Source organism: Myotis myotis, unplaced genomic scaffold (genome assembly GCF_014108235.1).
Source record: "Myotis myotis isolate mMyoMyo1 unplaced genomic scaffold, mMyoMyo1.p scaffold_m19_p_19, whole genome shotgun sequence".
In the NCBI taxonomy this organism is placed as follows: domain Eukaryota; kingdom Metazoa; phylum Chordata; class Mammalia; order Chiroptera; family Vespertilionidae; genus Myotis; species Myotis myotis.
The window spans coordinates 620894-682500 of NW_023416323.1; the positions used below are offsets into that span (position 1 = coordinate 620894).

General features: G+C 56.0%; 2 protein-coding genes, 1 long non-coding RNA gene and 1 other non-coding gene across 8 annotated transcripts; 1 reads left to right on the top strand and 3 right to left on the bottom strand.

Annotated features, from left to right (window-relative positions):
- Window positions 1-5461: 5461 nt before the first annotated feature.
- On the bottom strand, window positions 5462-22149 carry CBLC (Cbl proto-oncogene C). 5 transcript variants are annotated; one of them, XM_036346577.1, is made up of 13 exons: window positions 21755-22149; window positions 18406-18552; window positions 17847-18003; window positions 17492-17613; window positions 15793-15930; window positions 12739-12826; window positions 11722-11853; window positions 9191-9352; window positions 8841-8921; window positions 7009-7046; window positions 5850-5971; window positions 5656-5730; window positions 5462-5552 (listed from the first exon to the last, which is right to left on the bottom strand). In XM_036346577.1, exons 1-13 carry the CDS (start codon window positions 22114-22116, stop codon window positions 5533-5535), a joined length of 1644 nt encoding a protein of 547 aa, XP_036202470.1. In that variant the 5' UTR covers window positions 22117-22149; the 3' UTR covers window positions 5462-5532. The 5 variants fall into 5 exon arrangements, 3 of the variants coding, with proteins under 3 accessions (XP_036202470.1, XP_036202471.1, XP_036202472.1); XM_036346578.1 differs by lacking the exon at window positions 7009-7046 and having other exon boundaries at window positions 5850-5918; window positions 21755-22148; XR_004973671.1 differs by lacking the exon at window positions 7009-7046 and having other exon boundaries at window positions 5467-5552; window positions 21755-22148.
- Window positions 22150-27817: 5668 nt separating this feature from the next.
- LOC118674903 lies at window positions 27818-27927 on the bottom strand. The gene has a single exon (XR_004973749.1). It is a non-coding gene; the product is annotated as a U6 spliceosomal RNA (small nuclear RNA).
- Window positions 27928-35370: 7443 nt separating this feature from the next.
- BCL3 (BCL3 transcription coactivator) lies at window positions 35371-44827 on the bottom strand. The gene is made up of 9 exons (XM_036346386.1): window positions 44422-44827; window positions 42306-42459; window positions 38139-38247; window positions 37705-37909; window positions 37509-37597; window positions 37238-37315; window positions 36499-36666; window positions 36124-36241; window positions 35371-35975 (listed from the first exon to the last, which is right to left on the bottom strand). The coding sequence occupies exons 1-9, from the start codon at window positions 44675-44677 to the stop codon at window positions 35788-35790; spliced, it is 1365 nt and encodes a 454-aa protein (XP_036202279.1). The 5' UTR covers window positions 44678-44827; the 3' UTR covers window positions 35371-35787.
- Window positions 44828-45047: 220 nt separating this feature from the next.
- Window positions 45048-47974, top strand: LOC118674680. Its single transcript, XR_004973694.1, has 3 exons — window positions 45048-45705; window positions 46206-46676; window positions 47210-47974. It is a non-coding gene; the product is annotated as an uncharacterized LOC118674680 (long non-coding RNA).
- Window positions 47975-61607: the final 13633 nt, after the last annotated feature.

The window sequence follows — 61607 nt, forward strand, 5'->3', positions numbered from 1 at the left end:
GAAACATCAATGATGAGAAACAATGATCGGCTGCCTGCACACCCTGCAACCCAGGCACGTGCCCTTGACCAGAATTGAACCTGGGACCCTTTAGTCCTTAGGCCAACACTCTATCCACTCAGCCAAAGCAGCCAGGACTTACCTTTCTTCTTAAAAAAATATTTTTAAATTGATTTTAGAGAGAAAGGGAGAGGGAGAGATAGAAACATCAATGATGAGAGAGTCTCATTGATCCGCTGCCTCCTGCACGCCCCCTACTGGGGATTGAGCCTGCAACACAGGCATATGCCCTTGACAGGAATCAAACCTGGGACCCTTCAGTCCGCAGGCGGACACTCTATCCACTGAGTCAAACCAGCTAGGGCAATGGTTAACTTTTTAAAAAATAAATATTTTCATTGATTTCCGAGAGGAAGGGAGAGGCAGAGATAGAAACACCAATGATGAGAATCATTGATCGGCTTCTCCTGCATGCCCCCCGCTGGGGATCATGTAACCCTGACTGAGGATATTCAACCGTGACTTCCTGGTTCATAGGTTGACACTCAGCCACTGAGCCACGTCAGCCGGACATGACAGTGAACTTTAAAATGAGCTCACAGCTCGTGGAATACGGGGTGAAGACACATTTCAAGGACAAGCACTGTTCCCCAATGATTCCAGACTGGCACCCGGAAAAGGTAACTACTGAGAATGTGCGTTGTCTGCGGGGAGGCAGCGTGAATGCATTTTTGGTTGGACAAGAGTTAGCTGTGTGGGGAGTTTAGATAATAGAACGGAAGCACAGAGCAAAGGGTACATGTCGAGAGTGAGTGTTCCAAGGGGCGGACTGTGGAGGGCTTGGGGGTTACCTAGCTAGCCTCTGCACCCTCTTTCCACAGTTACAAAAATTGTCTGCTGCCGGAGAGCCAGCTGCCCTCTGTTGAAGCTGACAAGGACACGTTTGCCTTTCTGTGTCTGTTGGTGTGCAGGTGACCTTGACAAACCCGACTCTGCTTGGGAATCGGGAGCTAATCACATCAAAGAAGTGGGGCCTGGGGAACTCTACTCTCACCAGGGCAGCTGGGACACATTCCATTTTCCAAAGATGGCTGGGACAACATCGCTCATCCTACCTGCTCTTCCAACATCTGACCTTGATGCTCTTCCCACCAAGAAGTGGGGTCTATGTCCCCTCCTCTTACATTTGTGCAGTTGTGTGACGCACATGTAATCAATAGAATATGGCAGAAACCACACTACAGGACTCCCAAGATTAGGTAGAAAAGCCGTGTAGTCAACATCACTGAAATACTGTCCAAGACGCCTTCAGCCACCGTATAAGCAGTCTGACTACCTGGAGGCAGCCATGTTGTGGGGAAGCCCAAGCTAGCAAGTGTGAGAGCACATGGAAAGGTCTGAGACCGCAGAGGGATGCCTGTGCAGCCCCCCACTGCCCTGCCCCAGGCACCACTTGATTGCATCCTGAGCCAGAACCACTCAAACCCTGGCCCACAGCACCCATCCTATCTAATAAAAGAGAAACATGGTAATTAGCGTATGACCGCTACCCTTCCCGTTGGCTAATCAGGGCGATATGCAAATTAACTGCCAGCCAAGATGGCGGCCGGCAGCCAGGCAGCTTGAAACTAACATGAGGCTTGCTTGCTTCAGTGATGGAGGAAACCAACGTTCCCCGCCTGCCTTGCCGGCCTCTGAGCCTGCAGTTTGAAACATTGTAACAAATATAGAAGCTAAACAAAACCCCAGAAACCTGCTTTCAGCGAGCCTGGATCTCAGAGCTGGAGTTATACATTGTTTCGATTATAGAACCCAAACAAACCAGATACCTGCTTTCAGCAGCAGAGGCCTCAGAGCTGGAGCCAGAGCTAAAGCTGGCCCAGAATAAAAAGAAAAAGAAAAAAAGGAGCAGTTGGGAGCTTCAGCCCTCAGCCCCTCACCCAGACTGGCCAGGCACCCCAGTGGGGACCCCCATCCTGAAGGGTGTGTGACCAGCTGCAAACAGCCATCATCCCCTCACCCAGGCTGGCCAGGCACCCCAGTGGGGACCCCCATCCTGAAGGGTGTGTGACCAGCTGCAAACAGCCATCATCCCCTCACCCAGGCTGGCCAGGCACCCCAGTGGGGACCCCCACCCTGATCCAGGACACCCTTCAGGGCAAACCAGCCAGCCCCACCCATGAACCAGGCCTCTATCCTATATAGTAAAAGGGTAATATGCCTCCCAGCACCGGCATCAGCGGAGCTGCGAGGCCTCCCGGCACCAGGATCAGCATGACAGGGGGCAGCGCCCAAACCCCCTGATCACCCTGCGGCTCTGTGTGTGACAGGGGGCGGGGCCACAACCTCCCTATCTGCCCTGCTCTGTTTGTGACAGGGGAAGGCGCCCCAACCTCCTGATCAACCCTGCTCTGTGCTTGATATGGGGGAGCTCCCCAACCCCCTGATCGGCCCTGCTCTGTGTGTGACAGGGTAGAGTCATAACCTCCTCATCGGCCCTGCCCTGAGTGTGAGAGTGGCGGTTCCCCAACCCCCTGATCGGCCCTGCTCTGTGGGTGATAGAGGGGGGTGCCCCAACCTCTGCCCCCACAGGCCCTGCTCTGTGTGTGACGGGGTAGAGCCATAACCTCCCCATCGGCCCTGCCCTGAGTGTGACAGTGGCGGTGCCCCAACCCCCTGATTGGCCCTGCTCTGTGGGTCATAGAGGGTGGCGCCCCAGCCCCCTGATCCTCCCTGCTCTGTGTGACAGGGGGCGGTGCCCCAACTCTCCTATTGGCCCTACTCTGTGAGTGACAGGGGGGAGCTCCCCAACCCCTTGATGGGCCCTGCTCTGTGCGTGACAGGGGGTGGCGCCGCAACCTCCCCATCGACCCTGCCTTGAGCGTGACAGCGGGCAGTGCCCCAACCCCCCAATCGGCCCTACCCTGAGCGTGACTGAGGGTGCCATCGCAACCTCCCAATCCGCCCTGCTCTGTGCATGACAGGGGGTGGTGCCCCAACTCCCCAATCGGCCCTGCTCTGAGCCCAACCAGGGGCTGCACCTAGGGATTGGGCCTGCCCTCTGCCACCCGGGAGCAGGCCTAAGCCAGCAGGGCGTTATCTCTCGAGGGGTCCCAGACTGCGAGAGGGCACAGGCCAGACTGAGGGACCCCCCCTTCCCCCCGAGTGCACAAATTTTTGTGCACCGGGCCTTTAGTCCTATATAATAAAAGAGAAACATGCAAATTAACCATCCCTCTGCTATGCTCAAGCCATGCCCACAAGCCAATTAGGAGCAAGTATGCAAATTAACCCAACTAAGATGGCCTTGGCCACGGAGCTGGAGCGGAAGGAGGCTTGGGTTGCCCCGGTGATGGAGGAAGCCAAGCTTCCCGCCTGCCCTGGCCGGACCTGGGCTCCGCTCAAGGCTACAAAGCTTCAATTATAGAAGACAAATAAATCCCAGAAAAAAGAAAAAAAGGGTTGCCGGGGGCGGGAGGGAGAGAGGGGGAGCGTGGACAGCCTGAAAACAGCCCTCAGCCCCTCACCCAGGCTCGCCAGGCACCCCAGCGGGACCCCCACCCTAATCCAGGACACCCTTCAGGGCAAACCAGCTGGCCCCCACCCATGCACCAGGCCTTTATCCTATACAATAAAAGGGTAATATGCAAATTGACCCTAAAAGCAGAATGACTGGGAATGACTGGTCACTATGACACACACTGACCACCAGGGGGCAGATGCTCAATGCAGGAGCTGCCCCCTGATGGTCAGTGCGCTCCCACAGGGGGAGCTCTGCTCAGCCACAAGCCAGGCTGATGGCTGCCAGCACAGCAGTGGTGGTGGGAGCCTCTCCCGCCTCCTCAGCAGTGCTAAGGATGTCCAACTGCAGCTTAGGCCTGCTCCCCACTGGCAAGTGGACATCCCCCAAGGGCTCCTGGACTGCCAGAGGGATGTCTGACTGCCAGCTTAGGCCCGATCCCCAGGGAGCGGGCCTAAGCCAGCAGGTGGATACCCCCCAAGAGTTCCCAGACTGCGAGAGGGCACAGGCCGGGCTGAGGGACCCCCCCCAAGTGCACAGATTTTTGTGCACCTGGCCTCTAGTGAGAGGTAATAATGGTTATTGTTTGCCAATAAATTTCAGTGTCATTTGTTCTGAGCAACAGCTAGCAGACACAGCCTGCTTCTGGGGCAGCAGAGGTGAGGTGACAAGTGTCCAGTGGTCACCAGTATATCCTCGTCAGACCGGTTCTGTGGCGTGACTGTGGCAATGGTTTGAGGCCAGCGGCCGGTGTTGCTGCTCACTTTCCAATTCGGGTTCTCTAATCACTTCCAGGATTCTGTGAGCGATCGATCTCAACTCCTCTCAATCAATTTCCTTTCTGCCCCAGAGGCGGCTTCTGTTGCTTTGAAACGAAATCTGTGGTGCACAGTTCCAGCTCCATTTACGCTGGAATACCTTCTGCTCATCCCTTCAGTTTCAGCTTGGACATCCCTTCCTCCTGGAAGCCCTCCTTGACCTCCAAGGCTGGGTCAGCTGCCCACTCTGGGCTCCCCCATCCTAGCCCTGCCCACTCTGGATCACCACTGTCGGGGATGGGTCTGTCTCTCCCATTGGATTGTAAGCCCAGGGGGCAGTGATTACTGCTTCATGCTCAGCGTTGTCCAGCCAGGGCTGGGCACAGGGTAGGGGCTCAGGGTAGGGGCCTGCCTTAAACTTGCCCAGCTTGATTTAGACCAGAAGTCACTGTTACTCTGGGAGAAGGCTCCCAGAGAGGAATAAAGAGAGAGGGATGAGCCCTAGCCTGTTTGGTTCATTGGACAGACCGTCGGCCCTCGGACTGAAGGGTCCCGGGTTCGATCCCAGTCAAGGGCACATGCCTTGGTTGCAGGCTTGATCTTGGGGGACATGTGGGAGGCAATTATTCGATGACACATGGACGTTTCTCTCTCTGTCTCCCTCCCTCCCTTCCACTCTATCTAAAAAGCAACGGGAAAAACATCCTCAGGTGAGGATTAACAAAACAAAACAGAGAGAGAGAGATGAGAACAGATGTGGCAAGACTGGGGACATAGCTCTAAGGGGAATGTGTGCTCTTTTTGACGAAGGGACTTAGAACTTGGGTGCCTGGGTCTGACTTCGGGGATTTTTTGCCATGATGGGGAAAGGGGGTAAGCTTTCTCTCTCTGAGAACTTGGGAGTTTGAATTCCTGGGTCTGAGGGAGGAGGGCTGGGAGCCTGGACTCCTGGATCTGAGGGAGGAGGCTAGGGAGGTGCAGATTCCTGGGTCTGAGGGAGGAGGGGCTGGGGGCCTGGACTCCTGGCCAGCGTGGAGGAGGAGCTGGGTCCCCCATTTGGGGCTTTCTGATCTCAGAGCTCTGGGGTAACCAGGTGGGGCTCAGGGCTCAGGGCCCATGCGTTCCCGATGCCAAGCTGCCCCCTAGTGGCCGCTGCACGCTCTCCACACACCGGAGGACAGACCAGGCTGGGCAGTGGCAGTTTATTTCTGCTTCATAAACCCCCCTTCCAGCCGGGAAGCCACCGGGGCCCCTTTAGCAGCAGATCTTGTGCCCTGTGAGGCGGAGAAAGAGGTGACTTAGATAAATAATATCATATCGCGGTGGGGTGGGGTGGGAGGGCCATGGGAGGGCACCGGGGCAGGGTGGGGGGCTCACCTGGCCTCCAGGTCTGGGCAGCGATCATGGGCCCCACAGGAGCAGCTAGAGGGGTGACCTTCCCTTTAAGAGTTTCTGTAATGGGGAGTTTGAGGGGGGCTGTTGATTTTTTAGAACCAATGTTTCCCTTCCGCTCCCACACCCTCTTCCCTCAGACCCAGGAGTTGGGGGCCCCGGCTACCCTCTTCACTTACTTTGCGGCTCCCTCCCTGGCCCGGGGCCTGGAGGTGATGTCCCGTGGGGCTGAGGCTGAGGCCGAGGTCCTAATTTTTGGCAAAATAAGAGGGGCCCGAAGTTTGGGGAAGGCCGGAGGCCCCTGGAGGGAAGGAGATGAAGAAATTTTATAGCTGAGCTGCCGCTGTACTTCATGTCACAGGCCCGGACAGGGTAACAGTGGTGGAGGGGAGCTGGGGGTGGGGATAGGGTCTTGTTCCAAGAACATGCTGTTTTTCCCCTAAGACCTCTGGCTTGAGTAGGAAGAAGTTTTAATTTGTTTGTCCATCCATCTACTCCCCCGCCCCAAACACACACACCCACCTACCCATCCATCCATCCACCCACCCACACACCCATTCATTCAAACTGTGGCTGGGGATTGAGCCTGCAACCCAGGTAACTGCCCTTGACTGGAATCGAACCTGGGACCCTTGAGTCCGCAAGTTGATGCTCTATCCACTGAGCCAAACCGGCTAGGGCTGCAATGAATATTATAAAAATAAATATATTATGCCCTAGCCGGTTTGGGTCAGTGGATAGAGCATCAGCCTGTGGACTGAAGTGTCCCGGGATTGATTTCGGTCAAGGGCACATGCCCGGGTTACGGGCTCAATCCCCAGTGGGGGGCGTGCAGGAGGCAGCGGATCAATGAGACTCTCTCATCATTGATGTTTCTGTCTCTCTCTCCCTGTCCCTTCCTCTCTGAAATCAATAAAAATAAATAAATATTACTCACAATTTGGGTGCTCTTGAATATTTTCAGTTGAAAATTCTCACACACACAAAAAGATTTTAAAGCATCTATAGACGCTTATGGCGTACAAAGGGTTAACACAGCTCCACACACCCAGGGCCCGCAGCAGCCCCACAGGCGGGAACTGGCATCACACCCATTTTACAGACAAGGGAACTGAGGCTCACAGAAGAGGATGGGCTCTGGAATCTAGAGTCAGGGGCCTTGGTTTCAGTCCTGACCGTCACCTTCAAGTGGGGTGACCTTGAGCCCTCTGAGCATCAGTGTTCCCCCTGCACAGTAGGGATCATAACAGTACCCATCTCATTGAGTTTCCAGGACAATTAAGTGAAGACATTAAACAGCAGTGCCAGGTGCCCCTCAGAGAATAGAGTCAATAATACCGTGCCTGGCTGGTGTGGCTCAGCGGCTGAGCGTCGACCTGTGAACCAAGAGGTCACGGTTCAATTAACCCGGTCGGGGCACATGCCTGGGTTGCCGGCTCGATCCCCAGAGTGGGGCGTGCAGGAGGCGGCCGATCAATGATTCTCTCTCATCATTGATGTTTCTATCTCTCTCTCCCTATCCCTTCCTCTCTGAAATCAATAAAAATAGATTAAAAAAATAATAGTGTAATAACTTTGCACAGTGACAGATGGTTACTAGACTTGAACCACTATGTTGTAATGCCAACTCTAATTAGAAATATTTTTTCACAAAGCAGTGCCAGTCATTGTTCGGGAAAAGGGAGTCACACATGAGCTGTTCTCACTATGACAGTCACCTTGCTGGGAAACCGGGGCCGCCTGGCCTGCCGTGCTTTGAAGAATGAAGGAGTAGGAGTTGCCTGCCCTCGGAATCAGGCAGGGCTTGGGGAGAAGAGGAAAGGGCATGCCGGGCGGAGGGCACAGCCTAGGCAAAGGGGTGGCCACGTGGCCAGCAGTACCCCTCAGCCTGCCGTTCTGGCTCTGTCCCCCTCATTGTCCTCGGGGAGCCGGCTGAGTGGCTCCTAATGTTTCCATTTGCTTTTGGCTGCAGGTTGGGATCTGTTTTTAGCTTCCCTGGCTGGTCACACTCCCTCGCCCCCCCCCACCCCCCCTTCCTGCTGGCTCTCTTGTTTGCTGTGGTAGAATAATGTTCCCGGACTTCCTGAGTTGTTTGTTTGAAGTCAGCCGGTATCGATTGAATCTGTGTGTACTCAGCCTGAGATGCTCTCAGAGACCTGCCCCTCTCCAGTGGGCCAGGGTCTCGGAAAACCCTGGGGTGGGAGGTACAGGGTCGGGGGAGAAGGAAGCGAGGCTGGGCTCCCTTGGAAGATAAGGGGGTGATTTTAAGGCCCCGACACTGACTTTTCCTCTTCTGGGCCGTGTGGGTTTGGGCAGCCGCAGTCGCCTCTCTGGGCTCTGTTCCCCTGAAGAACGAGGAGAGGAACATTCTCGATGGCATCGGGCTGTTGGGAAGACTCAGTTCCACTTGCTCATTCAACATCTACTGATTTATTTATTAAATATATTTCTATTGATTTCAGAGAGGAAGGGAGAGGGAACGAGAAGGGGGAACATCAATGATAGGGAATCACTGATCGGCTGCCTCCTGCACGCCCCCTACGAGGGATCAAGCCTGCAACCTGGGCTTGTGCTCTGACTGGGGATGCCTGTTTCATAGGTTGACGCTCAACCACTGCGCCACACCGGCCGGGCTCGACATCTATTTACTGAGCACCTACTAGGTGTCAGGCACTGTTCTAGTCTCGGGCAGTGTCAGGAGAATAAGGCAAAGTCCTCATCTTCAGGAGAGTGATAACCCGCTGATGGTTACAGACAACAGGAACTGTCCCCTCTGCCAGGTGATGAGGAGAAGTCTGAGAACGCAGCGGGCAGGGGCTTGGCAGGACTGGGGCTCTGTGGTCAATAGGGTGGGCACAGAAGGAAGGAGAGGATGAGAAAGTGAGCCTGGATAAAGGAGATCCAGGCAGAAGGAACCACTTGTGCAAAGGCCCTGGGGCAGGCAGGACCTGCCCGGGATGCTGGAAGGAGAGCCAGGAAGCCGGTGATGGGGGACGAGGGAGGATGAGCACAAGAGAAGAGGCCTTAGAGGGATGGATGCCAAATTACACAGCACCTTGTCAACGGGGGCCGAGAGTGAGTGCCTGGCACCCCCGAGGGCCTGGCTGGACTAGGGACCCTGTGGTTGAAGGAGACCCCAGCTGCCCACCTCCGACCAGTGCCTCACTCACCACCTTCAGCTGGCCTTTACTTCTGGGATGCTCAGGAGGCAGATCCAGGCGAGGGGGCAGTGGGGGCGCTGAGGGGACCACCTAGGGGAGACAGGGGGTTATGTCTTCCTGCCTGGCGTCCCAGCACCAGGCCTGTTCCAGACATTGCAGAAATAATGGAGAATAAGGCAGAGTCTAACCCACAGGAGGGTTCAGACTGGAGGAGCCATAGTCCCAGGGGAACAGGCCCCTAGGACTCCAGAATCCTGTCACCAGCCCCTCCTCCCTCAGACCCAGGAGTCTGGCCCCCCAGCCCCCTTCTCCCTCGGGCCCCAGAATTTTAGTTCCGGCTCCCGCCTGGCACTGCTTACCTGCCCCAGCTCGTCCTCGCTGTTTTCCTGGACATCGCTGCTCCCTGAGTCCTCAGCGGTGGCCCTGGCTTCCGCTCGCCTCCCTTGGGACCGACGGATACTCACGACCTCTCGGCCCTTGATCTGGCTTCGGCAGAAGGGGCAGGCCTGGCTGTCTGATTGCTGGGGGCGGGGGGTGGGGGGGAGGGAGTCAGCGTCTCCCGGTTCTTCTCCAAGTCCTCTGGGACCACAGGGCCTTCATCTCCAGCAGAGTGAGGTGGGGAGGACAGACAGAGGGAGGCCCACGGAGAGGAGGGAGGGGGGAGCCATGGAGAGAGACGCAGGACAGGAAGGAGGGACTGGACCAGAGCCCGAGGCCAGGGGTGTGCACAAATGGGGAGCCAGAGTGTGGGCCCCAGCTATGGACGGTGATGCTATGGGCGAGGAAGGCCTGAGACACTCGCCCCCAGAGATACCTCCCCCCAACCGGGGCCAGTGTTGTGGCTGGACCAGCCCTGGTGGTTCTTATTATGGCCGCAGGATGCACCTCAGCAAAAGCCATCAGGGAACTTGGGAGGACGAGATTCATTACTCAGATCCTGGAGGGCACGAGGCATACCCAAGGCGACACAAGGAGGTCGCGGGAGGGTGCATGGACATGGGGTCTGCCTTTCTTAGGGGCCAAGTGGGGTGGTTAGGGTTTGGTGGGTTCACTTTTCTTTTGTTGTTGTTAATCCTCACCAGAGGGTATTTTTTTCCATTGGGTTTTAGAGAGAGTGGAAGGGAGAGAGAGAGACAGAGAGAGAAACATTGATGTGAGAGAGACACATCGACTGGTTGCCTCCTGCATGTGCAACCAACGTGTACGTGCCCTTGACCAGAATCAGACCCACAAGCTTTCAGGCTGTGGACCAACACTCTAACCACTGGCCCACACTGGCTAGGGCAAAGGTTCACTTAAAACAATTTTTTAAATTGATTTCAGAGAGGAAGGAAGAGGGAGAAACATCAATGATGAGAGAGAATCATGGATTGGCTGCCTCCTGTGTACCCCCCACTGGGGATCAAGCCCTCTTGGTTCAAAGGTCGACGCTCAGTCACTGAGCCACACCGGTTGGGCAAGGGTTCACTTTTCATTGGTGAACTTCAAGCATAGGAGCGGCCCTGGGCGGGTGGCACAGTTGGCTGGAGCATCGTCCGGTACAACAAAAGGGTTTCAGGTCCCACCCGGTTAGGGTACATGCCTGGGTTGTGGGCTCGATCCCAGCTCCATCCCTCGGGGGCACAGAGTAGGCAACTCATCAATGTTTCTTTCTCAAATCAATTTTTTAAAAACCATATCCTCAAGTGAGGGTTAAAAACAAAAAAATCACAGGAGCAGGAATTAGGGTGTAGAAAGGAAAAAGCCTGGGTCACTTAAGTAGGTTCCCCAGGGCTTTCTACTGGGGAACTTCAGCCCGGCCGGCGTGGGTCAGTGGTTGAGCTTTGATCTATGAACCAGGAGGCCACGGTTCGATTCCTAGTCAGGGCACAAGCCCGGGTTGGGGGCTCGATCCCCAGTGGGGGGCATGCAGGAGGCAGCTGATCCATGATTCTCTCTCATTGATGTTTCTATCTTGCTCTCCCTTTCCCTTCCTCTCTCTCTGAAATCTATAACAAATTCTATATAATAAAAGCCTAATATGCTAAGTGTCCGGTCCTCCATTCAACCAATCAAAGCATAATATGCTAATGATATGCTAAGACTGTTCAACCACTCACTATGACGTGCACTGACCACCAGGGGGCAGACAGTCAAAGGTTGACCAGTCGCTATATGTGCACTGCAGAGGGCAGACGCTCCAACTGGTAGGTTAGCTTGCTGCTGGGGTCCGGCTGATTGGGACTGAGCAAGAGAGGCTGGACATGCCCTGGAGCCCTCCCAGGGCCCCTCAACACCGTTTGATCCCCATGCGGGGCCCGCCCCCACCCGTGCACAAATTCCTGCACCGGGCCTCTAGTATTAAATAAATAAATAAAATAAAGGGGAACTTCATGGGTGGGGGCAGCCTGGTTCCTTATCTCTTAGTTTTGCTGTGTCATACATCTAGCAATTTGTTTACTGGAAATGGGTATCTTTGAAATGGATGACTCAGCTTAATGTCAGGCATTTACATTACAGTAAAAAGTAGGTGATGTCATGCACCGGCCTCAGCTCCACTCCCCAAGGGGCCTTCCCTGAGGGCTTGGACCCTCACTGTGGGTCTGGGAGGTGACCAGGGTCAGCTCCGTTCTCCAGAGACGAGGCGGAGGCTCAGAGAGGTGAAGCCACAGGCCCCAGGTTGCCCAGCGAGGGAAGGGAGGAGCTCTGTCCATGAATAATGTAGCCGGAGAAGGAGAAGCAGAGGTGACAGCGGCAGAGTGAGACAGGGACAGACACACAGACACAGCCAGCCAGGCTCCAGGCCCTCGCTCCTGAGTGACCCTGAGCGAGTCCCTGCTTTCTTGGGCCTCCGTTTTCCCATCTGATCCCTGAGACATAGGGGAGACCCTTCAGGAGAGGGGAGACCCACCTGCCAGGCGGCCAGGCAGCGGCTACACAGCAGGTGCCCACAGGGCTCGATCCTCACGTCCTTGTTGGCCTCAGCACAGATCTTACAGAGCTCGAAGGTGGAGTTCATGGCCCAGTACAGCTGCAGCTGCTCCTGGCAGGTGAGGAGATGGACGGTGGTGACGTCAGCCAGGGGCACAGAGCCGGGCCACAGGAGAAGGGCCCGAGCCTCCGGGCCAGCCCCCGACCCTCTCCCAGGTTCCAGGGCGTGTCTGCTACCTCCTACATGTACCCGGAGCTGTGAGATGTGTTCCCTGGGGTAGCCGGCTCTCAGGGTTGCCAGATTTAGCCACTAAAATTACCGGATGCGCTTGGAGTGCCGTTCCGTGCACCAAAAGGTTGCAGGATCGATGACTGGTCAGCACACATGCCCCGGTTGCGGGTTCGATACCTGGTTGGGGGGGCCTATGGGAGGCAGCCGATGGATGTTTCTCTCTCTCTTCCTTTATCTCTAAAAAACCATCCCTTGGGTGATGTTAAAAAATACAGGATGCCCTGTTACAGTTGATTTTCAGAAGCACAAAGAATAAAGGAAAAAGTCTGGTATTTTAGGTGTAAGTATGTCCCAAACAGTGTGTGGGATATACTTACACTTAAAAAAATGTACTTGTTTCTCTTCCACACACGGGGTGACTGCGCAGACCAAGGGACAGGGGCTGTGAGTGCTCAAGCGCATCAGCTGTGCTGCTGACCTCAGAAGTACCATTTCCTGGTCTAACCCCAGGAAAACCCCTGGGCAGTGGCAGGCGGGGCTGTTTTCCAGAGAATGAACAGAACCTCAGAGAGGCCAAGTGATTTATTTACCTCGGGCCCCATGGCCATCACACCAGCACGAAACCCCAAGGCCTCTGGGATCCCAGGCCTGACTCGGTGAGAGGGAATTCCTGAGCCGTGTGTGTGTTGTGTGTGTGTGTGGGGGGGGGGGGGGGGGGCGGGGGGTGTGGTGGGGCGGGGAGCGGGGCACGGGCCTGAGCTTCACCTCTGACACGTAGATGAGCTGATGGGGTTCCATGTGGCAGAGCTCAGTCAGGTCTGGGTTATGGTTCTTCCCATCTGGGTAGAGGTAGCTGGGGAGGGAACAGAGGGCTACAGAGGGGGCCCAGCCCGCCCCCCGCAGACTAACAAGGACTCCCCCGGCCCCACCCCGGGGCCCAGAGCTCCTGAATGAGCAGTTGCCCCACATCTCTTGCTGGCCTGGGGAAATTTTTCTCCCTCTCTCCTCAAACCGACACTCTCTAGGACCAGCTATGTTCCCGCAGGCTCCTGGGGCAGGGCCACGGGCCCTCAGACCCCCACAGACTGAGCACTCATCACCTAAGTGACTCGAGCCCTGGGAACATGGATCAGATGACCGAGAACCAGGAAACGGATCAAAGTCCAGGCCTCCTTCTCCCAGAACGTCACCGTCCTAGTCTTCAGGCTTGAGCATAACAGCATCTGAGTCACAGATTCCTGGAGGGACCAGATCCTAGAGTCTTGGACCAGCAGGGCTACCAGGACCCTCCTGGACACCCACACTGCTTCCTCTTGCTTCATAGCTGGAGACTGAGGCCCAGTGTGGGAGAGGCGACTACCCAAGGTCACCAGTGAGGCCCGGAGGGACGCAGGCCAGGGCTGTGGGCAGGTCCAAGCTCCAGGACCCAGGGCAGGCGAGAAGGCTCAGCACCTTTGGGTTTCCCATTGAGGTCAGAACCGCACCTTCAGACCAACAGCGGGGTCACACGTCTCCTAAAGCTGATGGCTCTGCCTGACCTGGGCCCACAAACAGGGGCAGCTCTCCCACAAACACACTGTGTGACCTGGGCTGGGCAACTCTCCCTCTCTGGCCTCAGTTTTCCCTTCTGTAAAATGGACATACTCATGCTTAGGGCAAAGATGGGCGGTACGGATGAAATAAGACAGTGCAGCACTCCTTCTCCACACATAAACGACCAATAAGAGGGAACTGCTATGATCCACGTCAGACCCAGAAAGCCGACTGGCCGTGGGGTGGAAAGAGCTGGCGTCCCTTCCCCTCTCTCAGGGCTTCGATTTTCCCATCTGTGAAACGGTGGTGGTGATGGTGGTGATGGTGTGTGTGTGTGTGTGTGTAGCAGGGAGGTTAATGACATCGACAGTGTTCACTCTTATTTTAACTCTGGAACGCCCTTCTCCAGGAGATGCCACCTGGAACTGAGGACATGGGAGTGGGAAAGGGCCAGTACTTTGAGCCTGGCTGTCTGGCTTCAAATCCCAGCCGGTCAGTTCCGTCACTGTGTGTCCTGGGCAAGTGGGCCTGTCTTTCTGCGCCCCGTTTGTCAAATACAATAATATGTGTGTGTCTGTGCATGAATGTATACGGACACACAACCGATGTTTACGACTCATGGGTTCTGTATTTGAAAATTTGCCTATGCACTAAAATTTGTGACCCCCGATCAATACCCGTGGTGCTTGTGTGGCCGTTCGTGGACGCGCGCACAGTGGCAGAAAACTCCAGGCACCCAACAGGCAGGGTCCCAGTGAGGCTGAACGCGGCAACACTTGCCCACCTTGTTCGACTCCCATCCCGTAAACCAGTGTGCTTTTCACCGTCTATTCAGTGTCTCTCGCATTTTTGTGCTTTTTTTGTGTGTGACCTCGAGTTTAAAATGCCCCCAAGGCCTAGTTTCGCTGTGTGTTCACTGTTAATGAATCAGCAATATACAGTATAGTACAGCGTGGCTCAGTGGTTGAGCATCAACCTATGAACCAGGTCACGGTTCGATTCCCAGTCAGGGCACATGCCGGGGTGGTGGGCTCATCCCCAGTGTGGAGCGCGCAGGAGGTAGCTGATCAATGACTCTCTCTCATCATGGATGTTTCTATCTCTCTCTCCTTTCCTCTCTGAAGTAAATAAAAATGTATTTAATAAACAAAACAAACTAAAACCCAATATACTACTACATAGCCGGAGACCGATTCCAGCATGACAGCAGGGCTGAATCTGGGAATGGCTAAAGGCATTTCCCCAAGCCTGAATAGGATCCATTAAATTGATTTCTTGGCTGCCAGACAGTTAAAGGGCATCTTAATCTACATGTTATTGCCTCCTACTGGCCAAACACCTGAACAGCCGTAGCCTAATTCCCCCATTCTGACAAGGCTTGTGTATACCCTTTGAAGTGTGTATCTCTGCCTCGCCTCAGGACAAATTGTGTTAATAAAAAGCATGGGGTCCTGGGACGAGGAGACCTGAGAACTTAGAACTTAGATCTTAGTTCCCTTTAAACTAGGCTCCTCTGGCCCCCAAATGCCTTTCAAAATTATGCTTCGTCTCTGGACTCCTATTTAATCTACGCACAACCTCCTCCAGATTGCTGAACCCTTCTTAATGCTGGAACAAGAACCCCGGAACTATATTACATAAGGTGTGTTTCTTTAAACAGAAACACACATAAAGGTTTTTATGTAGTGACTGGTCGACAGAAATGTGAGCAGTCTGGCAGGACTCTAACTAACCCTGTATTCCCCTAGGAGCGCGGGCTCAGTACTGGATAACTCAGTGTCCGCTGAAACTTTGCAGAACGGGAGCACCTGAATTAGGAGAACCGGCTGCATCTCTCTCTATGCATCTCAGGTTGTATTGCATTGATATGACTGCTAAGAAGGCTCAGGGGAAAGGTCCAGGGCGGACCTCACCTGCCTTCCCCCTCGCCCCCAAGGCAGCTCCTGAGAGAGGCCCTGGGTCAGCCAAGGTTACGGGAGGAAAACCACCAGCTCAGCTATTCGCCCGGTTCTCTTTCTGCTCTAACAGTCTGGCTTCTGTAACACGATCTGGAGCTCTAGCAGCAAAAGCTCCGAGTGAGATAAGGAATGGCTGTGCTCAACCTCCCCACGCCGCTCCCCGAACTGCTGTTGGCCCATATGGCAACGTTGTGGGAACTAGAAAAGGCACCCCTTCCTCAAGGCCTCGCCTGCCACCTGCCGGAACACTGCAGAATTGCAAGTTTATGATGTCCGCTGGGCGAAGTGCAGCGAGCCGACACCCTCCCCTGCCAGGATGGGAACTCACAAGCCTTCCTTTTGTCCTTCCAGGAGCGCCTTGAACAGGGGTTTGTTGTGAGGGATGGTCTGCAGGATGCTGCCATCTGAGCTCACGTGGCCGATGGCCCACTGCCCCAGGCGAGTGCAGCTGGGTCGGAAGATGTAGCTGCAGGAAGAGGCAGGTAGCATGGGGGGGGGGGGGGGATGGTCAGCACTGTCCCTTCTGGGACTTCCCAGCCCCTCACACTGTTGGGAATCAAGGTGCCTAAGTTCTCACCCCCTTATAACCCGGCTTCCTGCTTTTTAGGCAATGGGCCTTATATTATTATCTGCCCTACTTCCTCGATCACCAGGGTTTAGACAAGGTTGATTCTGGCTTGGCCAATCGGTGCACTTCAGGACCCCTGACCATAGTGATGGGAGTCAGCCCTGGGACTTCTGCTGGGAGTTCTAGTGAGGTACCCCATTCTGCAGGGTAGCTAAGCTGGTAGGGTATACAGCTGGGGATTCTAGACTCCGCGAGGAGACCATGTCTGTGAACCAAGCTAACACAGACGAAAGCAGGGACTGGGGATAGATAAACAGGATCCGATTCTTGACAATGGCACGTGAGCTCCTGGACCCAGCTCTGCCTGAAGCCTGGAAAGACACGTGGTCTTTTCAATTATGTGAATTAATTCGTCCCTTTTTCTTTCCCTTTAAACCAGTTTGCAGTGCAACTGGGAAAGTGCTAATACACGTGCTGTCCTGGGGGCCCCTGCACCTCAGCCCTGCAAATACCAATCTGACCTCCTGTTCCCTTGACCTCTTGGTATTCTAGGGAGCTCAGCCCTCAATTCTTAACTCTCTGCGGAGACCCAACAGCGCAAAGCTCCTGGCTTGAAATAATTTCAGGACTCAGGTGTCTGGCTCACAGTCTCCTACCCCAGATATGGGAATTCCTATTAAAAATATTTAATAGCCCTGGCCAGCGTGGCTCAGTGGTTGAAGCATCATCCTTCACACAGAAGGGTCAAAGGTTTGATTCCCGGTCCAGGGGTGCATGCTGGAGGCAACCAATCAATGTTTTTCTCTCACATCAATGTCTCTCTCTCTCTCTCTCCCTCTCTCCACTCTCTTTAAAATCAGTGGAGCCCTAGCCGGTTTGGCTCAGTGGATAGAGCGTCGACCTGCGGACTGAAGGGTCCCAAGTTTGATTCTGGTCAAGGGCACATGCCTGGGTTACGGGCTCAGTCCTCAGTGGGGGTGTGCAGGAGGCAGCTGATCCATGACTCTCTCTCTCATCAATGATGTTTCTAGCTCTCTCTCCCTCTCCCTTCCTCTCTGAAATCAATAAAAGTATATTTTACAAAATCAATGGAAAAATATCCTTGGGTGAGGATTACTAACAAAAAATTTTAATAAATGGCACAGTGTGGGCTCTGACCTATCAGAAACAGAACTTATCCTGGGGCAGGGTCTTCAGAGTCCAGGCAGGTATTGTCCCTTTAGATCCCGGATTATGGGACGGTCCAGGAGGCCTCAGGAGAAGAGGTGGGGTGGGAGGGGACACTCAGTACCCTACCTCAGGGCTCTCCACTCTCTAGGATCCCAGGAACCTCAGTTCTTTCTTTCTTGTTTTCTCTGAAGGATGTCTGGGTTTCTACCACCTCCCAGCCCAGAACCAAGAGCCTGGACACCCCCCACCCCCACCCCGGCAGCCCCCTCCCCCGAGGCCTGCCCTTTACCTGCCTGGCTTGTCCCTGCAGGCCTGCAGGCGTGCGCGGACCTCATCGTACGTGAGGAAGGCCATGTAGCCTGGGTGGTCAACCACCAGAAGCTGCCAGTTCTTGAGGAGGGTTGGCCATGGCTGGAGAGGGTGGCGCTTGGGTCAGGGAGGGGCTGAGGGAGCAGCCCCCTCTCCTGGTGCTTCCTAGGGTCCAAGCACCCAGCCACCTTGCTCACACCACAGTGGGCCTCAGGAATCTGTCTTTTCCAGAAAAGACTCCAGACCCTTCTTCCCCGGGGACCCAGGAGTCAAGGACCCCGCCCCCTCCTCCCATAGGACCGGAATCTGGGCCCCCAGGCTTGGCCTTCCCCCACCTGGAAGAGCCTGGTGAAGATGTCAAATTCGAAGACGGACACGTGGCCACTGCAGGTGAGGTCGATGGTGGAGCGCAAGGCGAGGGCTGTGCAGCCTGACTCCACGGGGTGGCAGGTGCACAGGAGAGACTCAAACTCAGCCCAGGGCAGCACACACCTGTGCAGAGGGGCACCGGGGGTGCAAGTGAGGCCTCTGGGAGCCTAGGATAGACATCTAGGAAAGAGGCAGCTGGGGTTGGACCCCTGGGTCTGAGGGAGGAGGGGCTGGGGGCCTGGACCCCTGGGTCTGAGGGAGGAGGGGCTGGGGGCCTGGACCCCTGGGTCTGAGGGAGGAGGGCTGGGGGCCTGGACCCCTGGGTGTGAGGAGGAGGGCGGGGGCCTGGACCCCTGGGTGTGAGGGAGGAGGGGCTGGGGGCCTGGACCCCTGGGTGTGAGGGAGGAGGGGCTGGGGGCCTGGACCCCTGGGTGTGAGGGAGGAGGGGCTGGGGGCCTGGACCCCTGGGTCCCTGGGCAGGGACAGGATGGGGCCCTAAGGGCCCCTGGGACCGTGCTCACTCACCGGGCTCCGCAATGCTCTCTCCAGAAGGCGTGGGCTTCGGACTTGGTGAGCTGGTATGTGTGTCCACAGTACTTTCCCCGGGGGAAGAGCGCGCTCAGCTCTGAGTACATGTGGCTGAAGATAAGGGCCAGCTTGGCCAGCTGTCGCCTGTGGGGATGGGCTCTGAGCACCGGCTGAACCCCGGGGCTCCCACGGACACCTCCACCCCCTGCAGAGAACACCCACAGGCCCCAGCCTCGGAGGCAGCGGGGAGGGTGAAGTCGGTTCCAACACTGTCTGCTGCGGCCCTGACGCCCCCTCCCAGAGCCTCTGCTGCCTCCTCCGGAAGGAAAGGCGTGTGGCCGGTATCCTCAGCCTCCACGCCCAGAGCCGGGGCCAGGGGAGGAGCCTCCCTCGTTGCTCCCGGGGACACTAGGGCTGAGGGCATCGTGGGGTCTGCCAGCAGGTCTTGCTCGGGGCCTTCCTCCAGGTTTGAGCAGCACTGGGGGCAGCCCTGCTTCCTCCTGCGGCCGCTTCCCCAGGAACGGATCAGCACGTGGGCAGCAGCAGAGGGAGTCTGACACCTAGCTCCGTGACTTTTGACAAATTCCTTTTTAAAACATATACCGGTATATATACATCATCGATGGCCCTCGCTGGTTTGGCTCAGTGGATAGAGTGTGGGCCTGCGGACTGAAGGGTCCCGGGTTCGATTCTGGTCAAGGGCACATGCCCGGGTTGTGGGCTCCATCCCCAATAGGGGGGAGTGCAGGAGGCAGCCGATCAATGATTCTCTCTCATCATTGATGTTTCTATCTCTCTCTCCCTCTCCCTTCCTCTCTGAAATCAATAAAGATAAAAATAAAAAATATAAAGAAAAAACTATAAAGAAACATCAATGATGAGAGAGACTCATTGATCAGCCGCCTCCTGCACATCCCACACTGGGGATTGAACCCACAACCTGGGCATGTGCCCTGACCAGGAATCAAACCGTGACCTCCTGGTTCATAGACCTCCTGGTTCATAGATCAACGCTCAACCACTGAGCCACATGGGCTGGGCTTGCAAGTTCCTTTTTTCCCCCCCTAAGCCTCAGTTTCCCCAACTTTGAAATGGGCATAAGTACAGCCCCTCCCTCACAGGGGGAGTGATGAGGATTCTTACAAGCACATAAAGTGCCTAGCACACCCAGCACACATTCGGCAGTCAGAGCACATTAATTTTTTTGTTAATTTTCACCTGAAGGTATTTTTTCCCCATTGAATTTTAGAGAGCTTGGAAGGGGAGGAGGGGGGAAAGAGAAACATTGGTGTGCAAGAGACACATTGATGGGTTGCCTTCCACCATCACCCTGACTGACCGGGGCTGGGTATTGGACCTGCAACCCTGGACTGGGACTCGAACTCGTGACCCTTCAGTGCTCAGACCAAAGCTCTAACCACTGAGCAACACCAGGGCTTTATACTGAATTTTACAGAAATTGAACTCTCCCATATATCAAGGGAAGACTGACCCAGCAACAGTGACTCTCCTCGTGTGCAAGTGTCTGGCTCATCAATCCTGCATTGTAGAATAATTGTAATTGTGCCTTGGCATTTCCATTAGAAATGTCAGTAATTTTATTATAAAGAACATTCTTTTTATCACTTCCTTATAATACAATTTGGGGGCCTAAACTCCTGGTTTGAAGGAGGAAGTGCTGGGGGCCTGGACTCCAGGGTCTGAGGGAGGAGGGGCTGGAGGCTGGACTCCTGGGTCTAAGGGAGGAGGGGCTGGGCGCCTGGATCCCTGGGTCTGAGGGAGGAGGGGCTGGGGGCTGGACTCCTGGGTCTAAGGGAGGAGGGGCTGGGGGCCTGGACTCCTGGGTCTGAGGGAGGAGGGGCTGGGGCCTGGACTCCTGGGTCTGAGGGAGGAGGGGCTGGGGGCTGGACTCCTGGGTCTAAGGGAGGAGGGGGCTGGGGGCCTGGACTCCTGGGCCTGAGGGAGGAGTGGCTGGGGGCTGGATTCCTGGGTCTGAGGGAGGAGGGGCTGGGGGCCTGGACCCCTGGGTCTGAGGGAGGAGGAGGCTGGAGGCTGGACTCCTGGGTCTGAGGGAGGAGGGCTGGGGACCTGGACTCCTGGGTCTGAGGGAGGAGGGCTGGGGACCTGGACTCCTGGGTCCGAGGGAGGAGGGGCTGGGGGCCTGGACTCCTGGGCCTGAGGGAGGAGGGGCTGGGGGCTGGATTCCTGGGTCTGAGGGAGGAGGGGCTGGGGGCCTGGACTCCTGGGCCTGAGGGAGGAGGGACTGGGGGCTGGATTCCTGCGTCTGAGGGAGGAGGGTGGGGGCCTGGACACCTGGGTCTGAGGGAGAAGGGGCTGGGGGCTGGATTCCTGGGCCTGAGGGAGGAGGGGCTGGGGGCCTGGACCCCTGGGTCTGAGGGAGGAGGGGCTGGGGCCTGGACTCCTGGGTCTGAGGGAGGAGGAGGCTGGAGGCTGGACTCCTGGGCCTGAGGGAGGAGGGGCTGGGGGCCTGGACCCCTGGGTCTGAGGGAGGAGGAGGCTGGAGGCTGGACTCCTGGGCCTGAGGGAGGAGTGGCTGGGGGCTGGATTCCTGGGTCTGAGGGAGGAGGGGCTGGGGGCTGGATTCCTGGGTCTGAGGGAGGAGGGGCTGGGGGCCTGGACTCCTGGGCCTGAGGGAGGAGTGGCTGGGGGCTGGATTCCTGGGTCTGAGGGAGGAGGGGCTGGGGGCCTGGACCCCTGGGTCTGAGGGAGGAGGAGGCTGGAGGCTGGACTCCTGGGTCTGAGGGAGGAGGTGCTGGGGGTCTGGACTCCTGGGTCTGAGGGAGGAGGGGCTGGGGACCTGGACTCCTGGGTCCGAGGGAGGAGGGGCTGGGGGCCTGGACTCCTGGGCCTGAGGGAGGAGGGGCTGGGGGCCTGGACTCCTGGGTCTGAGGGAGGAGGGGCTGGGGGCCTGGACTCCTGGGTCTGAGGGAGGAGGGGCTGGGGGCCTGGACTCCTGGGTCTGAGGGAGGAGGGGCTGGGGGCCTGGACTCCTGGGTCTGAGGGAGGCGGGGCTGGGGGCCTGGACTCCTGGGTCTGAGGGAGGAGTGGCTGGGGGCCTGGACTCCTGGGTCTGAGGGAGGCGGGGCTGGGGGCCTGGACCCCTGGGTCTGAGGGAGGAGGGGCTGGGGGCCTGGACTCCTGGGTCTGAGGGAGGAGGGGCTGGGGGCCTGGACTCCTGGGTCTGAGGGAGGCGGGGCTGGGGGCCTGGACCCCTGGGTCTGAGGGAGGAGGGGCTGGGGGCTGGAGTCCTGGGTCATAGGGAGGAAGAGGGGGAGCACGACCTGGGCCTCCCGGGTGATCCCACCGTAATGGGACCCCCGCTCACCTGAGCATGGACCCCTCTCGGAAGAGCTCGTCGCTGTCACTCTTCTGGCCCCGGGGCGGCAGGAGCGCTGCCGCCTGCCTGCTCTTGGCCTCCAGGTTGGCGAGGTAGAGGACGAGGAAGTCCGCCGCACCCCCGGGACTCTCGGGGCCGCCTCCGCCCGCCGCCCGCCGGGCGTGCGCCACCTCTCGCAGCAGCTGCGCGGTGCGGGGCAGCAGGTCCGGCAGCGACGGGGGGCTCGAGGACAGCCGGGGGTCCCCGCATTGCTCCTGCAGGCGCTGCAGCAGCCGCACCGCGCGGCCGAGCGAGCGCGTCTCTCCCCCCGGGCCCCGCCGTGGGGCCGCCGCCGCCGCCGCCGCAGCCATGGGCTCCGGGGTGCGGGAGGGCCGGGCGCGGCGCTGAGAGGCGCAGCCCCACCCAGGCAGGTGGGGGCGGGCCCTGGAGAACCTGGGCGGGGCCAGCAGGTACCTTGTCCCCAAAGAGGGCGGGTTCTGGGGCGCTGGCACCCGGGTTCCCTACAGAGAGGGTTCGAAAGTCTGATCCCATTCCTTGACTGGTTTGGCTCAGTGGATAGAGCATCGGCCTGCGGACTGGATGGTCCCGGGTTCGATTCCGGTCAAGGGCATGTACTGGTTGCAGGCACATCCCCAGTGGGGGGTGTGCAAGAGGTAGCTGATCGATGTTTCTAACTCTCTATCCCTCTCCCTTCCTCTCTGTAAAAAATCAATAAAATATACTTAAAAAAAAAGAAGTCTGATCCCAAAGGACCACCAGGTGGGGTGCTCCGGTGGCTGGCGATGGGCGGTGGTTCCCGGGTGGGAGGGGGTCACAGGTAGGATGCCTGGGCCCGGTTAGGGAGGGGCTGCGGGCCTGGGGGGTGGGGGAGACCTGGACTTTTGCTGGGGGCGGGGGCAGGGCTGGGTCCTGTCGGCACCACTGGGACTTGGCACTCCCGGGTGACGTTGAAGATTTGGATCTCTGGTCCTGACACGGAGTAAAGGTCAGAGCTGAGCTTTCTAGGAGGAAGGGTCAGGGAGATAGTGCGATCCCTTTGTCTCCGAGCAGGAAACACGGCGTGACCAGACCCCCCGAGTCCCTTAGGAGCAGGGCTTGGTGGGGAGGGTGTCTGGGGGAGCAAGAATTAGGTGACAGCCCGGCCGTGTGGCTCAGTGGATAGAGCGTCAGGCTGAGGACTGAAGGGTCCCAGGTTCGATTCCGGTCAAGGGCACATGCCTGGGTTGCAGGCTCCATCCCCAGTGTGAGGCCTGCAGGAGGCAGCCAAACGATTCTCTCTCATTATTGATGTTTCTATCTCTCTCCCCTCCCCTTCCGCTCTGAAATCAATAAAAATATATTAAAAATATATTTTGACGACAGCCCGGCTGGCGTGGCTCAGTGGTTGGTTGAGCGTGGACCTATGAACCAGGAGGTCAGGGTTCCATTCCCGGTCAAGACACATGCTCGGGTTGCGGGCTCGAGCCTCAGTGTGGGGCGTGCAGGAGGCAGCCAATCGATTCTCATCATTGATATTTCTCTTTCTCCTTCTCCCTTCCTCTCTGAAATCAATAACAATATCTTTTTAAAAAGATGCCCTAACCGGTTTGGCTCAGTGAATAGAGCGTCGGCCTGCGGACTCAAGGGTCCCAGGTTCGATTCCAGTCAAGTTCATGTACCTTGGTTGCGGGCACATCCCCAGTAGGGGGTGTGCAGGAGGCAGCTGGTCGATGTTTCTCTCTCATGGATGTTTCTAACTCTCTATCCCTCTCCCTTCCTCTCTGTAAAAAATCAATAAAATATGTTAAAAAGAAAAGAAAAAAAAGAAAGAATTTGGGTTCCTAGGAAATCGCTGCTGGGCGCTGAGCTGGGGGAGCGTGGTTTTCTCACCAACCTGCGCCGCCTGTGCCAGGTGCTCAGCCCCGCTGCGCGCCGGGCGGCCACCAGGGGCGCTGTGGGCCGGGCGGTGCCTCCGCCCACCGCCGCAGGCCACGCCCCCGGGCGGCCAGGCCAGGTTCGGGTCGCAGATGTACACCTATTTAGAGAATTTTGAGTCAGAGGAGAATATTAATGCCTAACAGTTATTGAACACTCTCTGTCGGGACCTGTGTGTCAAACTACATTTTTCTCACTGGATTTTCAAAAACCCTTGGAGGGGGACGGAGGGGGAGAGAGTTTAGGATGAGAGCTCAGCCCTCCTCCCCCATCTCTTAGAAACGGAGAATCATTAACTTGGGGAATCTTCGACGTTGCACCTCAGACTAAGCGGAGACTGGGTGTTTGCTCTCCGGGTGGCCAGGTCGGCCGCCCAGCTTCTTGCGTTGCTGACCTCTGAGTCAGCCTAGTTTCCTCCTCCCCCAAAATAGGGTGAAACCCCAGTGGCCCGGCAAAAATTCAAATTTTCGGCTATGCCAAGTGTTGACAAGGAGCTGATGGAAGTGTCAATGGACAAGTGACATTGGTGGGGCCCATCAGACCTTTGACAGGGCAAGTTCACGGCTTTGCACATCCTTCAGAGATGTGGCTTGCAAACACTTTTGCTCACATCAGGACATTGTGCACCTGAAAGAGTTACCCAGGGTAAGTGAGCCTTACCCCGACTGTGCGCATGCGTTCTAATATCTTTCATTCTATTTAATTCCATTTCATTAAAGGGAAAATTGTTTGCAGCCCACTAAATTGATTTCACAAGCCGCTAATGGATCTTGTTGGGCAGGTTGAAAAATATTGAACTAAGAAACTCTAAGAGACATGTTCCAGGACGCTAACTGCAGCCTTCTGGGAAAGGGAGAAAACTGGAACAAGGTAGGTGCCCTCGCCAGGAGAAAGGATGAATAAATCGTGCTGTGCTCTCACAAAGGACTCCCACACAGCCGTTCGGATGAATGAATGGACACACATATCAATATCATGAATTGTGGAAACATCATGATGAGTGAGTGTGCTGGGTTGAATAGTGCCCCAGCCCCACCCATTCATGTCCTCTGGAGCCTGTGAATGTGACCTTATTTAGAAATAGAGTTTTTGCAGGTGTCACCAAGTTTGGATGAGGTCATATTGAATTAGGGTGGACCCCAAACCCAATATGACTGGAAATTTGGGCACAGGCACAGGTACACTCACAGGGAAAGCCACATGATGACGAAGGCAGAGACTGGAGTGATGCATATATAAGCCCAGGAATGCCAGGGTTGCTGACAAACACCAGGAACCAGGAAGAGGCCAGGAAGGATCCACCCTTGGAGCGGTCAGAGGGAGCATAGCCCTGCCCACACCTTGATTTTTGGATTCTGAGTCTCCAGAATTGTGAGAGTACAAATTCCTGTTGTTTAACTCACTCAGTTTGTGGTCCTTTGTTACAGCAGTCCTAGGGAACTAATACAAAACAAAAAACAAAAAAGTGCAGAAGAATTAACACAGTACGATATCCTATATAATAAAAGCATAGTATGAAAATTGTCCCCTTGACAAGGAGTTAATACAGGTGTTTGACCAGGGGGTGGGACCAGCTGGGGGAAGGGAGGGAGGCCTCGCCAGCAGCTGGCAGCCACTAGGGACCTACCAGTGCACGCATTTCATGCACTGGGCCTCTAGTCATTTATACCAAGCTTGAAAACCTGCAAAACCAGTGTTATAAATTATTGGGGATACATTTGTATATGATAATAGTAGGAAAATGTGTGGTGGTGCTGAGCAATAAATGCAGGATATGGAGCAGGAAAAGGATGGACTCTGAGAAGGATACACTGGGACTTCAACATCATTAATGTTTTCGTTTTAAAAAGCTGGCTCAGCCGAAACCGGTTTGGCTCAGTGTCGGCCTGCGGACTGAAGGGTCCCAGGTTCGATTCCAGTCAAGGGCATGTACCTGGGTTGCAGGCACGTCCCCAGTGGGAGATGTGCAGGAGGCAGCTGATCGATGTTTCTCTCTCATCGATGTTTCTAGCTTTCTATCTCTCTCCCTTCCTCTCTGTGAAAAAATCAATAGAATATATTTAAAAAAAAAAAAAAAGCTGGCTCAGATATGGCAACATGGTTAAAAGTTCATGTGGTTGCATAGTGGATACAAAAGAAGTGGATGACAGGAAAAGATACTCAGCATCACTATCCGTTAGGGAAAGGCAAGTGCAAACCACAGTGAGACTCCACCTCACACCCACCAGGATGCTATGGTAATAAGTCGTGGAGGGGCTGTGCGCAGCACACTGCTGGTGGGAATGTAAAACGGTGCCACTGCTTTAGAGAACAGTCTGGCAGCTCCTCAGAAGGTTAAACATGGAATTTTCATATGACCCAGCCTCCTCTGTATAGATATCCTAGAGAATAGAAAACATATACCCATGCAAAGATTTGTGAAAACACCTAAATGTTCAACTGATAAAGGGATAAATTAAATCAGTATACCCATACAATGGACTATTATTTGGCCACTGAAAGCAACGAATTACTGATAACATACTAAAATTCGAATGAACCTCAAAAACATGATGCTAAGTGAAAGAAGCCAGTCACAGGTCGTATGATTTGATTATGTAAAATGTCCAGCATAGGCAAATCTATAGAGACGAAAGTATATTCGGGGTTGCCTAAGGCTGAAGGGGGCTGGGTGAAGAAATGTTTTCAAATTGATTGTGGTGATGATCGCACAACTCCTGATCTTACTAAAACCATGGAATTGTACACTTTATTTTTATTTATTTATTTTTTAAAATCACTCTTCTTTTTTTAAAAAAATATATTTTATTGACTTTTTACAGAGAGGAAGGGAGAGGGATAGAGAGTCAGAAACATCAATGAGAGAGAAACATCAATCAGCCGCCTCCTGCACACTCCCCACTGGGGATGTGCCCGCAACCAAGGTACATGCCCTTGGCTGGAATCGAACCTGGGACCTTTCAGTCCGCAGGCCGACACTCTATCCACTGAGCCAAACTGGTTACAGCAAATTGTACACTTTAAATAGTTAAATTGCTGGGTATATGCATTATCTCTATAAAATTGTTTTTTAAAAGGGCAGGGCTCTTTCTGGCTGGTGTGGCTCAGTGGTTGAGCATCGACCTATGAACCAGGAGGTCATGGTTGGATTCTCTCTCATCATTGATGTTTCTATCTCTCTCTCCCTTCCTCTCTGGTATCAATAAAAAAATATATATATAAAAAAAGTCAGGTCAGATCTCAGGGTAGCCGCAAGAGGGCGCTCTAAGTACAGACAACTCCTCCCTTGGGAACAGAATTTCTCAGGCTTTGCCCCAGACTCTGGCCACACCTCGGAGAATTTGGCCACGCCCCGAGGTCTGAACCTTGGATGCGGCCTGCCTCTCATCCCAACCACGCCTCTGAGACTCTGGCCACACCCCCAAAATCTAACCGCCCCCTAAGTTCCTAGTCAAACCTCAAGGCAGTGTCTGATGCAGCGAATTCACCCTCCCAACTCCCCAAACTGACCACAGATGCAAGCACAGACTAGATACTCTCAGAAACACAAGCCTTACAACCATGACTTTTAATTTGCAATCATTTTTTTTTCCTTTTTGGAATCATTTTAACCTTACAGAAAAGTTGCAAGAATAAGACAAAGCTTTCTGTGTAACTTCATCCAGGTTCACCAATTGTTAACACTTCACCAGTTTGCTTTCTCTCTTCCCCGCCTCCCCAACCATCTGAGAGTAAGTTTCAGACATTTTGCCCCTTAGTGTATTTCCACGTTTATGGGCATTCTCTCACACAGCACAGCTATCAAAAGCAGGGCATTTAACAGTAATACAACACTAGTACTAGTATCTAACTCAGTCTATAGTCAAATCACCAGTTGTCCCAAAACTGTCCTTTTTTCAAAATATATGTTTATTGATTTCAGAGAGGAAGGGAGAGGGAGAGAGCGATAGAAACATCCATGATGAGAGAGAATCACCGATTGGCTGCCTCCTGCTCGCCCCCTACTGGGGATCGAGCCTGGAACCCGGGCATGTGTCCTTGACCGGAATCGAACCCAGCGGCATCCTTCAGTCCACGGGCTGACGCTCTACCCACTGAGCCAAACCAGCTAGGGCCCCAAACTGTCCTTTTTTTTCTTAAAATATGAAACGCTTCCCGAATTTGTGTGTCATCCTTGCACAGGGGTCATGCTAATCTTCTCTATATCGTTCCAATTTTTTTAGGATATGTGCTGCCTACGCGAGCACCAAACTGTCCTTTTTAACAAAACGTTACTTTCCAGCCTAGGATCCAATCTGAGGTCATGTCTGGTGCCATTGCTCAGCCCTCCTTTGTGTTTCACAGAGTTGACATTTTTAAACATGACAGGCCAGTTCCTTTGTAAGAGGTCCCCCTAGATTTGGGTTTGTCTGATGTTTCCTTGTGATTAGGTTCTGGCAGCAGGATGTGGTGTCCTTCTTAGTGTATCGGGTCAGAAGGTAACATGATGTTGGTCCGTCACGTTATTGGTGATGAATTCCATCACTTGGTTAAGGTGAAACATGGAATCTCTGACTCATAGACTCACCAGGTCAGTTTCTTTCCTTTCTGGGCCTCAGTTTCCCGTTTTTTTAAAATGGAGGTGTGGCCTGGCCAGTATGGCTCTGTGGTTGAGCATCGACCAATGAACCAGGAGGTCATGGGCTCAATTCCTGGTCGGGGCACGTGCCCAGGTTGTGGGCTCAGAGGGGAGAGAGAGAGAGAGAGAGAATCATCAATGTGAGAGAGACACAGATATAAGTGACCTCCCGCATGCGCTCTGATCCTGCAACCAAGGTACATGCCCTTGAGTGGAATTGAACCCAGGACCGTTCACTGGATAGGGCTGATGCTCTATCCACTGAGCAAACCAGCTAGACTAGGGTAATAAAAACATATTTTTTAAAAATAAAATAGGCCCAGCTGGGTGTGGCTCAGAGGAACCGAGAGGTCACGGGTTCAATGTCCAGTCAGGGCACATGCCCGGGTTGTGGGCTCGATCCCCAGGAGGGGGCGTGCAGGGGGCAGCCAATCAATGATTCTCTCTCATCATTGATGTTTCTATCTCTCTCTCTCTCCCTCTCCCTTCCTCTCTGAAATCAAGAAAAATACATTAAAAATAAAATGGAGGCTTACAGGAGGGTCTGCAAACATACCTAACCAGCAGATGTGCTGTGTGCAGCTCTCATGCTCTTGAAATTTATTTATGTATTTTTATGTTTTTCAGTGAACATGCCCACGCTCACATTTGGTAGCTTTCACGCATGCACCTGAAGAGACAGTCTCTGAATGTCTGGGTTTACCCAGGATGCTGATCACAAGTGAAACTTTGCAGCAAGGCTTGGGGCCTCCTGAGCAAGGATTGAAAGTATGACTTCTGCCTCTAGAGAGCGAGGAGCATCGCTGGCGAGACCTGCCTTGGTGGCACTGGTTCAGGGACGGGTGCTGGATTGTGCTAGGGCTGGGGGGCTGGAGACCCTGTATATGAACCCCCTTCGTGGAGTCCGCCTCTCTCCGGGGGAAGGAAGGGAGATGGGTGTGGAAGGACACAGCCCCAGTCCCGAGGTCAGGAGGCGGAGGGGATTTCCACGTGTGGAGAAGCCAGAGTCTTTGTTTTAGAGAAGTAACTTAACCAAGGGCAGTGCTGGGTTCAGCTCTTGAACCCAGGGTTAGTTCCTCACAAGGAAGCACATCGCCCGTGGCCTGGACCCACCGGCACAAGGAGCCTCCTGACACACATTCCCGGCCGCTGATGGCCAGGTCCTGTGTGACACACTTGGCACCTGCAGTCTCATTGGATTCTCACCCTCCCACCAACACAGAGTGGAATATTATTTCCATTTTACAGATGAGGAAGCTATGTCTCAGGGCAGTAGAGTCTTGTTGTCTAAGGGTCACCTAGGCCTTCGGTAGCAGAGCCCTGGTGCGACGGATACCCTGTGGTCCCTCTGTAACTATCTCCCCTCTTCCCTTTGTAACAGAACTTCAGGATTTTAGCTGGGTGCATGTGGCCCAGATAAAACTACATTTCCCAGCCTCCCTCACGATACTCATCACCAAGGACTATATTCTAGTTACTAGAATGTGATGTGTGCGACTTCTGGGTTGTGGCCCTAAAGCAGCGGTTCTCAACCTGTGGGTCGCGACCCCTTTGGGGGTCGAACGACTCTTTTCACAGGGGTCGCCTAAGACCATCGGAAAACACGTATATAATCACATATTGTTTTTGTGATGAATCGCTATGCTTTCATTATGTTCAGTTTGTAACAATGAAATTGGGGGTCACCCCATGAGGAACTGTATTAAAGGGTCGCGGCATCAGGGAGGTTGAGAACCACTGGCTTAAAGGAACATAGAATTGACTTTCTTTTTTTTCTTCTTCCCAGCCGGTGGAATGTGGATGTGATGGCGGGAGCTGGAGCAGCCATGTTGGGCCACCTGGTGGAAGTATGCGGTGAAGGCAGACAGCGAGGTGGAAGAAGCGAGGGTATTTGACATTCTCAAGCTACTGTTTTAGGCCTGGCTGGGAACGAGGCCCTTACGTGAGAGAAAAATAAACTTCCATCTCATTCAAGACGCAACACATTTTAGTTTTTGTTGTGACAGCAGGATAAAAAGTCTAGCTAACACACGTCTGCTTAGGCCTTCTTTATCCAAATTTCCAATCAGAGCAAAGAATAGGTCCCATCATCTCTACTGCTTTTCCTCTATGTCCTCCAAAACCAAGTCCAAGATGATAAGAACAGCCATTCCGATGTGTCAAGTTCTTTTTCAGAGCCATGTCCTGTTGTAAGCACTGTACACAATCCATTGGAGTTTAATCCTCACAACAACGCTGCAAGGTAAAGGCTATTATTACTTTTTAAAATATATTTTTATTGATTTCAGAGCGGAAGGAAGAGGGAGAGAGAGATAGAAACATGCATGATGAGAATCATAGGTCAGCTGCCTCTGGCACGTCCCCCACTGGGGATCGAGCCCACAACCCGGGCATGTGCCCTTGACCGGAATCGAACCTGGGCCTTTCAGTTCACAGGCTGACGCTCTATCCACTGAGCCAAACTGGTTAGGGCTAAAGGCTATTATTGTGCCCTTATTTTTACAGATGGGGAAACTGAGGATCAGGGCTGGGGAGTCACTTGATCCAGTTCACACAGCGAGGAAGTCAGCTCTGACCCCAGGGCCCGTGCTCTCAATGACCGGGGTGTCATTTCTGTTACTGGCACCCATTTCCAGCAGCACCCGCATGCGCGTGCTTGCACTCTCACATGCACTCGCTGAAAAGAATAGGTACAGCCACACACAACCTTCCCAAGAGGCAAGCGGGCCCATGAGTATGAACATGGGAGTTGAAGGCAGCAGACGTGGACAGGAGGCTTGCTCTCTCTGAGCCTCCGGACGACATCATGGTCATCTCTGTTCACAGCCTCAAATTGGTCACACACTGTGACAGGGCACCGGACACACCACAAAGAATCGCGGACCCCATCACGCAGCGGGGTGCGATCGCTGTTCATTTTACCGGCCCTTCCCAAGGGTCGGCTCCGTGCCAGGCAGTGTGCTAGCTGCGGTGGGAAGGGCAGCAGCGTCGAAGGAGGCCCTGCCCTGGCCTCCTGGAGCTCAGGGTCCGCTGGAGAGGCAGTCACTGCGCATGGCCGTACCCATGTGCTGGGACGACGGCGTGGGGAGTTCCCACACGGCTGCTTCCAGGGCCCAACACTCACCGTCTGCAGTGTGCGGAATGGTGGCCCCCCACAAAGATATGTCCCTGGAACCTGTGAACGTAACCTCATTTGGAAAAAGGTCTTTGCAGATGTAATTAAGAGAAGGATCTTGCCCAGCCGGTGTGGCTCAGTGGTTGAGTGTCGACCTATGAACCAGGAGGTCACGGCTCGATTCCAGGGCAGGGCACATGCCCGAGTTGTGGGCTTGGTCCCAGTGTGGGGCGTGCGGGAGGCAGCCGATCAATGATTCTCTCTCATCATTGATGTTTCTGTCTCTCCCTCTCCCCTCCTCTCTGAAATCAATTAAAAAGTATATATATATATATGAAAAAAAAGGATCTTGCCCTGGCCGGTGTGGCTCAGTTTGGTTAAAGCATTATCCTGTACACCAAAAGGCTGTGGGTTCGATTCCCCGTCAAGGCAATACCCAGGTTTCTGGTTCAATCCCTGGGGCTCCTGCAAAAGGCAACCAATTGATATTTCACTCTCACTTTGGTCTCTCTCTCTCTCTCTCTCTCTCTCTCTCTCTCTCTCTTTCTCTTTCTCTCTCTCCCTCCCTCCTTCCCTCTCCATTCCTTTTTCTAAAACTAAAAAAGAAAAAAGATAAGCACCCTAAATTACTCTTGTGGGCCCTAAACCCAATGACAAGTGTCGTCACCAGAGATGGAAGAGAAGACACAGACACACACAGGAGACACAGACACAGAGGAGAAGGCTGTCTGTGTGAAGATGGAGACAGCTTGGAGAGATGCAGCCACGGGCTGAGAAATGGCTGGCGCCACCAGAAGCGGGAAGAGGCGAGGAAGAATTCTCCCTACCCTTGGCTGGGTGGCTCTGTTGGGTGGAGTACACCAAAAGATTTTGGGTTCAATTCCTGGGCAAGGCACAAACCTAGGTTGCAAGTTCGATCCCCAGTCAGGGTATGTGCAGGAGGCAACGGATTGATGTTTCTCTCTCATGTTGACGTTTCTCTCTCTCTCTGAAAATCAATAAAACCATATCCTCCGGTGAGGATTAAAAATATCCTATGTAGCCCTAACGGGTTTGGCTCAGTGGATAGAGCGTCGGCCTGCAGACTGAAGGGTCCCAGGTTTGATTCCGGTCAAGGGCATGTACCTTGGCTGCAGGCACATCCCCAGTAGGGGGCGTGCAGGAGGCAGCTGATCGATGTTTCTCTCTCATCGATGTTTCTAACTCTCTATCCCCCTCCCTTCCTCTCTGTAAAAAATCAATAAAATGTATATTTTAAAAAAATCCTATGTAATAAAAGCCTAATATGCTAAGTGTCCGACCGTTTGACCACTCGCTATGATGTGCACTGACCACCAGGGGGCAGACACTCCGACCGGTAGGTTAGCTTGCTGCTGGGGTTCAGTGGATCGGACATGCCATGGAGCCCTCCCCAGCCCCGATCATGCTCTGGTGGGGTCCCTCGGCCTAGCCTGCACCCTCTCGCAATCCGGGACCCCTTGGGGGATGTCGGAGAGCCGGTTTCAGCCCAATACCCACAGGCCAGGCCGAGGGACCCCACCGGTGCATGAATCCGTGCACCAGGCCTCTAGTAAATAGATAGATAGATAAATAAATAAATAAAATTCTCCCCTAGAACCATTGGAGAGAGTGTGGCCCTGCCCACACCTTGATTTTAGACTTCTGGCTTCCAGAACAGCGAGAGAATACATTTCTGTTTTAAGTCACCAAGTTAACGGTCGTTAAGCCAATATACCTTCCAAGTCAGTGGCTCTAGGGACACCATAGCCCAGAGACAGGGTCAGAAACACAGCCACATGGTCACAAACACACCAAAGTCAGGAGAGCCAGGAGCGTACAGGTCACCCAGTCAGAGCTGACCCGGAAGTGGGCGTGCATGGATGTGTGTACATGCGTTCACACACACATATGTACACCTAGCCATTCACGGAACCCAGCAGTGCCTTCCAGGAAGATTTCAGGCAGTTGGCCCCACAGATACAACATGTGGTAGGAGTCATGGCAGCAGGAATGTTCACAAGTGCCAGGTCTTATGAAGACCCCAGGGCCCAGCCAGGTCCCCGGACTAAAGAAAAACAGCACAGTCCTAGCTGGTTTGGCTCAGTGGATATAGATCGTCCACCTGCAGACAGAAAGAAGGGCTCTGGGTTTCGATTCTGGTCAAGGGCACATGCCCCAGTTGTGGGCTCCTCAGTCACCAGTAGGGGGCGTGCAGGAGGCAGCTGATCAATGATCCTCTCATCATTGATGTTCCTTTCTCTCTCCCTCTCTGAAATCAGTAAGAAACAATATTAAAAAAAAGAAAAACAGCCCTAGCCGGTTTGGCTCAGTGGATGGAGCGTCGGCCTGCGGACTGAAGGGTCCCGGGTTCGATTCCAGTCAGGGGCATGTATCTTGGTTGCGGGCACATCCCCAGTTTGGGGTGTGCAGGAGGCAGCTGATCGATGTTTCTCTCTCATCGAGGTTTCTGACTCTCTGTCCCTCTCCCTTCCTCTCGGTAAAAAAGTCAATAAAATATATTTTAAAAAAAAGCAAAGAAAAACAGCACTTACCATTACTCAGAAACACATGATCACTCATGAAGACCTTTACAATGGGACCTAGGTCATCAGCTTCTCTAGAAGGACAGCCCTTTCTTCAAGGCCAGGGGTAGTGGGGGCTGTTAGATCCCCAGTCCTTCCTCAGGGGTTCCAGCTTGTCCCTGCTGTCCCCACTGCACACCCATCTTCCCTTCCTGAAGATCAGTCAATTCCTGTAGCAAATTTCTTATCCATATAGCAATCTCCTAGCAACGCTGATTCTCTGATTGAACCTGGGGTCAGCTGAATCAAGGCTCCTAACGATATCCTCCTCGTCCTAATCCCTGGAATCTGTGATGTCACTTTATGTGGCAAAGGGACTTTACAGACTGGATGAGGTTAAGGACCTTGAGATGGAGATTATCCTGGGTCCAATGTAATCACAGGATCCTCCTAAGAGGAAGGCAGGAGATCAGAGTAGATGTACAGATGGAAGCAAAAGGTTGTAGACACAAGGAAGGGACCAGGAGCCAAGGAATGCAGGCCAACCACTAGGAGCTGGAGAATGCAAGGGAACGGATTCTCCCCTACAGCTGCCTGAAGGAACCAGCCCTGTGGACACCTTGGCCGAGAGAAACTGATTTTACACTTCTTTTTTTAAAATATGTCTTTATTGATTTTTAGAGAGAGAGGAAGGGCGAGAGATAGATAGAAACATCAATAGGAGAGAAACATCATCCATCAGCTGCCTCCTGCACGTCCCCTACTGGGGATCGAGCCTGCAACCTGGGCATGTGCCCTGACCAGGAATTGAACCAGCGACCTCCTGGTTCCTGGGTCGATATGGAACCACTGAGCCACACCTGCTGGGCGGATTTTACACTTCTGACCTCCAGGAGTATAAGACAATACACTTCTGTTGTTTTAAGCCACTTAATTTGTGGTGCTTTGTTAGCGTGGTAACAGGAAAGGAATGCTTGATTCACAAGAGATGTGTCCACAGAGCCAAGGCACAGACATTGTATTCAGGGGCCCTAGAGCCACTGAGTAAAATGTGACACACCAAGAGAGGCAGGCACACAGAAACAATCATACGACGACCGCAGGTCTCACAAATGCCACAGAGACAACCGCAGTGTCACACACCAGTCATCTGTGGCACTCCTCGGAAACACACACACCCAGGGTCACTGTGGAATGTGACAAGGTCTCCTGGAAAAATGTCACACATTCGGTCATCCCCGAAAACAATGGCTCAGTGACACAATGACAGAACATCCGAACACGCCGGAAATCCTAGTGTCACTCACACAGGCCGTCACCCTTCTGAGACTCACAGGTCACTCGTGGAGTCAGCGGGGTACGGCTTTCAGGTGGGTGCACACACAAACACACTTCTCCAGACCTCCTCATGAAAGCGGTCCAGACAAGCCAGGGATATGTTACAAAAATAGTTTATTACAAAAGAAATCCAACCAAAAATGCCTAATAATTTACATCGTTATAAGTGCCCCGCAGCAGCCCGTCTCTCCCTCCTCATGGGCGGAGGGCAGAGGGAGCAGCTGTTCCCTGGTTCCACCAGCTCTGAGAGAGGAGAAGGAAATATATGATTGAGTGGGATTCCAGACAGGAGATTGGTTGCCTGAGAAGAACAGGGGAAAGAGTCCTGGGCGGAAGACGGAAGACGAGGTGGGGGGATATCTGTGCTCAAAAGAGGGGGCAAATGCATGTGCAAATCCTGGTTCGAAGATGGGGGGGGGGGCAGAGTGAGATCTTCACAGTTTCCAGGAGGGCTGACTCCACAAGGGCAGGGAGGTCCCTCCTCATGAGTCCAAGATCTGCCCCCCCATCCTTCTCAGCTGCCTCCTGGAGCTGGCGGGGGAGGCACCGGCCGGCCAGGGGCTTGGAGGACCCCGACAAAGGGCAGGAAGGCAGGTGGAGATGAGGGAGAGAGGAAGAAATTGGGGGGAGCCATGGGAAATCCAAGGGGATCCTTGGGAGGAGACTGGGAAGGCGAGGAGGATGGTGATGCAGAGAGAAGACCTGTGGGAAGAAGAGAGAAGGTGGGTGAGGGCAGTGCGACTAGATACAGAGAGAAGGGGGTCGGGGTCCCAACTCCTGGATTCGGAGGGGCGCCGGGTCTGGAAGGTCGGGAGGAAGGAGGGAGCTGGGGCTGGAGCTGGTTTCTCACCATTGGAGCTGAGGCGGCTGCTGCTCTCGGGGGAGGTGGTGGCACTCCGGTCAGGGGAGGGCTCTGGCTGTGACGCAGGCGCAGGTCGCGTGGCCTTCCCCCTCAGGATGTCGATGACCTGCAGGAAGATGGGGGTCACCACCAGGCCCCCCCACCCTCCACCTCCGCTTGCTCAAGGGTCTGTCAGCGAGCACAGCAGCAGGTGAAGGTGGGCACGTTGCCTCCTTTCTTGGTGCTTCAGGCTCTCCTCCTGTCTAGACCTCACACCCACCCTCTGCGCTCCACGCCTGGGCACAGACGCACACGCACACCCCTGGGTCTGTTCTAGGGGAACAGACTCCCCCAGCCCCGCACCCCGCCACCGCGCACACTCACCCGGCGGCTGCGCGCCACCATGAGCGGCGTGTCGTTGTGACAGTTCTTGAGGCTGCTGTCGGCGCCGCTGCGGACCAGCGTGCGCACCAGCGGCAGGAGCCCGCGGCCAGACGCCGAGTGCAGCGCCGAGCTGCCCGAGTACATCTGCGCGTTCACGTTGGCGCCGTGCTGCGGGGTGGAGGGGCGGGTCAGGACCAGCCCGCGCCCGGACCCAGGGCGATGGGGGCGGGGCCAGGGAGGGGCGGGGCCAGAGCCCGGGGCAGGACCACCCGCGCCCGGACCCAGGGTGATGGTGGCGGAGCCAGGGGTGGGCGGGGCCAGAGGGAGGGGCGGGGCCAGAGCCCGGGGCTGGACCACTCGCGGGCTGGTGATGGAGAGGAGGATGGGAGCTAGAATCCCCGACGGGTCAGCGTGGGACTAGGCGGGCGGCGCTGGATCAAACCGCGCTAGACTCCGGGTCTGGCCGAAGTCGGGGCGGAGTCAGAGAGGGGAAGGGGCTGGGTCTGCGCGGGACAGCGCTGGACCGGGCCTGCTAGGCTCTCGCTGGCCGGAGCTTGGGCCGTTCGGGGGCGGCGGGGGAATAGCAGAGGGCCCAGGAAGAGTCCGCAGCCTGGGGGTAAAGTCTTAGGGCGGCCAGAACGAGGCCTTGAAGGAAGGGTCGGATCTGGACGCAAAGGGGGCGATGGCGGGTTGGTGCCGGGGGAAAGGGTGGGGGAGGCCGCGGGCAGGGCGCACCCACCTGCAGCAGCAGCTGCACCATGCTCAGGCTGTTGTTTTCCACGGCGTGGATGAGTGGGGAGCGGCCGCTCTTAATGTCCTGCGGCGGGGAGGGAAGGCCCTTGAGTCGTTCCGAGCTCTGACCCAACAGCTGGCGGCCCGCATCCCCACCGCTCAAGCTGGACGGAGCCCTCAAGCCCCACCCGCCCACGCAGGCGCTCTCCCACGCAGCCCCGCCCTCTGTGGGCCCCGCTCCTCCTGTCCGCATCCCTGGCCCTCGCTCCCTTGCTCACCACCGCGTCGATGTCCGCGCCACGCTCCAGCAAGAGCAGCACCGCTTCGTGGCACTCGGTGTTCACGGCCACGTGCAGGGCAGTGAGCCCTAAAGGAGAGGGAGGTTCGGTCAAGCACGCGCCTGGGACTTTGCAGCTTCAGAAGGCCGCCAGGACCTGCCCGACAGACCCACCCTGCGCCCGAGCCCGTACTCACCGTCATAATTGCGGGCCTCCAGGTCCACTGTGCCCGGGGCCGCGCTATCCAGCAGGGCCCGCAGGCAGGTCGGGCTGCGGTGCTCACACGCCAAGTGGGCTGCTGTCTGGCCATGGCGGTCCAGGGCCATGGGGCTGGCACCGGCCATCACCAGTAGCCGGACCACAGACGGCAAAGTGGTGATCACAGCCAGGTGTAGCGGCGTCTGGGGAACAGAGTCTGTGAGGGACCCGTGTGTGCCCTGCCCTGGTCCTAGTCCTGCCTCCCTCAGAATTTCCCAGTCCTGACCCCCAGCTGCAGTCTTCCTCAGGAGCCAGAAATCTGGTGCCCCTCCTCCCTCAGACCCATGAATCCAGGCCCCCAGCCCCTCCTCCCTCAGACCCAGGAGTCCAGGCTCCAGGCTCCAGGCTCCAGGCCCCAGGCCCCAGCCTCACCTGCCTGAGGTTGTTGTAGATGTCCAGCTCCCGGCCCCCATGCTGGAAGAGGCTGACGAGTCGATGCACAGCTGGCAGATTGCCCTGCACCACGGCAATGTGGAGTGGCCTGGGGGTGAGGGTCACAGACATTAGGGGCCGGTCACCTCTCACCCCCATGCTCTTAGCAGCGCTTTCTCCAATATGTGCCGATACTTTGGAAATATCTCCAGAATCCAGTCACTCCTCCCACCCCCACTCCCTTCATCCTGACTCAGCCCCCATCATCCTGGACCGTCTCCTCCTCACTGGCTTCACTGCTTCCACCATGGCCCTACTGTCTGTCCCCCACGTAGCAGCCAGAGGGACCCTGTTAGACCCCTCGTCCAGGCATGCGCCCCCCCCCCCCCTTCGGCTCAGAACCCTCAGAGTCAAGGCCAAGTCCTCGCATGACCCACAGGCCTTGAGTGATCTTGTCTCCCGCTCTTCAACCCTTTTGACCTCCTCTCCATCTGCTCTCCGCATTCGGCTCTGACCACTGGCCTCCTTGCTGTTACTCAAACATAACACGCATGCTTGCCTCCCGGGGCCTTAGCACTGGCTGTTCCCTCGGCCTGGAACACGCTTCTGCAGGCCTCTGCCAAAATGGAATGGCATCGGCTCCCTCCTCCTCCTCCTTACCCTGCTTAACTTCTCTCCACTTGACATTGTACAGTTTACTTGTTTCCTGTCTGAATCCCACGCCCCCCCCCCCCCCCCCCAGAAGGTTAACTCCACCAGGACAGGGTGTTTTGTCTACTTAGGTCACCGGCCAGTGCCTAGGGCAGTGCCTAGGGCTGAGCAGGTGCTCTGTGAACATGCGCTGAATAAATGAATCCATCCCAATGATCCCTGGCCATCCTCGAAGCCTGTGACCACGTTCCCACCCCTTTGGGGCCACAGTTTTCTCGTCTGTGAAATGAGTGGGGATGAACTAGATGCCAGTAAAGTCTCCATCGGTTGTGACTCCACATCCCATTCAGCGGAGAAAAGAGTGGAGAAAGTCTGGCCCCAAAGGGAAGTGGGATGGGGTCATTGTTCTGGAGTTTGGGCTGTGCAAAGGAAGGGCTCATTCCCGCAGCTTCTGGGAAGGCTATCAGCTCTCCGCTTTCTCTGGGAATTACCCTCTGCCCAGGAGCACTGTCTGCCCGGTCATGAGGGGAGCAGCCACCATCCAGGGGGACACAATGTCTGGCATAAAGGGCCTGGCCTTCTGGCCTCAACTGCGAAGGCCACTCCAGCTGCCACCTCCCCTGTGGGATGCACAGCAGCTCGACTTCTCCCCGGGCCCAGCCCATAAGCTTTCTGCCAGCTTCCCAGGGCCCCCAACCTGCAACAGCCAATCCAAGCGGAGGGCAATCTGGGATGACTGTGCATGGGCCTTCGCCTACTTGCTCAGGGTCGGGGACACTGGCACTTAGGGCCCAAGGCTGACTGCAAGTACGCAGCCCACACAACCTTTCCAAGTCCAGTTACTGGACCAACTGCTCCCAGCTGGACAATGTGCATCCTGGACCAGCTCCCTAGGTGCTTGGCTGGGGATGGAGACACCCAGCAGCCCAGAGGGCTTTGGGGGGGGAGGGGGCTAAGGAGGCCAGGGTTGCAAATGGGGGTGTCCTCCCTAGCTGTGTGCGCTAAGGCAAAGGCACGTGGCCCTTCTGAGCCTCGGTTTTCTCTTTTGTGAAGTATCATCCACCTCCCAGGGGGAGATTATGCAGGAGGAACGCGGAACCTGGACCCTAATCCTTGAAAGCCCAATTTAAAAAAAAAAAAAAAAATGTTGGGGAGGGGTTGGACCTGGGCCTCCTGGGAAGGGGTCTCTTCCTCCCCCGCTTCTCTCGGTACGCACCCCCCCCCCCCCCGCCCCCGTCCCTCTCCGCGCGGGCGGGGTTAAGTGAGGGCAGAGGGAGCGAATGATTTCAGAGAAACCGTCCAGGCCTGAGTTCCCATAAACGCGCGGGCCGCAGGGGGTGGGGCGGGGCTGGAGGAAGTGGGGACGGGAGGGGCGGCCCTGCCCTCGGACTTCCAGTAACAGGTCTGCTGGGCGGGGCTCCGCTTCCTGCTCCCGGGGGAGGGAAGCCTGAGCCGCCGGGGATCTACCGGGGCCACCCGCCCCCTCCCCCGGCGCCCCGACTTCCATCCTCGAATGGGGTAAAGGAGGGGGAAGCCCAAGCCAGAGACCTCGCTTGTCTGGGGGGCGCGAGGGGGGAAAGACCCCAAGTCTCCAGCCTGGAGGCCCCCCTGGTACGCCGCAGACTCCAGATGGCTTCTGGTCGCCCCTCATCCCAGCATCCACCTCAAAGTCTCCTGGGACCCTACCCCTTGGCTGATCGGACTTCCCAGTCCCTCTCTAGATGCCCTGGCTGCCCTGCATCCTGTTCCTTTCCGCACCAGAGATCCAGGAATGCTGAGCCCCCAGCTCTGCCCTCTGGGACTCAGTGCTCGTCTCCCCCCAACACCACCCCCAGACCCAGATTTTGCTTGCCAGTGCCTGACCTCTTGGGGGTCCAGAAGCCCTGAGATTCTTGCTCCCTGAGTCCCTCTAAGTCTAGCCTCCCGACCAAGCTTTGCAGCTCTGGGGGCCCAGCCTTAGCGTGTCCTTCCCACCCCCCCACCCCCGCCCCCAGGCTGTGCCAGCTGCCCATTCCGGTAAAGCCTGGCCCCAGCGGAAGGGGTTAAGGTTAGAGGGAGCGCCGGGAGGGGGAGGCTGCGAGTGAGTGACGGGTGCTGACGTGGGGGAGGCAGAGCAGCTGGGCTGCGGTCAGGTTCTGCGGGAAGGGATTTCCCCGGACCAGCAGCTGAGGCAGAAGTGTTTGCTTTTGGGGAGAGGGGAGAGAGGCGGGAGAGTGAGAGAGCGGGGGAGGGCGGGCGGGGCGCGGGGCTACAGCCTGGCGTGCTAGGTCTCCTCCTGCACCCTGCTTGCACAGGCTACAAACAACTCGCCCCTGGGGGCAGATACGCATTAAATCCATTTCACAGACGACCCCGGAGGTAGCCAGAGGAGGAAACGAGCTTTATCGAGTCCTTTATATATCTCAGACACTTTCTCCTGCTTGGGTGCACACCGTGGCCCACACTGCCTGGGGAGCTCTGTTCCAACAACACCCACCCACGTGTACTGAGCACCTACTGTGCGCTGAGCCCCGTTCCCTGCACTATATGAATGTTCATCGTTGCACTGAATCCTCGCTGGGATCCGTCCTATTATGAGGTGTGGATTTCCAGACAGAAACACTGAGGCTCAGGGACCTGAGGTCGCCTCACATCCAGCAGTGGAGTGTCATCCCCCCCCCCCTTCCCTGCAGAAATAGGCTTGTCAATCCGTGCCTACCTGTGGTTTGCAGTCCCCAAAACTATTCCCAGAGAAGCGCTCTACAGAAACCATCTCATGTTTGCCTCGCAGGCTCCTGCACACTTATGGTTCCTGTTTTTACAGGGGGGAACTGAGGCAGGGAGGGGTGAGAAAGTGACTAGCTGAGATTCAAACGGAGGTCAATGGAATTAGAAGCCTGATGGTCAAGTGTGCAGAGGGCTAAACCCTCCTGTGTGGGATTTCTCAGCAGCTTCAGGAATAGGTTCTTCAAACTGCCGGTGACAAAACCATGGGATTTGTGAAATCAGTTTAAGGGATCGTGAAAATAATTTAGTGGGTTGTGACCATGAAACAATGAGAAACACACTAGAACAGAAAACAGATCCCACGTAGTGAGGGTATGGTTTTGTTTGGTGCGATTTTTTATTTCTGGTTTATACGTGTATGTGCTGAGTTTTTAATATAAAATAACAATAACAATGTTAATTAGTACCTATTGAGCACTCATCACCTACCATGCTCGGTACTAGGAGCTGAGCATGCATAATTCATATAATAAGTCAACCAATGAAATGTCTTTCTCTTTGTTGGAGTGTGATAACAAGTTTGAAGCCCCTTACTCCAAAATCGGCACCAGGAGGTAAGCGCTCTCAGGGCGCCCATTTTTCAGAAGAGGCAACTGAGGCTCCAGGAGGGGATGGGCCTACTCAAAGTCACACAGCCAGCGGTGGGGTTAGCTAGCGAGGCCTGGCTGAGTGCCCCTGTGTTGTGGTGGCTGAAGCGGGAGAGCTGGCTTCCCCATTCCCACTCCCCATCAATGGGGGACTAGTACTCACGTGTCTCCGTCCTCATCTGCGCGGGTGGCCACGGCGATGTCGGCTGACAGAGGGTGTTCCATTGAGCACATCATGGGGTACAGGGGTGGAGGCAGGCCCAGCAGAGGAAAGGGGGAGCCCATGGTTGGGGTGGGGTACAGAGGCAGTAAGGGTCCTGGGCAGAGAAAAGACACGGGTGAGGCCAAGCCCACAGACCCCCCCCAGCCCTCGGCCCACCTCCAGGCCTTTGCTCCTGCAGTGCCCACCTGCCCTTTTCCCCAGGCCCCTCTTGCATCTCATTCTGGGTCCAGAAGGCTCAAGACAAAGCCCCTTTCCATGTCCCTCCTCTGGGCTCCCACAGCTTCCCCCACTCAGTCCGTGTCCCCCAGCCCTGGTCACTCTCATTGTCATTTTAAAAAATATATATATTTTTTTTATTGATTTCAGAGAGGAAAGGAGAGGGAGAGATAGAAACATCAGTGATGAGAGAGAATCATCGATCGGCGATCGGCTACCTCCTGCACGTCCCCCACTGGGGATTGCAACCCGGGAATCGAACCATGACCTCCTAGTTCATAGGTCCATGCGCAACCACTGAGCTACACTGGCCTCGTTGTCACTTTCCATGTTTTTGACTCTCCTCTCCTGCTAGGCAGAAAGTCCCTCAAGGACTGAACTCCCTCATCACCCAGCAGGGGGTCCTCAGGGCCTGTTTGCTGAGTGAATTTGTGGCTGAGGGGGGTAAAGACAGGTTGAAGTGCTGAGTGTGGGGTGACTGCCTAGAGTATTTGGGGGAGAGGAGTGGGTCAGAAGGTGAGAGGTGATACCAGAAGCCTGTAGAAGCCTATTCAGATCACACGGTGGGAAGGGGGACCTTGGCAGCAGGGAAATCCATATCTACCCAGCACATAGATGGGAAAACTGAGGCCTGGGTTCTCACCTGGGGAATGGGAAGTGGGGGTAATAGCAGGCCTCCCGATGCACAGCTAGAGGCTGTACCCTAATGGGGTGGGAGGTGCAGAAACTGGGCAAAGGTTTGGAGGCACTAAGCACGGGCTTTGCCACTTTGGGGGCCACTTGGGGATGGTGAGGTGAGCACAGCTGTGGCAGGGGATGCCCCTTCCTTGAGATCAGGGATGGAGTCAGGATGGGGAGAATGGCGTTTGGCCTCCTCTGTCATCTCCTCATCGCTGGGAGTCCTGAACGCCCCCCAGTTTCCTGGTCCCTGTATCTCCAATACCAGGCTTTGGTGCCCTGAGGCCTTCTGAAGATCCCTGAATCCTTCATCCTGGCCCCAAATTCTTGAGTCCCAGATTTCCTTGGTCCTGTCCCCTATTATTAGAATCCTCAGCCCCAAGCCCTCTAATACTGCCTGGTCTTGTGACCCCGGATGAAACTCTGATCCATGGTGAACACACACAACTGGGTGGCCAGCGCCCTGGGCCCCTGTCCTGCTGGTTCATCAGGACCCCCGGGTCTGTTTCCTTGGCTCTCTCTGACCCCAGACATTGGGGCGCTCAGAACTCTGACTCTGTTCTCCTGACCCCCCAAGTCCCCGGATGTCTTCGTTCCTGAGATTTTGACGTCCTGGGATCCCTTAATATCTGCCTCCTTAGAACCCAGTCTCTATTCCCCTGACTTCCTTTGACCCCACACATCTGGATGCCAAGAACCTCAGCGTCTTGGGCCTGAGCACTGATTCCCCAAAACCCTGGGGGTAGAGACCTGGGGTCTTAAGAGTTTGTAATTCTGTGATCCCTAGACTTCAGGCTCTGCCCCTTGATTCCCCGAGACCCCAAATCTATACTGCTGGGCAGGTCCCCTGGGTCCCCATATCTGTCGCGTTCAGACCCTAGGCTCGTCCCGCAGGCCCCCTGCACCCAGCTTCCTGGGGCCCCCATATCTCTGTCCCAAGGCACTGCTCCCTGATGCTTCCATGTCTGTATCCCAGGGACCGGGGCCTGCCCCCCAGCGTCCCAGGAGCCCCATATCTGAGCTTTGGGACCTTGGGTTCTCCCCCTGCCCCCTCGACTCCCAGGAACCCCTTGTGCTTGCATCTGAGCTATGCGCCCCGGCTCCGGTGACCCAGTGCCCTGTCTGGCCCCCAACCCGACCTTGACCAGAGAGAGACACTCACCCTGGTAATAAAGGGCCTCTGGCCGGGCCAGGCCGTGGCGCGACGCTGGGGCGGCGGGCGCGCTGGAGCCGCCGAGCTGGGGCTCCGGGGTGGCCAAGGGGCCCGCGGCGCAGCGGGGGGCGGCGGGCTCCGGGGAGGGCGCGCGCAGCGGGCGCTTACGCAGCGGCAGCGTGGCGCCCGGGAGCCCGGCGGCCTTGGGCCGGGTGCGCAGGTCCACGGGCCCCTCGTCCATGGCCCCCGTGGGGCATCGGGGCATGGGGCCGCCGGGGACGGCGGCCGAGCGGGCGGCCGGAGCGCGGCTCGGCTCGGCGGCACCGAGGGAGGTTGAGCCAGGCGCCGGGACTTCCCCTGCCGCCGGCTGAACTGAAGGGACTTTTGTCGGCCGGGGCGGTGCCGGCAGCCCGCCTCCACGCCCCCAGCCCCCCCTCTTCCCCCGGGGCCACCCGTCCGCTCCCGGGGTTTCCTGGACCGGGTGCCGCTCCCGTGGCCCCGCGGAGCCGTCGGCCGCTCGCCCCGCCTGCGCCTCGCCCCGCGCCCGCCCCTCTTGGCCCCGCGGCGCCCAGGGCGGCTGGGCCGCGGTTCGGAGTGGGGTGGGGGTGGGGGTGGGAAGGGGGCGGGGTCGGGGGTGGGGGGTAGGGGGGTCCCCACCCCTGCGGCGGCGGGCCTCTCGCTGTCGCGTCTCTGTGTTTGCCTCTCCGGCTATGTCTCCCTCTCTCTCGGAGAGATGTCTCCGGCCTCTCTCTGTCTCTACCTCTATCTCTGTCTGCGCTGTCTCTTTGCATCTACGATCCTTTTGCCTGTGGACTTCTGTCTGCTTCCCTGTCCCTCCCCAAGGGAAGCAATTCCATGACTCCCTGGGGTCGTCAGGGCGCGGGTTCGAGTCCTGACTCCCATTTCCTCGCCCGGTGACCTTGACCACGCACTTCCCCTCTCTGGGCCGTTTCCTTTGTGAGAGCGAAAGGGCGCACCCGGGGCCGGGCCGGGCAGATGCCTGCACTGTCCCCCTGCCTGCCCCCCCCCCCGCCCCCCGTGGCTCCCCGCCGGGGGTCTGGACCGCGCTGGGGGCGGGGGACTGCGCTGGGGGCGCTCAAAGGGACATTGATTGTGTCTCTCCCCGCGGGGTCCCTGCGCCCAGCGCGTGTCGCCAGGCACCGGGAATCCTGAAAATACAGAGAGAAACAGACGTGGAACAGAGGCTTAGAGATCGTGAGAGACCGAGGAAGGGAAAGACGAGAGACAGCAAGAGGCGCAGACCAGACTCGGATCGACCAAAGTTCAGGGCGGGTGTGTGTGTGTGTGTGTATAGGGGGGGGGTGGGGGGTATCTGGCTTCCCCTTCTCCCCCACGCCCCCCTCCCGGGTCGGGCGGGGTAGAGGAGTGAGGAACAGGCCGGGCGGGTTGGGGGACGTGACTCAGGCCGGCTGGATCTGGGGGGGCGGGGGGAGGCGGGCTCTCCCCGGGCCCCTCCCTGCTGCCCTTCTCCCCACCCCAGGGCGGGGCCCCGGCGGCTCGGGGCTTTCCCGGATTTCCCTGGGGGCGGGGCGGTCGCTGGGGTTGAGTCCGGGTCACTGAGCTCCAGCAGACCGAGGGGGAGGCTTTGGGGCTTAGGGGGGCGAGGGAGTGGGGGCTACACCCCGGACCTGTCAGGCGGCACGCAGGGCCTCTCAGTGCATCTCCCCACATCTCTGCAGCTCTGTCCCTCATCCCTGGCCTCCCTCTCGCTGTCTGCGGCCTGCCCCGTCTCTTTTTGTCTCCTGATATTTGTCTGTATATCTGTCTCCCAGGAAGCCTCTCTCTGGGACCCCGAAATTGGGTGCGGGGCCCTGGTCCCCAAGAAGGGACTTAACCCGGGATGTGAGGAGCCGCAGTGGACAGAGGCCTGACCTCTTCCTCATTCTTCCTCTCTCTGGATCGCCCTCTCAGTCCCTGTAATGGGGAAACATCTCCAAGCAAGACCTGAGTTCAAATGCCACCTCCACCCCTGCTTCCCTGGGACCTTGGACAGTCAGTCCTCCTGAGACCCAGCCTGTTCTGGCAAATGGGCTGATGCCAACCCCTGCCTCTCCGTGTTGTTTGGGCGACAGCAAGAGGAGAGATCGGAAGTTCGGATGCTGTTGGCACTGCCCACCCAGCCTTCATCTCTGGGGACTTTCAGACACAGGAGAGGGGTGGGGTGCAGAGCATGACCCCACAGTAGAGAAACCGGAAGCTGAGCCGCAGAGGGACGGGGCCCATCAAGGGGGTGACCCTAGGAGGTAGGGTTGGAAGGCACCCAGGGTCCTCCCTCTCTGAGCATCCTGGGGCAGGGGGAGCAGTGGCTCTGGGCCCAGGCAGGCCTGGGGAGGGGGCATCTGTGTGTCGCCCAGAGTGGGGCTTGGACGGGCTGAGGGAGAGGGGGTGCCCAGTCTGAGGATGGATGAGGGATAAAGAGTCTGGGGGAGGAGGACCTGAAGGAGAAAGACAGGCCTGAGAGAGAAATAAAATGGTATAAGGAGGGGAGGGGGTCCGAGGAAGGGGGTATGGTCTGAGAAGGTCAGGAGGACCCAGTGAGGACAGAGGCTCTGATGGAGGAGGAGAGAGCTGGGGGCTTGGGGGGGAGGGGAACTGAGGGTGGAGGTGAATTCTGATAGAGTCGGAGGGTTGGAGGGTCTGAGGGTGGAGGGCACGGCCTGTGGGAGGAGGAGCAGTTGGAGGAGGGCCTCCTTGAGGAACCAGCAGGGGCTCAGGGGAGGGGAGAAGAGGGAGGCCTGGCGTCAGCCCCGCCCTGTAGCTGTCTCTGATTTCCCAGAATCTTCTGCTGCTCAGGAAAGTCCCTGCTCCCACAGCACCTCCCTCAGTGTCGGGAATGGAGGATGCGGAACCAGGATGCCTACCCCCTCTCTCCCCCCTGATTCCCTGCGTCCCAGGAGGGGAGGACTAGGGTCTCCCCTCTCTGGGCCTTGCACTGTGGAGGCCCCCTGCTGGCAGGGGCTGCCCCTGGATGAGTCCCAGAAACTTCCCAGAGAAGGCCCGGAAGTCCTGCCTGGTGTCTCACCACTTTCCCTCACTCAGATAGTCTTTTGTACCCGTTCAGATGGCCTCTTCCCGCTGACTGCCTCCCCCCAGGGAAGGAAGGGCCAAGACTGTACCTATTCAAGGTCCCAAGAGGGGAATGAAGTCCCAGCTAGAAGGCTGTGGGCCTGGGGCAGCTTTCTTGCTCTTAGGGCCTCAGTTTCCCCTTCTGAAAGGAGAGGAGAGGGCTTGGCCTTGTCCTGTTTGCTCCCAGCTGAGGCTTGGGTGTAAGTCCTGTCTCTCACTTTCAGTAGCTTAGTGACTTACCCTGATAGAGCCTCAGCTCTCCATAAAACATCTCGATGTATAAAACAGATTCCATCAAGAAAAGAATGCTCCCATCTTACAGGGCCCGAGGGATAGAAAGTGCTCAATTCGCCCTAGCCGGTTTGGCTCAGTGGATAGAGCATCGACCTGTGGACTAAAGGGTCCTAGGTTTGATTCCGATCAAGGGCACATGCCCAGGTTGAGGGCTCGATCCCCAGTGGGGAGCGTGCAGGAGGCAGCCAATCAATGATTCTCTCTCCTCATTGATGTTTCTATCTCTCTCTGCCTCTTCCTTCCTCTCTGAAATTAATAAAAAAATATATTTAAAAGAAGAAGTGCTCAATTCAATGTAGCTGCATTTGATTTTGTTCCTCTGATAGCCATAGGAATAATAATAGTAATTATTATTATCATCAGCAGGACTCATGTCATTGAGGAAATTAGTATTCAACATGGTGGCTTAGAGACGTGGGTTTGAGCCCTGGCTCTGCCATGTGCTTGCTGTGTGGCCTTGGAGAGATGGCTTTCCCTCTCTCTGCCTTTGTAGGGACTATCGTTGGGGATGGTTACGGCGCCTGCCTTGCAGGGCGGTGGAGCAGATGAAGAGAGAGCAGGTGTGCAGAGGGAATGAACGAGTGACAGCTTTTCCCGTCTCCGAATTGCTTGCCTGCACCCATCAGGCCAGGCCTTCCCTGTCTCCCTTTTCCACCAGAGATGAGATAAGATGGTCCCGTTCACTCTGGGCCCAGCTCCCACTAGGAATTGGCCCACTTAATCCTCTTGAGAATCTTATGAGGAAAATTCAACCAAAATCCCCACCTTACAGAGAAGGAAACGAATGGAGTGAGGTCGGTGCCTGGGGTCATGCTGTGAGGGCCAAGGTTGTAAGCCCGTCTCTGTGATCCCGGCAGCCTGGGAGCTGCACCGGCTGGCTGGGAGGTGTGGTCATTCGTCCCAGAGACCACAGGCCTTCCCTCCCAGCTCAATTCTAGGCCCTTATTTCCTGGGAAGCAACTGTTTAGATGGGGAAACAGGCCCTGAGCGGCCCAGGCCTGTGCCCAAGAGCACCTGTGAGGAGTAGCACGGTCCACACCCCCAGGGCGGAGAGGGTGGAGCAGAGAGGTGGGGCGGTGCAGCAGGGGGGACAGGGTGAGACTTCAGAGGGGCTCAGGGAGAGCAGGTAAATGTCGCAGATACTGTGAGCCCCGATGGGGAGTGACTAGTTCAAGGTCACGCAGCCTCCCATCTGGGCTCTGTGTCTGCAGACAACTCGCTCCCCAAGGCTGCCCCTACCCCACCCCCAGGGTGAGCGCATCCCAGCTTCCTAGAGCATGGCTGTGCCTCCTGGTTCCTCCCCACCCTGGGGCCTTGGCAGCTGCTGGCACCGAGCAGGATCAGCCCACGTGGGGACTAGGCCAACCCTTAATCTTCCCCTTTCTCCTTCTTGCTGGGTCTGCACGCACCACGCTGAGTCAGAGGATTGCGACATCCTGGTTTGAGACTGGACACCCTCTCCCCACCCCCATACGCTGCCTTCGGCCATCAGGGCTGACGCAGTGGGCGGGGGTGTCTGGGAAGGTCAGGGTAGGGCAGAGGGTCCCAGCAAGGTGATGGTGGACAGCCAGGCAGTAGGGTGCTGGCCTCCGTGTCCTCACGGGTAACTGGGGCTCACCGTCTCATTGTGTGGGTTTGAGTCCCAGCTCTGCCACTTACCAGCTTTGTGACCCTGGGCGGGACGCTCCCTCTCTGAGCCTCAGTTTACTCATCTATAAAACGGGAGCAAAAATAGTGCATGCCTCACGGGGCTGTTGTGAGGGTCAGGCGAGTTCACACACACACACACACACACACACACACACACACACACACACACGTTGGCACAGGCCGGCGCGGAGTAAGTGCCGAGGAAATGGAAGATGCTAGTATTCTTTCTAAGCGATTGCTCCTATTAATATAGAGGTGAGAGTGACCGCCACTGAGGCACACGGCCTGGATCCCCCTCCAAGAAAAGACTGGTGGCCCCGCTGCCGGTCGCGGGGACCCTGACAGGCTCCCACAGTGGCCCCTTCAGGGTCTGCTTCAGCTTGCCCCCGGCCGCTGACTGGGCAGACAGGGTAGGAAGCCCTGGCACTTCCGCCCGCTGTGGAATTCCTCTAGTGGGCACTTTGCTTCAGGGGTTCCCCCTTGAGCTGGCAGCCTGGCCTGATGTGGGGAGGTGAGCAGGAACCTGCCGGGTGGGCATGTCTGACTCCGTGAGGCCCTGGTGCTGCTCACCCTTCCGTTGCCCTCTTCGCTCACCTACGCTCTGCTTTCGGGAGGACCTGACCCGGGGCAAAGGCCGTTGGAGTCCGACAACCTACGTGTGGATATCGGCTCTGCCTCAGTGGCATCGGAGGGGCATCCAATCTCCCTGGGCCTCAGTTTCCCCCTCTGAGCCAGGAACATCATAACGCAATGGCTGAGAGGACCCAGTGAGTGAGCAAGAAGCCCTCTGGCACAGCGGCCTGGCACAGACGCATCGTGAGGAGCGAGGCGAGCCTGGGTCCACCTTCCACTCTGCCAGTTTGCCCCTGTGAGAGGGGCGCTGGGAGGTCAGGCTCGGAAAGCAGGGTGGGAGGTGAGCGGGCACCTGCAGGGGGGCCTGGGTGAGCCGTGAGGCCCTGGCCTTGGGCTGAGAAGTGGAGGGGAGTCCCCGGGCTGGGACACGGTGGTGTCCCAGAGAAGTTCCCCGATTCCAGGATGCTCCTCAGAGGTGAGGAGGGGAGCCCCTGCCTGCTTGTTCGGTCAGCAGCGAGGAGGGGGGACGTGCACACCAGAAGGCTGCCTCCCTCCTCAGACCAGAGCTGCCCCAGGGCGGGAGGGGGGCGTCCACCATCAGACTCAGAGGGCCCCTGGGTGGTGAGGGGGCATGTTCCCCCCAGCCTGGGAGTTCCTGGTGGGTTTGAATGGTGTTCCTCCTCCCTCAGATCAGATCCTCCCTGAGAAGGCGGGTGTGTCTTCTCCACAGACCAGGTACTTCGAACAGTGGGTGATGCCTCTCCCATCTGCACTTGCAGCTCGGAACTCCCCGGGGAGGGGGGGGGCGGGGGCCTGCCTCCCATCAGACCAGGAGTTCCCTGAACACGAGGCAGGTGCTTCCCTCCTGTGTCTGGGACGGTGGTTCTCAATGGGAGGGGGTGGGGGAGGCAGTTTTGCCCGCCTCACAAGGGGCACTTGGGTGAGTATTAGACTGGAGCAGAGCTTCCTGGAGAGAGCGGGCGTGCCTCCACCATCACCCTAAAGCTCCCGGGGGGTGGGGGGGTCTGCTCCTGCCTCCTCCATCAGACTAGCTCCTGAGCTGTGGAGCCTGAATTAGTCACCACACTAATTCACTGGGGGCACCGGGAGAGCGAGGTGATCTTGCCCCCAGTAGGAAAGTGTGGGCTATGAATTACCCAGATGCTAGTCCAGCGATGGCGAACCTATGACACGCGTGTCAGAGGTAACACGCGAACTCATTTTTCTGGTTGATTTTTCTTTGTTAAATGGCATTTAAATATATAAAATAAATATCAAAAATATGTCTTTGTTTTACTATGGTTGCCAATATCCAAAAATTTCTATATGTGACACGGCACCAGAGTTAAGTGAGGGTTTTTCAAAATGCTGACACGCCGAGCTCAGAAGGTTCGCCGTCGCTGTGCTAGGCGGTACCTGCCTCCTTCAGGAGCTTGGCCTTGCTTCCTGAGCCCCCCTCAGCCCCAGCACCCCCTGAGACCGGCCAAGCCTCCCCAGCGATCCGGAGCCCGGAGCCCGGAGCCCATCCCCGCGGAAGGGACAGCCCCGAACCTGAAAAGACAGTCCTTTCCCTGGAAGTCTGCGCCGCCCCAGCCCCAGGCCGCAACCTCCACCGCGGCCACCAGAGCCTAAAAATACAGACGCAAAAGTCCCCAGGCTCCTGGGAAAGCCGAGGCCACACCAGGCCCTTCCTCATTCGGGCCTGGGCCGCATGGACTCACCGCCCTGTCCCCCACCACTGTCCCGGGGGCCACCCCTGCCCTCCCACACCTGCGCTCAAGGGCGAGGACCCTGCGGGCGCCTCTCCACCACCCCATCCCTCCAAATCGGGTGGAAGGTGGCACAACCCCCCACACTGCCGCCTCCCCTCTGGCCACCCTGGCAGGCTCCGTCTGCACCCTGAAAGCAGGGGGCTGGCGCCATCCGTGAGCCTGTGCCCGCGGAGGCCGGTTCGGGGGTGGGGAGGTGGTGTGGGGGGCTGGTGAGAGGTGGGTGCATGGCAGCTCTCGGTGCCCTGCTCTGCGGGAGGCGGCCGTGGCTGGGCATTACCCAGCTCTGAACTTGCCACTCCGGCCTCCTGTGGTCGCGGAGTCACAGCACATTTGCTCACTTCTGGGAAAATCAAGTTGAAATGTGTGTTTCAGATCCCAAATTCTCTCCTCGCGGGCGCCCGCTGCACCCCCGGCCTGCAGGCCACGGCCGAGGAACCTTGCCCCCTGGAGAACCAAGCCGTCTGAGGAACAGACAGATGTGGAACCGAGGGATGAAAAAATATATTTAAAAACTATGAGAAAAACCCTATGAAATATGATGTGGAGAATCGCATAAAATATAATGTCCCATTTCTTTTTAAAAAAATATATTTTATTGATTTTTTACAGAGAGGAAGGGAGAGAGATAGAGAGTTAGAAACATCTATGAGAGAGAAACATCCATCAGCTGCCTCCTGCACATCTCCCACTGGGGATGTGCCCGCAACCCAGGCACATGCCCTTGACCGGAACCGAACCTGGGACCCTTCAGTCCGCAGGCCGATGCTCTATCCACTGAGCCAAACCGGTCAGAGCTATAATGTCCCATTTCATAAACGCTTGTAAGAGGAGCAGAGCAGGGCGCAGCCAGTCCCTTAGGAGCCCCTGCCCACTTCTTTCTCTTCTTTTCTTTTTTTTAAATGAATGCTCCATTTTTAAAAAATATATTTTTATTGATTTCAGAGAGGAAGGGAGAGAGAGAGAGAGAAAAACATCAATGATGAGAATCATTGATCGGCTGCCTCCTTCCTACTGGGGATCGAGCCTGCAACCCAGGCCTGTGCCCTTGATCGGAATCGAACCCAGGACCCTTCAGTCTCCAGGCCGATGCTCTATGCACTGAGCCAAACCGGGTAGGGCTCTTCCTTTAAAAAAAGATTTTATTGATTGCTTTTAGAGAGAGGGAGGGAGAGAGACACGTGGATTTGTTGTTCCACTTATGCCTTTATTGCTTGATTCTTGTGTGTGTCCTGAAACCTTGGCCCATCAGGATGATGCTCTGACCAACCGGCGACCACACCTCTTTCAAATCACACCGCTTTCCTTCCCGCAAGGTAAGCCACATTTTTGTGTGCTTCAGTGCTTTTTTACAAATACTTCTCTACCTATGAAGACACACCTGGCCGCTACAATTTTGAATTTTTAATGAAGAGAGTCCTATAGCACAACCTCTTGGACCTGGCTTCTTCCATTCCGTTTTGTGCTGCTGAAGTCCATTCAGGTTCCAGCGTCGACTGGCGTGTCTCCGTTTCCATCGCTGTATACTCTTCCCCCGTCTGGATAGACCACAGCTCATGAGCCCGCTCCCCTGCTGACAGGCGTGTGAGCGGTTTTCTGTGTCTGACTCTTCTGCACGATGCCGGGTGCATCGCCTGTGCCCATGAGCACACGTTTTTCTGCATTATCCGGGCACAGGTGTGTGCATGTCCAACTGCGGAGGGTGTGGCCAGTTTCCCCGTGTCGTGGCACCAATTTCCACTCCCATCTCCAAGGTTTGCTGTGAGTTCTATGTGCCTCACATTTTTGCCAGCACCAGACCTGGCCAGACTACACCCCCCCCGCCCCCCGTTTCTTATTTAGAAAAAATGTTTTTATTGATTTCGAGAGAGAAGAAGAGAAATGGAGAGAGAGAGAAATGTCCATTGGCTGCCTCCTGCGTGACCCCTACTGGGGATTGAGCCCGAAACCTGGGCATGTGCGCTGACCAGGAATCAAACCGGTGACCTTTGAGTGCTCAGCCAACTGAGCCACACCGGGCAGGGCCGGCCAGATTTATATTTATTTATTTATTTATTTAAAATATATTTCTTTATTGATTTCAGAGAGGAAAGGAGAAGGAGAGAGAGATAGAAACATCAATGATGGGAGAGAATCATTGATTGGCTGCCTCCTGCACACCCGGCACTGGGGATCGAGCCCGCAACCCAGGCATGTGCCCTTGGCCGGAATCGAACCCGGGACCCTTCAGTCCGCAGGCTGACGCTCTATCCACTGAGCCAAGCCAGCCAGGGCATAGATTTTTAAAACAGGAATCATCCTGGCCTGAATCTCGTGAAGCTCCTGGCGGTTCTAATTGGCAATTCCTGGCTCAAGAATGAGGTTGAGCATTTTTTCCTGGGTCCGTTGTCCACTTGAATCCAAGTGTAACAAAATCTTCAGGGCAAAATATTCTAGGATCTCAGACTCTTAGGGGCAACGAATTCTAGAGTCCCAGGCCTTCCGGAAAAAGACATTCCGGAACCCCGTGCCTCAGTTTCCTCATTTGTGCGGTGGGAATAACACAGGCCTCTATCTCAGAGGGCTGGTGGCGGGATTGAGTGAGTTACACGCTCACACCTACAACCGCGCCTGGCACGCGGTGAATGCTCAGAAAACTTGGTTTTCCCTAAGGCAGGAATTTCACCCATTTTGTCCTTTTCTGTATCCTTAGCACCTAACACAGGATAAAGGCTCAATAAATATTCACTGAGTGAATAAGTCCTGGAACCAAAGGTTCAAAGGGTCTAAGTAGCTTGTAACTGAAGAACTTTAGAAGCAAAGACTAACAGAATTTAAGAAACGATGACCGGCCCTGGCCGGTTTGGCTCAGTGGATAGAGCGTCGGCCTGTGGACTGAAGGGTCCTGGGTTCGATTCCGGTCAAGGGCATGTACCTTGGTTGCGGGCACATCCCCAGTGGGGGGTGTGCAGGAGGCAGCTGATCGATGTTTCTCTCTCATCGATGTTTCTAACTCTCTATCTTTTCCCTTACTCTCTGTAAAAAATCAATAAAATATATTTATTAAAAAAAAAAAAAAGGTTCAAAGGGTCAAAGTAGCTTGTAACTGAAGAACTTTAGAAGCAAAGACTAACAGAATTTAAGAAACGATGACCGGCCCTGGCCGGTTTGGCTCAGTGGATAGAGCGTCGGCCTGTGGACTGAAGGGTCCCTGGCTCGATTCCGGCCACGGGCACACGCCTGGGTTGCGGCCTCGATCCCCAGTAGGGGGCGCACAGGAGGCAGCCGGTCAACGATTCTCTCTCGTCGTTGATATTTCTCTCTCTCTTTCCTCTCCCTTCCTCTCTGAACTTAATAAAAATATATTTAAAAAAGAAAGAAATGATGAGGGATCAGGCCAGAGAGTCTTAGGAACGGAGGAATAATAAAAGTGCATCCTCAGCAAACCCAAGGCTCACTGAAAGTTGTCGAAAGGAGGAAGCTCCGCTGGGTCAGAAGGGTCTGGCGGGTCTGAGAAGGCCAGGCCTCTGTCCTCCCGTCCTACGAAGCCACCTCACCTTCCTCGCTCGGCTGCCTCCTCCCATCCTGTCCTTCCTTCCACGTGGGTGGATTCTGAGGAAGCTGGAGAAAGTCAGCGGGAGAAAGTCCAGGCTCCTGCCACGGAGGCCCTGCACCAGGCACCACCTCTCTCCTGCTTTATCTCCCACTGCTCTACCTCCACCCACACCCCGGCTTTTAGAAGCACGCCCCCCCCCCCCCCCCTGCTTAACTTCGGCCTCAAAAATAAACCTCTTTCTCTGAGATCCAAATCAGGGCACCCAGTAGGTGTTCAATAAACATATCAGGTCTCAGTTCTGACAGCCTCTCCTCCAGGAAGCCCTCCCTGATTTCTCATGGTAGGTAGGGTCAGGTGTTCCCCTCTGGGTTTCCCAACCATTCTGGGATGTCGCTAGCTATCCGGGGGCAGCCCAGGCTCCCCTGTGTGTGAACCTGTGAGGACAGGCTGTGGGTTGTGATCACTGTGGAGAACCAGACACCGCCCCAAACAGCTGAGACCTCAGGGAATGGGTCTGTCAGGCCGCTCTCTGACTTTTGAAAAAGGCTTGCTTACAACGCTCTGAATTGTGCCCCCTGATGCCATCCCTCTGGGACCCGGGGATGGCTCTACTTGCTTTTCTAGGTCAACAAAGGAGTGCCTGACAGGCCCAGCCCGGAGCCTGCCCTCCTGAGACACAGAGCCATTGTCAGCGGCTCAGGTCTCTGTCAGCAGTTCCGCCCAACAGGCCCATAAAGCACCTCTGTTTCGTGTGCGAACGTTTCTGGGGACCCACCGTGGGACCCGAGTCCTCAGCGACCACCATGGTTGTGCATTCCCTCCTCTCCCATCTCCCTCCGCCTTATTCAAGGCACAGAGAGGTTAGGGTCTTGGCCCAAGGCAGTGGTCGGCAAACCGCGGCTCCCGAGCCACATGCGGCTCTTTGGCCCCTTGAGTGTGGCTCTTCCACAAAATACCACGTGCGGGCGCGCAGGTACAGTGCGATTGAAACTTCGTGGCCCGTGCGCAGAAGTCGGCTTTCGGCCTGGGCGAGTCTGTTTTGAAGAAGTGGCGTTAGAAGAAGTGGGGGGTGTCGGCGGTCGGGCCAAGGGAGACTCGGTGCAGGCGGTGCAGGCGGGGGAGGTGCATTGTTTTGAGGTACGTTCCGCTGAGGTCGACCCCTTCCAACTCTCCCATCCACACTTGTCTAACTGAAGCAAGTATACAAGATGAGTGTGGATGGGAGAGTTGGAAGGGGTCGACCTCAGCGAACGTACCTCAATCAGATTGAGGATGTTTTTAGCAAAGGCCAGCTTAGGAGCACCCTAATGAAGTTAACAACAAGGTACCTACCTAATAGTTTAAGTTTAAAACATTTGGCTCTCAAAAGGAATTTCAGTCGTTGTACTGTTGATATTTGGCTCTGTTGACTGATGAGTTTGCCGACCACTGGCCTAAGGTCACACAGCCAGGGAAGGGCGAGGGGAAATAAAACTTTAAAAACCAACCATAGGGAGGGAAAATGAACCTACAATAAAACACACCCACTTTAAGGGTGCACTTTGGATGGGCTCTGATAAAAGTGTAGCCATATAATCATATCACAATCAAGGTAGAGAGCTTGTCCCTCTGCCCACATTACCCTGTGTCCTTTGTAGTCAAACTCTTGAAGCCCAGTTCCTTGCAGCCACTGATCTGTGTTTTTTCTTTTTTTAATTAAAAAAAATGTATTGATTTGCCGGCCGGCGTGGCTCAGTGGTTGAGCGTCAACCTATGAGCCAGGACCAGGGCACATGCCCAAGTTGCAGGCTTGATCCCCAGTGGGGGACGTGCAGGAGGCAGCCGATCAATGATTCTCTCTCATCATTGATGTTTCTCTCTCTCCCTCTCCCTTCCCCTCTGTAACCAATAAAAATATATTTAAAAAATTGTATTAATTTGAGAGACAGAGAGAGAGGGGGCGGGGGGAGAGAGAAACATTGACCTGCTACTGCACGTACTCATGCATTCATTGGTTGATCCCTGCTTGTACCCAGACCAGGGACTGAACCTGTAACCCTGGCAGATTAGGATGAGGCTCCAACCAACCGAGCACCTGGCCAGGGCTGATCTTTTTTAAAAAAAATCTCAATAATTTCCCTCCCCCCAGAACGTCATAGAAATGGGATGATACAGTGTGTAGCCTTTAAAAAATCATTAAAAACAAAACAAAACGAAAACACCCGCACAGGCAGGAACATTCACCCTCTTCCGTGCCCTGCGCCATGGCTGTGACACGCGTGCGGCTGTGTACCATCCCCGCATCCAAATGAAGATGATTTTCATCGCCCCCCCAATACCCTCCCCCCACCCCTGCAACGGCCAGTCTGCGTTCTGCCCCCAGTGGGTGGCCTTTTCCGAATGTCCTATCAATGGAATAACGGGGCCTCTTGGTTCTGGTCTTTCACCCAGCGGCATGCACCCGAGATCCATCCACGCCGTCGTGTGTGCTGCAGCCTGTTGCTCGTCCCGGCTACACAACGCCCCACTTTGCAGGTGGACACAGTTCGCGTCTCCGTCTGCCAGTTGGAAAACATCTGGGTTGTTTCCAGCTGCTGGCAACGATGCACGGAGCTGCGATCAACACGCTCAGACCGGCTTTTGTGTGACCAGAGGTCTGCGTTGGCCGTGGGTAAGCACGCAGGCATGAAATCGCTGGGTCACAGGAGGAGTGTATGCTTAACCGCCAGGGAAACTGGCCAATGTTTGCCGAGGTGGCCACTCTGGTTTGCATTCCACCAGCAGCCTGTGGTTGCAACGCTGCTATGTGAGTCTGGGTCAGTAAGACAGGTCTGAGCTCCTGGCCACGAAGCCACACCGCTCCTGGGAAAAACAAAAAAAAACACACAAAAAAAGATGGCGACAACAGCTCTCTCCACCTTAATCACCACACAAGCAGCTGCTTGAAAGACAGAAAGAAAGAAGGAAAGAAAGAAAGGAAGAATGAGGCCTGGCCTGGTGGCTCCGTTGGTCGGCACGTCGCCCTGTACCCCAAAAGGTTTTGGGTTGATTCCCAGTCAGGGCTCATCCCTAGGCTGTGGGTTCGATCTCCAGTAGTGGGTGGGCATCATCATTGACGTTTCTATCTCTCTCCCTCTCCCTTCTTTTCTCTGAGATCAATAAAAACATATTTAAGAAAAGCGGGGGGAGGGGGGAACCCCACACATCCTCAGGTGAGGATTAAAAAAAAATGCGGAAGGACTTTCTGGGCTGACGCACTGTGATCTCCCAGATACATGGCTGGGGGTGGGGGCGGGGGGATACAGAACAGGGTAAGAGGGGTGCCGTTGACATAAGGAGGGGGCGGGGGAAGAAATGTGTGTACATGCTTTCTTGTTCGGGCGTAGGCTATTTCTAGAATAAAACAGGAGAGCGAAACTGGGAGGTGGGGGCAGGACGGGGAAGGGGATGAGCAGGGGGGCCATGGTGGGGGGCCACTTTCACTTCCATCTTGTGCTTTGTGGATTTGGAAACTTGTGAAGGCCTTACCTCTTCCAAATAAACGCCTACAGTCCGCTCACTCTGCCAACAGGTATTTCAGGCCCTGCTCTGCCGGCGAGCACACCCACCGGGTCTGCCCTGTCTCCAGAGGGCAGCTCTGGAGACAGGCTGTCTGTCAGTCAGAGGAAAACGGAGACAGGGTCTCGTATTTGCCGTGGAGAAGGTTAAAGCCAGCGAGGGAGGGGGGAGGGGAGTGCAGAGTGGTTTAAAACCTTAAAAAAAAAAAAATCCAGCCCAGCCGGGTGGATTCCGTTGATAAGAGGGGTTGAGCATCGACCTATGAACCAGGAGGTCACGGTTCGATTCCCGGTCAGGGCACAGGCCCAGGTTGTGGGCTCGATCTCCAATGTGGGGCGTGCAGAAGGCGGCCAATCAATGTTTCTCTCTCATCACTGATGTTTCTATCTGTCTCTTCCTCTCCCTTCCTCTCTGAAACCGATAAAAATATATTAAAAAAAAAAATCCAGTGGCCAAGGGAAGCCCCTCTAAGGAGTGACATTTGGGCAGCGATGTGAAGGGGGTGAGAGAAGGAGCCATGCGGGCATCTGGGGAAGGGTGTCTAGGCTGCGGGAATAGCATGTGCAAAGGCCCTGAGGTGGATTGTACTGGCTGTTTGAGGCCAACATGGTTGGAGCAGAGTGAGTAAGCAGGAGATGGGGGAGGCGGCGTGTGTGGAGGAGATGGTTGGGGGCTCTTGGGCCACAACAGGACTTTGGTGTTTGCTCAGAAGGAGACGGGAGCCGTGGAGGGTTCTGAAGAGGGGTGGGCCGTGATCTGACTTGTTCTAGTAGGTCCCTCTGACTGCACATGGGGGCAAGGACGGAGGCTGGGAGCCCAGTGGAGGAGGGGACCACGTGGTCCAGGCCAGCTGTGGGCAAACTACGGCCCGCGGGCGGGATCCGGCCCGTTCGGCTGTTCTATCCGGCCCTCGGAGCCGAAAGAGCGGAGGGTTCTCTTGCTCTCCCCTCCGCTCCTTCACCAGCAGCAGTGTTAACATGTATTAGTTCACACAAACACTCCATCCATGCTTTTGTTCCGGCCCTCCGGTCCAGTTTAAGAGCCCATTGTGGCCCTCGAGTCAAAAAGTTTGCCCACCCCTGGTCCAGGCTGTAGGTGATGCGATGGTGGGGAGCTGAGAAGCGGCTGCATTCAAGGCTGTTTTGAAGGTGGTCACGCCAATAGATCCGACTTCTACCTTGGGAGGCGTTGCACAGAGCAGCTCAGGGAACTGGGAGAGGGAGGAATGAGAGGACCGGGCCTGGTTTGTGGAGACCAGGGGAGACGATGCTGGGGCCCGAAGCAGGCGAGGACGTGTTTGCAGGAGGAGAGCACAAGGATCTGCCAGAGAAACAGAGAGGATGGCGGAGACAAGCAGTCGTCAGGCCGCACAGAGCCCTCCAGGCCTGTGGCTGCGGCACAGCCCGCGGGCTTCCTTCTGAGGGCACAGGGGGGGTAGGGGGAGGAGGGAGGGAGGCACTGGGGAGCCATAGCAGGTTCTGAGCAGGCGTCAGGGTTCTCCTGCATGAACTCAGTTTTTGTTTTTTTGTTTAATATATTTTTATTGATTTCAGAGAGGAAGGGAGAGGGAGAGAGAGAGGGAAACAATCAATGATGAGAATCATGGATCCGCTGCTTCCTGCACGCCCCACACTGGGAATCGAGCCCACAACCTGGGCATGTGCCCTGACCAGGAATTGAACCATGACCACGCTCAACCACTGAGCCACGCTGGCCGGGCAGGGTTGAGTTTTAAAAAAGACCCCTCTGTCTGTGTAGGGAGACCAGCTGCCCAGCAAGAGAGAAGGTGGCTCAGGTTAGGGAGGAGGTAAGGGAGGGAAGCCTGGGGGGCGGGAGATGGTGGGGTCCACGCTGACTTCAGAGGCCACTGCCCACAGGGCTTCTCCTGCATGAGCTCAGCGAGTCTTCACCGCTGGGGAGGCTGAGGCTGGGAGAGGCGAACTCAGCCCGACTCCAGGGCCTTTACGCCCCCATGACCCCTACTACTGACAGCTGGGGAGCCTGAGGCTGGAGAGGAGGCTGGGTCCCAGGTCCTAGGCCACAGTCCGGAACCGAAGCTGAGAGATTCGAACCCATACCCGACCTTTCGGTGCCAGGAAGGGATATGGGCCCTGCCCATCCCTCACCCCCAGACCAGAGGGCTTGACCTCCTGGGAGTCCCCGGGCAGGGTGAGGCCGCCACACCTCGCTCCCTCCCCACCCTGAGCCCCAAGCCCAGCGAAGGACTTTAACCCTGGGCCACCAGCAGCCAGCACGCAGAGGCCGCCAGAATTCCCCTTCTCCCCGTGCCAGGGGAGTTACCCAGGGCGCAGGGGGCGGGAGGGGCAGGTGCAGAGGGGACAAAGGGAAAAAGGGAACATCTCAGTTCGCCAGGCCAGGCTGCTTTCCTCCTCCGTGTCTGTCTCCCTCTCGGTAACCCAGGCGAGGCTCCTTCCGTGGACGGAAGGTGGACCTGCGGAGCTTTGCTAGGGTGACGGACGCTTTCCCTCGCGTCTGACAGGGAGACAGTGTCCCCAGCCTGATGGGGGAGGTGAGGGGCCCCAGCCTGATGGGGGAGATGAGGTGTCCCAGCCTGATGAGGGAGACAGTGTCCCCAGCCTGATGGGGGAGGTGAGGGGCCCCAGCCTGATGGGGGAGATGAGGGGCCCCAGCCTGATGGGGGAGATGAGGTGTCCCAGCCTGATGAGGGAGACAGTGTCCCCAGCCTGATGGGGGAGACAGTGTCCCCAGCCTGATGGGGGAGACAGTGT

What these genes read in the sequence shown, in the direction of transcription:
- CBLC (XM_036346577.1), bottom strand. Translation starts at nt 22,116, where the DNA reads ATGGCTGCGGCGGCGGCGGCGGCGGCCCCACGGCGGGGCCCGGGGGGA. An exon ending in TGCAGGGACAAGCCAGGCAG is followed by an intron (nt 15,931 to 17,491) that starts GTAAAGGGCAGG and finishes CTCTTCCTGCAG; the next exon opens with CTACATCTTCCGACCCAGCT. An exon ending in AGCCACACCAGCCAGGCACG is followed by an intron (nt 5,972 to 7,008) that starts GTATTATTGACT and finishes CCTTCCCTCCAG; the next exon opens with GGGCCTCCGGCCTTCCCCAA.
- BCL3 (XM_036346386.1), bottom strand. Translation starts at nt 44,677, where the DNA reads ATGCCCCGATGCCCCACGGGGGCCATGGACGAGGGGCCCGTGGACCTG. An exon ending in TCTACAACAACCTCAGGCAG is followed by an intron (nt 37,910 to 38,138) that starts GTGAGGCTGGGG and finishes TCTGTTCCCCAG; the next exon opens with ACGCCGCTACACCTGGCTGT. An exon ending in CAGCCGCCTCAGCTCCAATG is followed by an intron (nt 35,976 to 36,123) that starts GTGAGAAACCAG and finishes TTCTTCCCACAG; the next exon opens with GTCTTCTCTCTGCATCACCA.